This window comes from Panicum virgatum, chromosome 5N (assembly GCF_016808335.1).
Source record: "Panicum virgatum strain AP13 chromosome 5N, P.virgatum_v5, whole genome shotgun sequence".
NCBI lineage: Eukaryota > Viridiplantae > Streptophyta > Magnoliopsida > Poales > Poaceae > Panicum > Panicum virgatum.
In genome coordinates, this window is record NC_053149.1 from 13627067 (window position 1) to 13695617 (window position 68551).

The 68551-nt window shown below is 45.6% G+C and overlaps 7 protein-coding genes and 2 long non-coding RNA genes across 17 annotated transcripts in view; 4 read left to right on the forward strand and 5 right to left on the reverse strand.

Moving 5' to 3' along the window:
- Positions 1–534: 534 nt before the first annotated feature.
- Positions 535–4893, forward strand: LOC120676494 (probable serine/threonine-protein kinase PBL7). 4 transcript variants are annotated; one of them, XM_039957808.1, is made up of 5 exons: positions 535–808; positions 1559–1767; positions 1971–2160; positions 3046–3436; positions 3968–4893. In XM_039957808.1, exons 1-5 carry the CDS (start codon positions 712–714, stop codon positions 4494–4496), a joined length of 1416 nt encoding a protein of 471 aa, XP_039813742.1. In that variant the 5' UTR covers positions 535–711; the 3' UTR covers positions 4497–4893. The 4 variants fall into 4 exon arrangements, with proteins under 4 accessions (XP_039813742.1, XP_039813745.1, XP_039813743.1 ...); XM_039957811.1 differs by having other exon boundaries at positions 1580–1767; XM_039957809.1 differs by having other exon boundaries at positions 536–808; positions 3046–3437; positions 3981–4893.
- Positions 4894–8779: 3886 nt separating this feature from the next.
- LOC120676449 (serine/threonine-protein kinase RUNKEL-like) lies at positions 8780–17090 on the reverse strand. The gene is made up of 10 exons (XM_039957708.1): positions 16817–17090; positions 16537–16626; positions 16017–16069; positions 15800–15875; positions 14522–14583; positions 14361–14439; positions 14201–14260; positions 12518–14101; positions 10564–11433; positions 8780–10384 (listed from the first exon to the last, which is right to left on the reverse strand). Exons 1-10 carry the CDS (start codon positions 16862–16864, stop codon positions 9266–9268), a joined length of 4041 nt encoding a protein of 1346 aa, XP_039813642.1. The 5' UTR covers positions 16865–17090; the 3' UTR covers positions 8780–9265.
- A 1220-nt stretch (positions 17091–18310) lies between these two features.
- LOC120676489 (FAD synthase-like) lies at positions 18311–27845 on the reverse strand. The gene is made up of 16 exons (XM_039957799.1): positions 27581–27845; positions 26389–26434; positions 26118–26281; positions 25899–26016; positions 25672–25754; positions 25526–25585; positions 24997–25242; positions 21128–21224; positions 20916–20966; positions 20761–20841; positions 20388–20459; positions 20210–20272; positions 19747–19893; positions 19196–19253; positions 19044–19096; positions 18311–18707 (listed from the first exon to the last, which is right to left on the reverse strand). Exons 1-16 carry the CDS (start codon positions 27679–27681, stop codon positions 18624–18626), a joined length of 1524 nt encoding a protein of 507 aa, XP_039813733.1. The 5' UTR covers positions 27682–27845; the 3' UTR covers positions 18311–18623.
- A 1538-nt stretch (positions 27846–29383) lies between these two features.
- Positions 29384–31951, reverse strand: LOC120674575 (probable FAD synthase). The gene is made up of 7 exons (XM_039955739.1): positions 31851–31951; positions 30722–30767; positions 30448–30620; positions 30223–30340; positions 30030–30112; positions 29871–29930; positions 29384–29579 (listed from the first exon to the last, which is right to left on the reverse strand). The coding sequence occupies exons 1-7, from the start codon at positions 31949–31951 to the stop codon at positions 29384–29386; spliced, it is 777 nt and encodes a 258-aa protein (XP_039811673.1).
- Positions 31952–32339: 388 nt separating this feature from the next.
- Positions 32340–38986, forward strand: LOC120676525 (mediator-associated protein 2-like). 4 transcript variants are annotated; one of them, XM_039957851.1, is made up of 7 exons: positions 32340–32552; positions 32700–32855; positions 33250–33355; positions 33449–33533; positions 36380–36463; positions 37750–37854; positions 38410–38986. In XM_039957851.1, the coding sequence occupies exons 2-7, from the start codon at positions 32830–32832 to the stop codon at positions 38682–38684; spliced, it is 681 nt and encodes a 226-aa protein (XP_039813785.1). In that variant the 5' UTR covers positions 32340–32552; positions 32700–32829; the 3' UTR covers positions 38685–38986. The 4 variants fall into 4 exon arrangements, with proteins under 4 accessions (XP_039813785.1, XP_039813786.1, XP_039813788.1 ...); XM_039957852.1 differs by having other exon boundaries at positions 32347–32552; positions 32707–32855; XM_039957854.1 differs by lacking the exon at positions 32700–32855 and having other exon boundaries at positions 32347–32552.
- Positions 38987–42965: 3979 nt separating this feature from the next.
- LOC120676478 (putative F-box/LRR-repeat protein At4g15060) lies at positions 42966–45032 on the forward strand. 2 transcript variants are annotated; one of them, XM_039957783.1, is made up of 2 exons: positions 42966–44272; positions 44401–45032. In XM_039957783.1, the coding sequence occupies exons 1-2, from the start codon at positions 43094–43096 to the stop codon at positions 44533–44535; spliced, it is 1314 nt and encodes a 437-aa protein (XP_039813717.1). In that variant the 5' UTR covers positions 42966–43093; the 3' UTR covers positions 44536–45032. The 2 variants fall into 2 exon arrangements, with proteins under 2 accessions (XP_039813717.1, XP_039813716.1); XM_039957782.1 differs by having other exon boundaries at positions 42988–44272; positions 44393–45032.
- Positions 45033–56293: 11261 nt separating this feature from the next.
- On the reverse strand, positions 56294–57239 carry LOC120676595. Its single transcript, XR_005675916.1, has 2 exons — positions 56577–57239; positions 56294–56486 (listed from the first exon to the last, which is right to left on the reverse strand). It is a non-coding gene; the product is annotated as an uncharacterized LOC120676595 (long non-coding RNA).
- A 5171-nt stretch (positions 57240–62410) lies between these two features.
- Positions 62411–63741, forward strand: LOC120676579. Its single transcript, XR_005675895.1, has 2 exons — positions 62411–63293; positions 63405–63741. It is a non-coding gene; the product is annotated as an uncharacterized LOC120676579 (long non-coding RNA).
- Positions 63742–67579: 3838 nt separating this feature from the next.
- Positions 67580–68551, reverse strand: part of LOC120676453 (5'-3' exoribonuclease 3-like) — an 8066-nt gene continuing 7094 nt past the window's right edge. For both annotated transcript variants that reach the window (XM_039957716.1, XM_039957717.1), the window contains one exon: positions 67580–68551. This exon is cut by the window's right edge and continues 232 nt beyond it. In XM_039957716.1, the coding sequence (XP_039813650.1) occupies positions 68093–68551 (459 nt within the window). In that variant the 3' untranslated portion in view covers positions 67580–68092.

Consider the following 68551-nt stretch of genomic DNA (forward strand, 5'->3'; position numbering starts at 1 on the left):
AAAACAAAACGGGAAAACGGGTGGGAACGGGAACGGGAACGGTTGGGGTGTTTTCCTGACCGTTTTCACGGTTCCCGTTTTCAGCCGGGAAAATTCCCGCGGGAATTCCCGTATTTGTCGTAGTTGGCTGTGTTACCTGTGTTGGAAACGTGAATTGTTGTTTGCATGTGTTCCAACGTGAATTGTGAATTCGTGATTCACTTTACCTGTGTTTTTTAGTTATACGAGTCTTGTTTCCATGTTATTTATGCATAGTTGTAATTATTTTATCGAGTTAAATGTTTGAAGTGGTTGTATGTATTTTTCCGTTTTGAGTTATCGATTCCCGATTGTAATCGGCATGCTCCCGACCGATTGATTCCGTTCTCGATATCCCGTAATACCGATTTCGTTTTCCCGTCCGATTTTCTGTTCTCGTTTCCGTTCCAGACAAAAAATACAGTTGCGGGAACGGTTGAGGGGTTTTCCCGCCCTAGTGTGCGCGCGTACTTGTGCTGTTTGTTTTCCTACTAATCTAATACATGTATGCTTAATCAAAAAAAGCAGCTTGGAGTATCGGCCTCATTGGTTTTCCAGCAGCTTCGAGCTCCACTACAGTTTGGCCTCCACAGCCCTCCGCCGCAGCCTGAGTCCCCGTGCGGGTAGGGACTGGGGGTGGGGGTTTCACTTCTTATCTCCTCCTGCCGGGGGCGTTGAGTCCGGTGATGAGAGATGGGGTTCTTGGCGTGCCTGTACCGGTGTCCTCAGGAGGAGGATGACGAGGAGAAGGAAGGGGAGCAGCTGAAGATCAATCACCAAGTCGCCTCAGGTGATGGATGGCGCGCATGGCTCCCTTTCTTGTGTTTTCGTTTCGTTTATTGGTGCTTTGTTCTGGTAATCTGGTCCTGCCTTGTTCTTGGTAGGCAAGGCCCTGCTTGGCTGCTACTCTTGTAGCATCCGTCTTGTGGAGCTGAACATGTTATTGATATCAGAGGCGCGTTTAATTCTGCGGTAGAATATAAGATGAAGTCTTGCGATTTGTGAAGTCGATAGAGTTCTGCACGTTAATCCAATTTGGTTGTTTACTAGTACTATACGGGGGTGAAGAATTATAAGTTTATAACAATCAAGAACTTTTTTTAATTCTTTCTGAATAGCAAAGTCTCTTTTTCTTAGCCAGCCTCATGAAAATCCCTTAAGTTGCACCCAAAGTCCTACTATTAGAAAACTGTTTTATGTTTTTTCGGGTCATCTCCTTTTTTTAAATGTCTGCAGCGTGTTTTTTAAAGAAACAGAGAAAGTTAAATGGTTAAAATGCAATCGGAGAACATACTGTCTATCTAGGAATACTGACGAAAGAGCGGAGAAAAAAAGAGGTAGAATGAAAAGACAGATCACACTTGATTATAAAAGGAAAACAGTGTTAACATGATATACAAAAAGCAGGGAAGAACTATAAGAAAATAGTTGTTATTCTTGTTTAATGTTTCCTGCTTATCCTGTCTCTTTTTCTTCTCACGATGCATACTTATTCTATTGGCATTGGATTTATCTCTGATTTTAAATGGGTTATTGACAGTGGGTTATTCAAAATCTTCAGAAAGATGCCCGCTGAACACTGGGAGCATTGTTCAAATAGAAGGAACCCAACCAATCAGTAGACATGATGAAGCAATCATCTTCCCGTTACATCAGCTTGCTGATGCTACTAAAAACTTCAGGGAGGATTGTCTTTTGGGGCGAGGAGGCTTTGGTTGTGTGTACAAGGCTACTCTTAGTGATGGGCAGGTCTGTGTTTGCTAGTCATGTTTCTCATAGATCTAGTTATGCTGCAAGTGACAACAGTCTGGCAACAAGATTCCACTGCATACTCGATGATGCTAATATGAATATTTCATTTTGCTGATGGCAATGTGAAATGTTGAAAGTATGGTAATCTGATTTGTACTTTATTCATGTCTAATGCTGCTTCAGAATTTGCTACATGGCAGGTTGTTGCAGTCAAACAACTTGATCTAAATGGGCATCAGGGGAACAGAGAATTCCTTGTGGAGGTTCTCATGCTCAACCTCCTGCATCACCCTAATCTAGTCAATTTGTTTGGATACTGCGTTGATGGTGATCAGCGTTTGCTTGTCTATGAGTATATGCCATTGGGATCTCTAGAAGACCATCTGCATGGTTAGTTTCTTTGGTTTATATTGGAAATGAATAATATCCTCAGCACTGTGGGCAACTTAAAAGTTTTTTAGGTGCCATCTGTAGTATCGTCAGAACACTGTAAATATAAAAGCATTGGGTATTTCGTAGATCGTAGGACCTTTCAGTATCATGCGCTGCATCAATATCTTTTCCCTTTAAGCATATTTAGGTACTCCAACATGGCCAGATAAACTTTTCTAGCATACAGGAATGCTCAACTATTCAACTGTCTGTTCTTATCACAAATTAGGAGAGAAAAGCAGAAATGTAGACTGAACTTAGTCAAACACGGTAAGATAAATGGTTCTAGTTTACAGAATGCTATACTCGTTTAGCTGTCTATTCAGGAAAGATAGCAGAAATGTGGGCGAACTTCAGATTCGAGATGCTACCTAACTAGAGTTTACCATGACCAATACATTGAATAAAATTTGTAAGGCATTGTCTTTGGCTTCTTAAGGATTCAAGTGCCTCTGATATGTCATTTACCTTGAAGTCTACTCCCTCTGTCCCTTTTTAAGTGTCACCGTCGGTGTGCGTGCCACAAGTTTGACTCGATTTGTAGAAAAACGTGCAACATTTGTATCTCCAAATAAATTTGTTAAAAACTAGATTAAAAGATCTATCTAATGATATTAATTATGTATCATAAATGTTAATATCTTTTTATATAAAATTAATCAAAGTTATTTCTCGGGAAGCGAAAACGACAGTTATTTAGGGACGGAGGGAGTATGTTGCTGATTTCTTGCTTCTGTCATGGTTAGCGTTTCTTTACTGCCCATTGTATTACATGTATTTCCTTCTCATTTTTCGCTCTTACTGAACACGCCATTAAAAAATTAACTTTCATACTTTCTACAGATCTTGCACCGGATCAAGAACCTCTAGATTGGAAAACAAGGATGAAGATAGCTGCTGGTGCAGCTGCTGGTTTGGAATACTTGCATGATAAGGCACATCCTCCAGTCATTTACCGAGATATTAAACCATCAAACATTCTTCTTGGTGAAGAGTATCATGCAAAACTGTCTGACTTTGGACTTGCTAAGCTTGGTCCGGTTGGCGATAAGACTCATGTGACAACCCGTGTTATGGGGACACATGGTTATTGTGCTCCTGAATACGCCTCAACTGGACAGCTAACAATTAAGTCCGACATCTATAGTTTTGGTGTCGTCTTCCTTGAGCTAATTACAGGGCGAAGACCACATGATAGCAATCGGCCTCCTGAGGAGCAAGACTTAGTTGCATGGGTATGTTTTAACCTGTTTGAAAATGCAGTCAAGTGGTCCATGGCCATTTTTGTATAAATAAAATTAAAACACTAATTAATGTGTCCAAGACAAATTATTGAATAATATCAAATGCTTTAAAGTATAATAACATGCTGTTATTGTTAAAAAAATTTCGATATTTCAGCTATGGTTAATATTTCCTATTTTCATTTCTATCTAACAATAAATAAGAATTTAACAGTATGTGTGTTAGGATTGGCGATATCTTCAACTTTCAAGTATATTGTGTTCGAGAAAAAAAAACCTTTAAGTACATTGTCCGGATACTTCTCTAGATGTAAATAAAATACTCTCCTATTTCTACTCGTCTTAATACCCTAGAATTGAACATCTTTTTTTATATTCCAGCATTTTTCACATTTTCAAACACAGATATTATATAGATCACATTAGCATTGAAGTAATTCTGTTTCTTGAATTATACAAGCTTTCCTTATTTTTCCAATTTGCTGGCACAATGTAAATTATTAACCTTGAGGTTTATTTTCGATCTGTCTACAGGCTCGTCCATTGTTCAAAGATCAAAGAAAATTTCCTAAGATGGCTGATCCTTTATTGCATGGCCGCTTTCCAAGGAGGGGTTTATATCAGGGGTTGGCTATTGCAGCAATGTGTTTGCAGGAGAAAGCTAAAAACCGACCTCCCATTAGGGAAGTTGCTGCTGCTCTCTCTTATTTAGCCTCACAAACATATGATAGGAATAATACGGTTGCTCGTCGTAACCGTGCTGGCCCTTCGACATCAAGGGTTTTGGACGATCAAATGAACCAGGACACCTTGTTGCCTAGCCAGCAAGAAGTTGAGATGCCAGTTCATTGCCAGATGAATCACATCATACCAGGAGTGAAGGAAACATCCTGGAGTGGTTCACATCGTGCAGGAAGGGGCATAGTTGCTCCAAATGGCATTGATAGGGAGCGTGCACTTGCAGATGCTAATGTATGGGCCGAGGCTTGGAGACACCAAGAGAAGGCAAGCAAAATGCGGTTGCAATCAGAGCCGGACTTGGATCTCTAGTAATTTTGGCATGTCATGATAAATATGCTTACTTCACATACATTTTGAAAGAAAACTATGGAGTACATAAAGGGTTGTTAGAAGAGGATAAGACATATTTATAGAGGAATTCACCAGTGTGAGCGCTTCGAAGATTTCACCGGTGGAGTATAATGTATCCAGACTTGTCTTATTGCATAAATGGATTTTATAGATAGGCATTTTGCATAGATATCATTGCCGATTAACTATGTACATGTAACAACCCTATATAGAGATAGTAGAATATGCAATATTTCTGTAGTTCAGCGTTTTAGATGCATAATATAGGATCGACATATTGAAATAATGTGTTACATCATATACATTTTTGGATGATTCATGTTAAAGCTTCAGTGGTTTTTCCTGTTGTTGTCAAGTTCAGATCCTACATATGTTGCTTATGTTGTAGTATAATCTGAACCTTTAAATGTCTGTAAGAACTTTAATGGAAATGTTATGATGAATGAAGCTATCCTAACCACAATTAATGGTGCTGTTGTTAAGCAAAATTTCATTTTGAGTAGTAGCCAAGCGTCACTGCAAGGTAGGCTAGTGGTACATGTCGTACATGTCGCTTACTGATTTTTGGTTGATTCAGCTTGCTAATATTATTACACGATAGTTCAACGTTTTTGGATGCATAATGTATGACCAACATATATGTTGAAATGTTATGTTTTATAACATGTATATTTTTGCATGATTCATATTAAAGTTTCAATGTTTTTTTCTGCTATCATCATGTTCAAATCCTGCGCACGTCGTTTGTGTTGTTTAAGTGGGTTGAGAAATCGATGCCTCTAACCTTAATACCAACCTCCAGTACCAAAGTAGTATGGTATCACTTATTCTGCGAGTTTATACTCACAATACACCGTGGAGATCTTCACCTAGACACCAGCATAAAAGGGCAACTCTATACAAGAAATCTCAATTCTTTGATAACTATACTTGGCACAGCAGGAAGATTCTTGCACTTTTTATGTGGATGTCATACCATGACACAACTTCATAAATGGCTACCACCTCCTGCTTGAGACCTCTTATCGGTTTTTTTTAAAGACAACTGGAGATTGCTGGCACGAGAGCACACGGCACACCGCGTGCTGCCAGCTATCCCAGCGGTAGTTCTTGAAAAAACCATTTGGTTTCTTTGTAATCAACCCGTAGTTCAACTCAACCGGACATATAGCAAAACTTGTTTATCAACGAAAATAAGCAAAACTTGTCCTTCTTTTAGAAACCCATAATGAGTGTTTTTTTTTCAAGCGGTAGTTCTTGAAAAAAATCCTTTGGTTTCTTTGTAATCAACTCGTAGTTCAACTCAACTGGATATACAGCAAAACTTGTTTATCAACGAAAATAAGCAAAACTTGTCCTTTTAGAAATCCATAATTAGTGTTTTTTTGCTGGGACCATCCCCCTCCCGAGAGGGCCGCGACCTGCATCACCTCATTCCTCTTTCTCCTCATGGCATGTATGGTAAGAGGGGAGGGGAGCACCTATACTTATAATGTTATAGGTGCTCATGACTGTTGTAGTATTGCTACGTAACAACTTTCACACTCTTCTTTTCAAAATATCCAACGTTTGATTTTTCTATTATCCTTTTTCAACTATGCAAAATATCTAATTCTAAAGAATTTTTGTCTTGCCATGAAACATGGCAACTCCTCTCTCTTACGATTTCCAAATTCATGTAGAACCTTCACAAGTATATATTATTATTTTCAACAAAGTGCAATCTGAACCTTTAAAGATCTCTAGGAACCGTAATGGAAATGTTATGATGAATGGCGCTGCCGTTAAACAAAATTCGTTTGGACTACTAGCCAAGCACACTGCATGGTAGGTTGGTAGTACATTCGGCTTACTGATTTTTTTCCCCCTGAAATTTATACTGAATTTGTTTTCCCTCTTGCTTGACGCGTAGTGGTGTGAAGTTTCAATTGTCACCGAGTTCCCAGGTCGATAGGGTAAAGGAACACACCAACACAGTAACCTGCTTGCAAAAAAGTTCTAACAAGTGTTGTACAGGATTGTTCCGGGAGGAACCGGGTGTGGTTCCATTTCTCAGTGCCTATGTTCATAAATCTTTTCTTGTCATACAGGAACTTGCTGAGAAAGGTTCCCAATTGGTTACGTTCTTGGTAAGTTGTGGTAACGATCCATGGACGCATTACTAATCAATAAAGGCCGTTCATGATCCATCGGTTAATAAGATCCTCAGCAGTATTTGCTGGGAACTGGTGGCGCCTCCTTCAGGTTTCAGTTCTCTGACCAGCTTCTGCATTTCAGAAAATGTAAGCATGCGGCATCCACTTAAATCAGTATGTATGTGTGTAAGCAAATACGAATAAGCGACAACAGGGGAGCAACTTTGACCACTCGTTCAGATACGAATTGCACAAGAGCTAGTCCATACACCAAACTGCAGAGTCCATGACAGGCTACAGGGTAACAAAATTCTAGTGGTAAGCATGCAAAAGGCAAGTTCAGCCAAAACTCAGCATGTCTGTCGAGTAGACTCCAAATCAACACTTAAGGATCCCAGCCTAGCTCACCCACGAACCACACCAATCATGATACATCACAGAGAAAGACACTTGGGGGGACTCCAAACGACGGCGTGGCCAGGCTCGCCGTGCTAACAGTAGTAGCCGCGGCGGCGAAGCGGCGGCGGTTGCAGGAAGGCGATGAACATCAGGACGACGACGGCGACGAAGGCCAGCGCGATGAGGATGTTCTCGTCGACGGGGAGCAGGCACACCTTCCCCATGCTCTCGCAGCCTGGTGAATGGCGCTGCAGAGGAAGCGTGTACCTTGGCTTTGTTGCAGAAGCATGCGTGGAAATGTCCTTGTTATAGCAGTTGGAGTCTCTGTCTTCTGGGTCAACTGCTCTGTGAAAAGTTTTTTCTATTGGAGCTTCGTTGCGGTACCATCTGCAGGCGTCTCGTACGCTTATATGAAACTGAATTTTGAATTTAGGTAGGTATTGTCAATAAGAATTAAAATTTTCCTCGTGGAGTAGGTCAGTACAACGGCTGCAAGTTGAAGCAGCGGTTTGAACTTTGAAGAGATCCCGCGCATATATCCTTTGGTCTCACCATTTGCATCATCAAAAAGATATTGCCACACACCAGTTGTACCTCTTTGGTTGATCTACATCTTTATCATCTGGCCTCACCAAACACCAGTTGTAGATTTTTCTATGCTTCTCTTGACGGAGGAGGAATTTTCTTGAACCCAACACCTTGTTTTGAACAATGCAGCTTTGCACAACCATGTAATGAGCAAGGTTTGAGTAACCTTAGTGCCAATGCCCAAACATGGAGGGTGATAGATTTTCGCGCAACAACCAAGGCGTCTAATATGTTTGAGCCTTCATAGAATTGTGAGATTTCTGGTGATGACTAGGTCAAATTAAAAGCTCAAAGAGTCACTTACAAATTGACCATAGAGTATGAACAACTGAACTGAAATTTGGTAGACCACCATATGTATGAACGTTCAAATGTTACTTTGCATACCAAAACACGGACATTCAGTCAACCCGCCTAGTCCACCAGTTGCTGCGTACTTATGCACTTTTCAAAACCTAATCGTGTAACTGTAGCTGTAGCATTTCAACTGTTGACTCTTCAACATTTTGACCAACAGCACCATCAAAGGAAAAAATACTAATTGAATACTATTTGAATTTAGTAATTTTGTGGACAGATGATTCCTGAGCCACAAATAGGGGAGAGCCATCGATAGGTCGTTCTCAAGACTCGAGGCCTCGAGGGCCAATTGCCAAAGAAAACTGCAGAAGCAAACCAACGAAACAACGCACCCTTATCCGTTTCTCTGTATAGTCTATTTACAAGTCATGACAGGTACAGTGCATAAAGAAAGTAAACTAATCCCCTCACGGAAATAATGAAGACCAGAAGCATACCATCAGGTCAGGTCATGGCCTGCTCCAGCGCAGCCAACCACACGCAGAACTCAACAGTGACAGAAACATGAAACGAAATCTTCGTCTTACCCTGCCAATGATGAATGAAGACGCAAGCGTAGAAGAGCACGCGTTTTGCAAAAGTTGACTTTGAATGTCTGTACAGGTCTTACTGCAATGAACCCTCAAATGCCAAGCAGAGAACCTATGGAAAGGAAAAGGGTGAAGAAGCTTACAATGGTCGACAAATTTGGCAGTTACCACGAATTTGCACAAAAGAAATATGGCCAAGACTACAAAGGCTTATCACTATGGTCAAATAAAAAAAATACTACACATATCAAGATTCAGGAACCAAGGAATTTTTAAGTTACATGAAGCATAACAGGCAATTATTGATAATGTACACATTATGATATTGGACTACAGTATTTTCACATAAATTACAGGTACTACAGAATTACATGGAACTGAAAAGTAATTGCCAACAAAAATTGGCGAGAAATAAGGGGTATTTGCTTCTTGCTAGCTTTCAGATATACAGACTCAAATCACAGATAATAAATGGCAACCTAGAACATCCTGCACATCAACGAGCCAAGGTACCAAATCGGTCGTGGCAAAGAGTGGCAATTGAGATCTTCCAGCTGGTCACTGATGTAGAATACCAGCACTTGTCAAGTCCTGCGCTCACTTGCTCAGCTCATGTGCATGGTGCATGAAAGGTGAAGGAAAGCAAGGGCATCCTATCAAGATCACTCGTACAATAGCACCCTGCCTGCTTCCCTGGCCCTGGCAATGTTGCAGCTCAACCACAGCGAGGTAAGCGCTGCAGTTCAGCGCCCAAATAAGCAGCAGCATCAGCAAGAAAGTTATCATTGGAGCCCTTGAAAACTGAAACAAGTCCTTCAACTCGCATCAAAGCTGACATTGATATTGACAGGATCATTCCCTGGGCTAGATATTGTCTGCATGAGAAGCCTAGGCCATATAGTAAGCGAGTCAGCCGTAGGCAGCTGTCATGCTTCAGCAAGTCCATGACACTACTCAATTTAGGAAGATTCGTCAACAAGCCCACTGTTGCCTCTCGAGGTGCTGCCTTGAGTAACAAAACCACACAATCTGACGCCAAGTCACTTATCTGTGGATCTGAATTGCCAACTAGCTCAAGAAAAATACCGATGTTGCCACCAAAGTCGCATATATCCGTAACGTAACTTTGTTGATCAACAGCAATGCTCATGCTGAACGCACTGTCAACAAGGAGTGCTGGGTTTTTGGAGAGGGTGGTACTTCTGTTGCTGCCAATGCCACGGATAATGAAAGCTCTGCAAAGTTCTAGGGTTGGTTCAAGAAAATCATCCATGTCTTTTGCAGCAACAAACTCAAGTAGGTTCCCTATTCTTCGAACAACTTGAAGCTGAGAAAGAATACGGGTGTCCATCTCGGGAGCAGATGCCAGGGCAAAGCAAAGCTTGACACTGCTTACATTTGCATTTGACAGATCTCCTAATAAAAATTCGAAGCATTGGGATACTGTTGCTTTGTGCAGGATATCAGAAACTTTCATACAATCATGTTCCAGTAGCATCACTAGCAGTTTCTGTGCATATATGGGTATGGGATCTTCATCCTCTGCAAAAGAAGGGTACAGTGGCAGAAAATGCTTCAGAGAGATCAATTTCAAATCACTTATCGTTTGCTCGTCAGTAGTTAATGAAGAATCACTGAAGATCACAATCATCACATCAGAGAGTATCTTCAAACACAGAAATCTGGCATCACCATCTTTATTGCCCTTGTATAAGATGGATAAGCTTGGGATGATACGACTGATGAATATTTTGTGTTCATCGAGTACAACAGAAGGCTCCTCTGTAGCAGCTTCAAGAATTCGCAACAATGTTATCTGGAAATCATCCCTAGCCTGAAAGTACAACGAGATTGACATAAACAATCCCACAAGTCAAAGATTTGTTCAGCAAATAAATTGTGCGATACAAAACATTGTTAATGCAAACAACACCAAAGTTGCAGTGATATGATGAATGCAATGTCGATATACTCATCAGGATGTAATATCCATATAGTTCACAAAAATCATACCTGAAACGGTGCCTCCAAAATTTTAATAAGATTTGCCAGCTGAAGCAATACATGGCTTGTCATGACTCTGTGCCTGAAGGATGCACTTCCCAGAAGATGAAGAATAACTGGAAACAGATAAATCGTGCTCTTTGGATGAGCTCGCCCAGCTAAAGGAGTAACAGGTCCATGGCGTTTGCCAGTCATAACCTGCTGTATATCACTGCAGACTGTGTCAAGAATAGCAGGGACCAAAGAAGCCACCAACTGCACGAATGCTTCTGTACATTTATGAATGAAACCCTCCTTCTCCTTTCCCAATCTATCAACTGCTGATATTAATTTTGCATTGCAAAACAAATGAGGAAGCCACCTTCGACTGTTCTTGCAAAGTAGAGCAACAAACAAAAGGGCTTTCCCTCGCAGAACATCAGTTCCCTGTTCTATCAGAGAAATGAGCCCAGGGACCAATTGTTTGTCATCTGATAATGAATGAATATAGCGGTTCATATTTGTTACAGTATGACTGTTAACTAATGCCGAATTGAGAATATTAAGACTAATCTGCTGTTCACGTGGATTTCCCTTGATGAGTGTGGATGCAATATCCTTGAATGGTATCTTCTCCAGGATTAAATGGATACACGATGGACTGAAGCGAGAAAGGCGAGCCAAACAAGATCCTGCAATGAGCCTTGTACTCTCCTGCTTTCCAGTTGTTTTATAGATGTAGCACAAGTTTCCAATAGCATCCTGGGAAGCAAAACGGGATGTCCATTCTGTTCCTTGGCTACATATGTTATCAATTGTCCGTAAGGCATATAACTGAGCTAGATCATCTTCGCCCTTTCGCAAGATAGATGACACCAGTGCAATTACAGCATTAGGAACCTGTACAATTTCCAATAAGGATTAACACATATGTACTCTGATGAACGCATCAAACTACATGAACTGAAAGATCTACATAGTTGCTTCATAACATAACCCTGCGCAGAGACCACTCATTTATAGTCAATCTGTTGTCAAAGAGCTAACCCAAAAATAAACCAAGAACTGTTGAACTCAAAACAACAACAACAACAACAACAACAACAACAACAACAACAACAACAACAACAACAACAACAACAACAACAACAACAACAACAACGACATAGCCTTTTGTCCCAAGCTGGGTAGGCTAGAGATGAAACTCAAAAGAAATTAAGTTAAAATTTTCCACAGACAAATAAACTATGGAACTTTCCCAATACTGAAGGGGGAAAATCACAAAGCCCTAAGCTGATTAGACACGTTGGAAGTAAAAGTGAACCATCATAAATTAATAAATATAGTTCGACGTCTATGCATATCATATCAACCTATAGGTTTATTCATCATGAACACTGCAATGAAAATATCAAAATATCAGTGTATAGTGGAACTAATCTTTCTCTTGGATCATATGACTACAAAGCTTGTACAGCCTAATAATATTGAGTTTCTATAACACACAATAGTTCTTTATTGGTGAACACCAAAAAGGTTGCACTTGCACATAAATAAAGACGAGTCTAAAATATAAACATGTGTAGTGTACATCCATGCATTTGTTTCATAAGCAAGCAGTACTGCAGGGTGTTTATAAGATAGTTTCAACTCCTAGAAATCTGTACTTGGGAATATAACTGTGGGAAAAGGCAATGGTGCTCTAAACATGCATTTGTTTCATATGCAAGCAGTACTGCAGGGTGTTTATAAGATAGTTTCAACTCCTAGAAATCTGTACTTGGGAATTTAACCGTGGGGAAAGGCAATGATGCTCTAAAACAGAATCAGTACCAATGATTAGATATTTCTATGACCCAGTACTTTACCAAGGTATGATACACTACATGATATGATATACGACAGTTGACTAAATAAACCAAAAAGGGCATACTACATTATATGATATACGACATGTTTCATACTACTTGTTTTGAGTTCTGACCTGCCATGAAGTTGCAGGCCTGTTATCCTTCAAAGGGGATACTTGGGTATTGATTTCTTTGGTATCTTGATCAGACTTGGTAGAAATGTAGAATAACAACTCTCCCAGTGTTGCCATACAGAATCTCCTGAGTTTATCATGCTTATCCCTTAATCCATCTGATAGCGCATTGAGAATTCCTGAACTTGCCAGCTCCACATCAAGAGCCGTGGAATAACGTATCAACAACCCCATAAGTGAGGCAATTTGGACACGTAAGACTGAAGTTTTTGACAGTCGAAGCATTTTTATAAGAAGCAACATAATTGGGCCATTAGTTATTTTGTTTGCAGCATCTGAGTTCATGCTTAACATCTCTAGGTATCTGATTGTATTTTGTTTTTCTGAAACCTGAAAAGTTCCACTTAAACTCTGAAGTATCTGACTGTTGAATGCATTCAACTGCTCCTGTGGCAACTTAATATAATCACATGCTGTAAGAGCTTCGAAAGGAAGTGTGGGAACCGTGTCCACAGCTTTATCAGCTTTCCTACTAGGCATAACAGGTTTAACTGCAAGGTCTGTTGGATGCCAGAATGCTTCAAAGATGTTAGTTGGCTCAGAACCATTTGCAGAACATGGAGTTACTTTTGCACGTTGTGCTTTTCGCATACAGATACTTGGTGGAGTGGCCACCACATCCAGGTTATCTGAACAAGAAGTCTGCTCAGTCTTCATCATGATATCAGGCGTAACTGACCCCTCATCTGTAAGCATGTCAACCTGATTTGCCATACAATTCTCTTCATTACCATCAGTGGCTTGAGGCTTTCCATGTGCTGCTGATCCTGGATGATCAGATCCGTCAGTGTCATCAGGCACATCTCCCTCTGGATTTTCACCAAAATCAAGCTCCATGTCATTATTTTCTATCTTAACTTCAGTTTCATTCTCAGATGTTTCTGTGGGAGGACGCCTGTAGTTCTCCTTGTCCCTTTCCCTTTGCAAATTCAACTTAGCTATGCGAGACATCCTGAGGATATTTACACCTTTGAAACCATCAGCCTTAGGTTTCGCGCTATTTCTCTTAACACTATGCAAATTCTTAACAGGCGTTTTGAAACCCTTGGTAGAATTTTCATCCTTCTTTTTAAGGCCAATATACTCACGGTGCTTGGGTGGTGTCAACTGTCTGGAAGGCTTGTCACCATTTCTCTCAGCTAGATATGGTGTAGCAGAAAGTTCTATCATGTTGTCAAAAGCAGGCTGAGGTGGTAAAGGAATCATCGGTATACTTGTTCTCCAAAAGTTGTGTTCACACAATTCAGACCACTGTAATCTTTCTGCCGGATCTTTCATGAGCAAGCAATCAATCAGATTTTGCAAGGACCTTGATGGATTATCAGGTAAAGGCGGTGTAGGATCCGAAATTATAGATTTGACTAACTGTGTGAATTCTCTACCCACAAAAGGGGGCCTTCCTGTATAGCATTCATACAAAACACAACCAAGTGCCCAGAAATCAGAAGCATATGAGTGGACTCCTCCCTCTCGAAATAATTCAGGAGCCATATAGCATGGTGTACCCCTCATGGGTTGTGGCACCTACAAGCCAGAAGAAAATAAGGATAGGGAAAGAAAGTCAAATAGATATGAAAAACGTGACCAAAGGTCACTCTGTATTTAAAGAAAATGAAAGCTTACATCTCCAGGATTGGTTTTCTCGATGTCTTTTAAGCGCCTTGCTAATCCAAAGTCGCATAGCTGGAACAAGTGAAAAAAAAAGTAATATTGTTAGTTTTGAGTTACTATGCACTGCTTTAATAGTGGAGTAAATTAATTTTGCTGTGGTCCACTTATGTACCTTCATGCATCCAGATTCATCAAGTAGAATGTTTGATGGCTTCAGATCACAATATATAATTCCTTGAGAATGCAAGAACCTACCAAAGATGTTCCCAATAAACCAAGGTTCACCGATTATATAAAGTAAATTACGATACAAGGTTACCAAAAGAACTTTACTGAAGAGCTCTGACGAGATCGTAAGCCAGGTCATGAATAGAATTTTCAGGAAGCTTCTTATCCTGCGAGGAAACATAATCTACTATGACAAAGTACATAAAGGCAAGGAAAATAGCGAGAGCGGGGTAAAATTCATCTAAGTAGCATAGAATACGAACTCCATATATGTACTCACAAGATGGATCTTGGCAAAACAAGTAGAAGAAAGAAATTTATGGGTTACTCTTGTTTTCTTAAGGCCAAAATGTAAACAACTGAATAGCAATAAACATGCCTTGAAACAGCCATGTCTACCTCCTGATTCCTGAAGAGATTATAATAAATTCTTGGTATATAGCAAACTAAAATTTCCAGAAAACACTATCATGAGGAATCCTTGGGTTGTTATGACAGGTGGCAGATAAGCCATAACAGTAATAGTGCCAATGAACCACTAAAATAGCAAACAGCACTAGCAGGTTATCAAGTAGTTCCAGTTTTCTTAGTTAAAGATTCTGCAATTCTGCAGTGCGCATATTGGGTTCAGGACTTCATCGCTGTTTTCATTCTCTTTTAGACAAAAAAAAAATGCTTCGCACAACTTCACTGTACTGCAGTAGTTCATTTGTTTCCAAACAAAAGGGAAAGACGAAACTAAAGTTCATACATCAAAGTAACAAAAAAATTACAAAAAGGTCAGACACGATGCTTTGATATGCACTGGGGCACATCAGGATTAAAGATAAAGCAGCTAATTCAATTTTCTGAAGCTAAAGTGCTATGAATTGTAGATCCTAATTTTAAAAGTTTAGCTTGAATATCACTCCCTCTGTTCAAATATATGACGTTTAGGACAAGCTAATTAGTTCATTTTTTTAATTAATTAACTTGTTTGAACATCATAGATTTAGAAACAGAGTATTATTTTGAAGTAACCAACTGCAGGCAGCAAGTGCATATCAATAACGTGGATTTTCCGATTGAAATTTGATATGCAAGCTACAACATTGATTCATGTGGAATTTATATCTAATAAGAGAAAAAACCTTGTACAGCTATGTAAGACACATCTGCTTATGGTCTGCTGAATGTCGATTGAATCTTTTTTTTTTCTTTTTGAAGTTAGTTAACTCTAGAATATCTGCATACATGTCTATAGGCTATAGCCTAATAGCCTATACTTGCTAACTTACACAAATCGATTCGACTTTTTAAGCATACAGATACATGGCATGCATTTTATATCCTTTCAGAACTAGAGAAAACTGCATACAGTAAGTAAATAGATGAGCAAGATACCTGCTCAAGCAAGCCCTTCAGGTCTCCACCAACGCAATACTCCAATATTAACCAGAAATGTGCGGAGGTTTCATACCTGGGAGGACAAGTAGAATATAAGAATGGAATGTAGAGGAACAATGATATTCTCAACCTATTAGTAGACTAAAAGACGTTATCACATTGCAAAACCAGCCAAGAGAATTTATAGGACAATGGGAGTACCTAAGAACCTTACCAAGAGTAAAATTTCAGGACATTTGCATGGTCTAAAGAATGGAGCATCCGAACCTGCGAAGATAAGTTTAAAAGCACAATTAGCACTAAGGAAAAGAACTTGACAAAGAAACAGGTACGGGCATACATTAAGCCTGTTTAATAGCTGTACAATCATGCTCCCGAAAAGAGTTCTCAATCTAAAATCAGAGCATGATCTGTACCATATAAAACATCGGTAGCATAAGAGAGTGCAAGATGTATTGCAGTATTACTGTAACATTTCTTCCTTGTGCATTCTATCTGTAATTAGCCACTGGAAATATAAAATCAATAAGGCTAACTGCCAGCAGTTTCAGGTTGGGCCAGCACTTAAAAAATATATAGTTCTGCGTAGGCAACAACACTTAACCAAATCCTTGTAGCTAAACAGGCTACACCATGCGCTCGAGAAAAATTAACAGCCTACAACTACGGAAACCAAAGATCTAGCGATTCAACCACGGTTATTCACGATGCAAGCGGGGAAGAAGCGAGCTCACCTCGTTGAGGACCTTGGAGCGCTGCGACTTGTCAACACTCTTGACGGCGAAGTACTCGATGGTCTTCTTCTTCCGCCCCTTATACACCGTCTTCACTCCGCACATCCACCAGGACCAAATCACAGAACCGACCATAGAAAAGCACCGAAATATCAGAAATCGCTCGCGCTGGAACCCGGGCTGCCCCGATCCTGGCGGATCCAGGGCGGGAGCCGGGAGGGAGGAGTGGAACTGAATCCCTCGGGAGCGGAGCGGGGGAGGGAAGGTGAGGGAGGGTTACCGAGTGCTTGCCGCGGCCGATGGCCTCGTAGACGTGGAAGTTGTTCATGGCGGAGGAGTCGTCGAAGCAGGCGGAGGCGGGGCTCCCCTCTCGCCGCCGGTGAGGTTTGACTAGGGTTTGAGATTCGGGGGGCGAAGCGGTGGAAGAAACGGGGAGAGGAAGAGGGGATGGGGGAGCGAGCGAGAGAGAGTGGGCGGGATTTTGAATTGCGACGGCCGCTCTCTCGGCTAGTTTTGGCTTTTGGGCTAGCCGATGCGGAGGCGCTCCTGCTGATCTTTTTTTTTTTCCGTTTTGAAATCCTCTTACTAATATCGTGACGTTGGTGCGAATTGCGATGGCGTTTTTTCATTCAGAACCCTGCGTCATTATATAATTGGTAGCCGTTATGGAACCGTACAGGACGAATTTTATTTTGTCTCGGTCAACTTATAGCATAAATATGACTAATTATATACGAAATAATTTTACATATTAAATGTATTTATAGGTTCGCTATTATTTTTTAATCAGAACATATAAATTTCGAAGTTCAGAATAAAAAACATGGTTTATATTTAAAACTAATTGAAGTCCTAGATAGTTACTGCTCCAAGTGCCCGTCAAAAAATTGCACCAAGGAATACAAAAAGAGTGTATTGTTCCTAATTTATGTGAAGGGTGGAAAGGTTTATAATGTTATACAACTACTGAATTAGAATGGTATTGTGAAATCCATGTTGCTTTTGAAGTATGTCTTGGTGAATAATTGATACGATCACTTATGTTAAACCAAGAAATTAGTGGTTCTCTCGTCTGCAATCTAAGAGTGTAAACATAGTCCCAATGCAATATATCTCGCGTCTTTCCTAAAGAGAATGAGTATGCCTATGGAGCCCAGTCCACTAGCACTAGAATACGAGCAGTCAGCCTATAAAAACCCAACTGCTGAAAAAAAATATTAAGATTTTCCACATAAAAGGTGTTATTGTCATATTTCAAGAAAACTACTTCTAATTGTTTTATTTTCAATCATATCATATATAATAACTTTTAACAATATTTCCTTAGTAGCAAAAATATATTATTTGTATCCACCGTTGGCAAGTTTGGAGACACAGAGAGCGTCTAGCTATTAGTATTCCTTTGAACATTTGAAGCAGCTCGCTCAAGTTAACTGTTCAATTTACTGCACAAATGATCTAGGGGCACCATGAATTCAGGGAGATAGATGCTTCGGACACGTGGTTGCGCCACTTATCTCAAAATGTTCATCTTACACTCTCAAGGAAACTAAAACAACACAAAACTTCAGCATCGATATGAGCATCAGGAAGCACTGCCACGTGGATATTGGCAGGAATTAATTGAAACTTTAGCCTTCCCATTGCACTGCGCAAGCTGGTTGTCCCTGACAGGTGCTTGTAGGGTGAACAAAATCCTCGTTGAATTGGATTTTTTCCCTTCGAGGGGAGTCGTACAAGGTCAGCGGACAGATCAAACAACTGAAAACACCCATTCGAATAGTAAGGCTGTGCTATAAATTATAGTATAATTGAATTGATTTTGAATCAATAATAATGGGCTCTTAACCCGATCAAAATATTAGCTGCGCAAGGCTAGAGTGTTATGCTAGACCCAGCCAGTTACCAATTTCTAGTACAAAATTCCTATGTGTCCTAAATAATATTTGTCGCTTCAGAGTACCGGCTCGGTGGTTTATTTTGGTCGTTGGTTTAGGGCAGTTGAGCACCATCATTAGTCCTGCACAATCTCAGAGCTTCAGGCGGAAAGAATATGCCAAGAATACGGAAGTGTGTACTCTGACAGCTTATTTGCAATTGTTGACTTGGGAAAATTGTCCTTCAAAGCTACTCGTCAGCATCTCTGCAGCTGCCTCCACCCTCTGGTTATCCTGAAATTAAGAAAAAAGAATTGATATTGCATGAACTCAAACTAAAGCAATGCTAAACTAGCTTTTCCCATTCCAGCTATGAGAAGTTTCGAATGTACTTCTGTGCTAGTATCAGTTATGTCTACATTACCATTAATGATGTTTACAGATTGCTTTGCTTTCAAGAAAGCGAGTGTTACTGTGTACATTACTGCAATGTTACTTATAAGCGCTGTCATTCGCCAAAATCCTAATTAATTAGTGACGAATAAATGGAATTTGCAAATATAGTAGTATTTACGATCATTCATGGGATTAAAGTAGTCATATGTACTATACAGAGAATTCATCATCTACCTTTCCAGTAAGATTTACAACCAAAGGCCCAGCTCTTGATATCCGATGACACCCTGCATGAAATATCAACCATCAAGTGTCGTCAAGCGGATCATAAGGGCACATAAGTTACACAGAAACAAGGGGATACAAGATCCCCTCACAGATCATACCTATGTAAACATCAGAAAACTCTAAGCACAGTTTTGCAAGGACCGGAGCAATTTGAACCTGAACAAGCATGCAGCAAGTAACTTCACATTATTAGACAAGTAGTGAATTAATGACATACTCTGGACATGAAGCCTCAAAGGATATACTTGGGGAAATATGAAAATATACATTAGACAAATTGTAATTCATGAATCATGACTCTGGTATTTATCCAATTAGCTAGTATTCTGTTATAAACTCCTAGAAGGTACCATCTGGAATCATAGGGTATTCTCATTCCCGTAAAGGTAAAGGAGCATAGTTTGGCAGAACAATTATTCAGTCAAGAACATATGCACTATCAAAATCTGGATAGATAAGAAATGACTATAGAGGACATCTGAATTTTCTACTTTAAAGGTTAAAAGGAAAATTACTTTCATGCCGACTATGGACTAAAGAAGTTCAAATGCTTTTGAAGCAATCATTTCCAGAGAGAAAACTTGGGCATGTACTCCAAAGGATAGGAATCAATATAAATGGGCAGATCCGTTATGGCAGGGAGACATACATCCGAAAGTGCACTGCCGAGATGCTTTGACACGAAAGGTTTTGCCTGCACTAAACCACTCTCCTGAGTGTCTAGAAGACAATCCCACTCGGTATCTAGTTCATGCACATTGGTTGCAGCAAGAGTGATGACATTTCTGCATTTGATCTGCATAAGGAAAAATATCAGGCAAATACAAATGAAACTGGCTAGAATCTTTTAAAATTTGCACAGTGAAAACACTTCAATGATATATGTAAGCATTTTCTCATCAGTTGCTGGTTAAAATGCCAGACTATACATTCTGCGTGACCCATAAACTTCCAAGATAGGAGTAGATAAGACTGGATATCTTTTTTTTAATAGAAAAATATAGGCACTTAACTGTTACTGCCTCAGAATTATATCATAGAACCTAGGTCGTTAGGGAACCCCACAAAGAACATGTAGCTTTATGTAAATGCACCAAAACTACAGAACATACCAATGGTAACGGTAGCTTTTTGTGGTGCAATAGTTCAGTAATACCTTCTGGCAACAATGCCATCTGAGAAAGAAATAGACAAGGAGTTAACTTGTAGAGATTGCAATTTGCTAGAATAAGTACAAATAATTGCAAGCCAATACACATTCAAGAAATTTAATGCTTGAAGTCCAGATACCTCATTTCGATCACCAGTGTAATTGTTTCCCATGAGTTGACTAAGATAATCCTCAAACTCTTCATCGGGAGCCTATGCTAATGCAAAGCACAGATAAGTTTAAACAACCATTTGACGTACAACAACAATTCACAGTTATGCGAGTGAGAAGATTCTACATCTCACAATGCAGTTACAAAATGGTTTTCTCGTGACAATAGTACAATCCTATAAGATCAATGCGCAAGGTTTTCTTCATTATAGAACAAAAAATGCAGAAAATATACCAAACAGGCAAATAATATTATAGATGAGAATTTATATGGAAAAGGTCAGTATGAAGAAGTACTACAGAAAGCCATTTTTGCAGAAAATAAAATGTTATTGGACGTACCAAACGAACTCCAAATGCTTTCGCAACGCCAGCCAAAGAAACATCTGAATGTAGAGGCCCAAGTCCTCCAAAGATAAACACCTTAAATACAACATGAATTTCATTACACAACTAACTTGAAAACTTTATATAATCGCAGGCGTATAGGCACTAACCATATCATCCATAGATTTACAACGTTCAACTTCTTCAGCAACAGAATCAATCTGCAAGGCCAAACAGATATATTCTGTTAGATTACATGCCTGGAAATTGGAAACTGATATGGCGATGGCAGCTAAATAGAATAATTTAGAACAAAACCACAACATTTATTTAAGGCAATGTGAGCTGGGACGCAACTATTCCAATAAGTAACCTATGTTACCTCATTGCGAACAACTGCTACATGAGAAACCCGCCAGCCAATTGCATGAAGCTTCTTGCACAAGGCTGCTCCTAGTTTATCCTCAGTTGTGCCAAACCTGAAGAACCAAAATGGATAGGCATGGAATAAATGTTAAGAATAAAGGTTAATAATGAGAAAAATTACGCAAAGAGATCCAGGTTGGGTTATCTATCAATGAAATAAAATGGAATCACAATGTATATCTGGACTTTGGGACGCCAGGCTACACTTTTCTGATATACTCTGAAGAGTCCAGACTACCGATTGATATAATTCAATCACCCATATAAAAAGCCATACCAAAGATGAAGAGAATTTGCATAATTGTGATATAAATTTCAAGGAAAGAAAAAGAAAAAGATCACAGGTTCCATTGCTACAAATAGAAACTACTCCAAGCTTAAGAACCTGAAGCATAGCATAATTAATTACATCTAACATGATTATTAGAAGGGATTGTAGGAGGATAATAATTGTTGTATTCCTCCAACCCTAGATGGGTGGGTATATATATCCTATATATGGGCCTCTAGGTGGGCCTCTATACACATGGGCTCAAAATACTCCAACACCCCCCCGCAGTCTGAACAACCGGCCCAGCGGTGTTCAAGACTGGACAACAAGAAAGCCAACACCCCCCCGCAGTCTGAACAACCGGCGCAGCGGTGTTCAAGACTGGACAAGAAGAGAGTACAAGTAGAATACAAAGGGCTAATACCCCCCGCAGCCACAACTAGCCACCGGCTACGTTGAGGCTGGATCGAAACTCCGAGAAGGTCGACGAGGGCAGCCCCTTGGTGAAGATGTCAGCGAACTGGGAGGTAGTCGGGACATGAAGTACCCGAACATCGCCGATTGCGACTCTGTCGCGCACGAAGTGTAGGTCGATCTCCACATGCTTCGTCCGCTGATGCTGGACGGGGTTGGTGGAGAGATACACGGCGCTGACATTGTCGCAGTAGACGAGCGTGCTCTTGGCGAGCGGGCTGTGGAGCTCTGCCAAGAGCTGGCGTAGCCAGGACGCCTCCACGACGCCGTTAGCGACAGCACGGTACTCCGCCTCGGCACTGGAGCGGGAGACAACCGGCTGCCGCTTGGACGACCAGGAGACCAGGTTGCCGCCCAAGAAGACGGCGTAGCCGGAAGTGGAGCGGCGAGTGTCCGGGCAGCCAGCCCAGTCAGCGTCGGTGTAGACCACCAGCTCAGCAGAGGAGGAGCGGTGAAGTACCAGGCCGAGGTCCACAGTGCCACGGACGTACCGGAGGAGACGCTTCAGTGCAGCAAGGTGTGACTCCTGGGGATCATGCATATGGAGACAGACCTGCTGAACAGCGTAGGTGAGATCCGGCCTGGTGAAGGTGAGGTACTGCAAAGCGCCGGCCAGACTCCGGTAGGCAGTAGAATCATCCACTGGAGCACCCAGATCAGCAGACAGCTTCGCCTGAGTGTCGACTGGAGTGGAGCAGGGCTTGCAATCAGTCATCCCAGCCCGCTCCAGAATATCGAGGGCGTACTGCCGCTGGTGAAGGAGAAGACCAGACGGACAAGGCTCAACAGTGACGCCCAAGAAATGGTGGAGCTGACCGAGATCCTTCATAGCGAACTCCCGCTGCAGAGAGGAGATGACACTCTGAAGCAACTGCTGACTGGAAGCTGTGAGCACAATGTCGTCGACATATAGCATCCAGGGAATACCTTACCAACGGTAAGGTATTTATCAGTGGAGCCCGGTAGCGATAATCAATACAGATTATCGTTGATATTGGCTTCGATTATCATGATAATCGCGATTATCGCTAAAATCGGCTTCGATTATGAGTCGATAATCGTTGATTATCGAACGATAATGCAATCCCTGATAGCAGCAGATAGGCAGTCTCATCCCCACGGCAGTAGACGAAGAGAGACGTGTCAGACTTGGCCTCGGTGAATCCCAGTGTCATCAAGAACGTGGCGAACCGAGAGTACCAAGCCTGAGGAGCCTGCTTCAGTCCATAGAGAGACTTGTTGAGCCGGCAGACCATATCCGGACGACTCGAGTCCACAAATCCCGCTGGCTGAGAGCAGTAGACAGTCTCTGACAAGGTGCCGTGAAGAAACGCATTCTTCACGTCCAGCTGGTGCACAGGCCAAGTGCGCGAGAGCGCAAGCGAGAGGACCGTGCACACCGTAGCGGGCTTCACGACCGGGCTGAAGGTCTCATCATAGTCCACACCAGACCGCTGAGTGAACCCCCGGAGAACCCAGCGAGCCTTGTAGCGCTCCAGTGTGCCGTCAGCTCGACGCTTGTGCGTCCAGATCAACTTGCCAGTCACCACATTGCAACCAGACGGACGCGACACGAGTTCCCACGTCTGGTTGGCAAGAAGAGCCGCGTACTCCTCTTCCATCGCGTGACGCCAGTGAGGATCCGCCAAGGCGTCGCGGACAGAGTAGGGTACCGGAGAGACCCGCGGCTCTCCCTCGGTGGCGGAGAGAGTCGCGGCCTGGGACGCCATCCGCCGAGTCACCATGGGATGGATATGCCGAGGATCCCGATGGATGACCGGCGGGTGGTAAACCTCCGGCTCATCTCGAGAGGGAGCCGGAGGTGGCGGCGGCGGCGACGGCTCCGGTGTCGGCGTCGCAGGAGCCTCCGAAGCAGGAGGCGGCGCCGGTGTCGACGCCGAACGACGCCGCTACACCTGCACCGGCTCAGCGTACCGCTGCGGTGTCGGGGTCGGCGCCGAGCGGCGCCGGTACACCTGCACCGGCTGAACGTACCGCGCAAGTGCAGGGGAAGGCACCAGGGCCGCGCGTGGCGCAGCGGGTGACACCGGGTCCGCGCGCGGCACGACCGGAGGTCCAGGGACTGCGCGTGGCGCAGCCGCGGGCACCGGGGCCGCGCTCGGCGCAGCAGGGATCACCGGAAACGGTGCCGGCGTGCCGGGAAAACCTGCAGGAAAAGGACAGACAGGTAACGGTGGCTGAACCACCGGGTCAGTCGGAAACAGACTCCAGCTCGGGGTCAGGAGAAGGTGTAGAGGAGGTGGAGTAGGGGAAATCCGACTCGTCGAAGACGACGTGTCGGGAGATCAGGGCGCGGCGAGTGGTGAGGTCAAAGCATCGGTATCCCTTGTGATCAGGGGAGTAACCGAGGAACACACAACGAGTCGAGCGGGGCGCCAGCTTGTGAGGAGCGGTGGCGGAGGTGTTAGGGTAACACGCACACCCGAAGACCCGAAGGTGGTCGTAGCGAGGAGGGGTACCGAAAAGAGCGTGGTGTGGAGTGGGAGCAGGAGAAGCCGCAGCAGCCAAGGCAGGAGCAAAGGAGGGGGTCCGGGCCGCACCCCCCGCGCCAGCCGCGCCCGCGCGCACGCCAGCGGGGGTGGCGGCGGCGGTGGCGGCTGGATCCGTGCCAGCCGCGCCCGCGCGCACGCCAGCGGCGGCGGCGGCGGCTTCGGCGGCGGCGGCGGCGGCAGCGGGTGGATCCGGGGCCCCCGAGCCCGCCACGCCCCCCGCGCCCCCCGTGCGCACGCCAGCGGTGGCGGCGGCGGCAGGCAGGGGCCCCCGACGCTCAGGAACAGAGGACGGGGCGGCGTGCGGAGCAGAGGCGGCGGCCCAGGTGGTGCTCGGAGCAGAAGGAAAGGAAGAGAGGGGAGGGAAGGGAGGGGCGGCGCCGGGAGGGGCGGCGCCGGCGGCTGTAGGATAGGGAGGAAGAAAAAATCTAGCCTGATACCATGTAGGAGGATAATAATTGTTGTATTCCTCCAACCCTAGATGGGTGGGTATATATATATCCTATACATGGGCCTCTAGGTGGGCCTCTATACACATGGGCTCAATATACTCCAACAGGGATCACTCACAATATTTCATCACCGACTACAATAATTGAAGCCGCACGTGAGATCATCTGTTCTCCCTCAATATTGTTCATGCCATTGCCTGCAACAGAATTCATTTCTATTTTGTGATTAGTCTTTTTTGTTCGACCAGCTCTTTCAAGTCTTCCATCTGTAAGCATGTATGCTGGTCTGAAGCTTTTCTCAGTCGATGAATCACTAAGAAGTGCATTTGGAACAGTATCATGTATGCTTCCAATGGAAGTATACCTGAAATCAGAGTAGATGAAAGATGTAAGTCATATTGGAAAGCGAATATGAAATATCAGAATACTTCTGCAGTGGATTCGCAAAGTGAGCTGAAATCCAGAATACAAGGTAAGAAAACTGCTCATCCAAAGAAAGAAGGGGAAAAATATCTTTCTAAAAGAATATTTTTTTGATCAATGACATGGCAAAGCGCTTTTGACCCCAAAGGTATCAAAAGATCTGCAAAAGGTATGCAAACACACAATTAGAACTGAAAAGTTTTGAACATAAGATAAGAGCCTACCCTTGGTCATAAAGACTGCAGTATTTGACCTTGCATGTTAAGAGAAAAGACCAAACATCCCTGACACAGAAAATAATGCTCCTTAACATTTGAATGAGCAAACTAGAAAAGGCAGGCTTGAATTGTTACATGATCAGGAGAAAAACCTGTATGACCAATCCAAGATTGGATTCACCCTCATAAAAGAAGGCCATCCAGGTGAACTAGGAGAGAACTGTTCTTGACCAACCTATAATTTCAAAATTGTGTTTATTCAAAGATCTGTGGAGATACCAAAACTGTAGGGAACTGTGAGCATCATGGGCATAGCTATTGCACATAATAGGTACAAGGGGTTGTGAAGAAAAAATGAGCAATGACAAAAGACAATCACCGCATTTGGATCACCAATTCTTGTGCCAATGAAAATTGCTTTGGTTGGCTTCTCTTTCAATAGGCCTTCTAGACCAGACTTGAAATCTGAATGGATAGTTTCCAGTGGTAACCCATAACTGTGGAGTGTGGAGAGAACAGAACAAACAATATTCAATTTGGCCTTCTAAAGATAGTGGAGACTAGGGGTAAAATTAAGCAAATCCTGGCCAACTCTTACGTTGAGACGGTCTCATAAGTGAATGAGTTGATTTCAGGGAAAGCACAAGGGCTTTCGAAATAGATGGTACGCAATGGACAGTTTTTAACAGCATCCATTTGGGCTACATCACCAGAATCCTTCTTGTAAAGGTAGTAACCAGCCCGAATCAAATGCAGGAGAACCTATTGGCACATAATATTAGAATTGTGTCAATCTTCAAGACTTGAGAGATATTATTTGGAATTGAACATACAAAAATAGGATGAGAAGAGAACATAAAGATATTTACAGTTGAGTCCTTCCCACCATTAAAGCTGAAGGCTACTTCCTCAAACCTGTAATGTGAAACTAATGAGAGTTAGACAGCAATGATGTCTTGGCATTAAATCAGCCACCAACATCCAACATTAGACACATCCATTCTTTCTAGGAAACACAGAAAGGACACACTTTATTTTCAAAACTATCGTAACATTTTGAGGACATCTAACTTGTACCCCATTCACAATGCAGAATAGAATGAAAGGTGGAATTGACTAGCCACAGATTGAGCATAGATCTAGTTAGAAGGAATATTTTCAGAAACTTGTAGACAAGAATAACAGCTTCAGGTTAGGATTTACTCACAGACCTGCATCATGGGTTTTATACCTCCTAAGCATGCATTTAGGCTTTATTACTGTTCCTCTTAGCAACTTAACAGATACCATCAAAACTATTAACCGCATAACCCCTCATAAAATTATTTCTACATTCTCAGAACTGGCCTAATAACATACAGAACAACCTGAGAAAACTGCAACAAAAGCAATGCACCTACTTTGTGGTGTTTCAGGACGTGGACTGGAACAGTCTGCTTCAACCAGTGGTCTTAAGGCAACTAATCTAGAAGTTTGTCACTGAAGCCAAAAGCTAATTGTTTATCTGCTAGCATTGGTTTTCCACCAGCCAGTTTAAGTTGTACTCCGATGCCAGTAGATACATGATGAGCAAGCAGGCAGAGAACAATTCTGCAATGATTAAGCAACCTTTGCCCGATAAGTGGTGATCCTACTCTGTTGCTGCAGGGGGGGCATAAGCAGACAATCAGTGATACGGAGACAGCCTGCGGCGTTGGGACCCAACGGGCTGCAGCTCCAGGCAGTTTGAGATCTACTCCGTCAACACGCGTCAAACTCGATGTTCCCGCGGGGCTATCCCCCGCCGCCTCCCTCCCCAAATCCGAACCCGCGTCTATCCCTCCTCCGGATCAACCGACCCAAACGGCAGGCCAGCGCAAGCTCCACGCCAGCGCGCGCGGCCCAGAACCCGGCCCGATCGCGCGCGCGGCGACCGCCCCCCGCGGCATGAATCTCGAGCTCCCACCCCCACCGGATCGCCGCGGAACCAGCACACCTCCGCCGACGCCGCCACTAACCCAATCCGCGCGCCCCGCCCCAGGAGGTGGAGGAGGGAGGGAGGGAGAGCAGAGGGTAGCTTACGGGTAGAGCGCGAAGGCCCGCTGGACGACGTAGACGGCGTTGCCGTACTTGGTGCGCATGCGGCGGTCGGTGCACCCTCGCACTGCCTCGTCGATCTCCATCCCCCGTCGCTGCCCGCTGCTCCGGCGAGGCGGGAAGCGGCCCGGAGCGGGAGCGAGGCGGTTGAGGAATGGTGGGAGCTGGGAGGCGTGTGGGCTGGGGTGACTCGGCTCGGCTGTGTTTGCTTGGGGAGCGGGGCCGCGGGGAGATGGTGGGCTAGCAAGTTGAAGGGACAGGGGATGAAGCCTCCAACCGAGGCTGGCTGCTCCGCCTGCTCTGCGCGGATATGGGGCACGTTCCGGATGGCGTTGGATCTTTTTCTTGCCTTCCCGGGAATTTCTCTCCTTTTTTCCTCGTCACATATATAAACTTGTGCGGGCGCGATGGGGATGGCGTGGCGCTGACGTGGTGGAATGGTGTCCTCGAGGTGGCCACGAGTGCCGCTGCGCGTGCCAGGCTGGCAGCTGGTGCTGTGCTGACGTGGTGGAACGGGACCGTAGAGACCAGAGGTTCTAGCGGTGGGCAGGGCAGTGCGGCTGACTGGCCGAGTTGTTTTTTTTTCTCTCTCCGTTTCTTCTTCCAAGGAGGATAAACCTTCGCCTTATTTTCCAAGAGTAGGACATCGACTGCTGTATCATCTGCCCGCCGGATTTTGATTTTTTAAATATCTTTGTTTTCCATGAATGCACATGGCTCGTTGCAATGGACACAACTAACTAAGAAAACTTTCAGAACAAACAGATCTGAATTTGTTTACATAATAACCATGCTTATATTAGAAAAAAAAGTTGAAGATTTTTTGTTTTTTTTCATTTCTTGTATAAAAAGGATCAGGCCAATAAGATAATTATGTAATAGTATATAACCTTTTTGTATAAGAGTGGTATGCAAAGTAGTCATAGCAGTAGCGCGGAGTCATGTACATGTGGGTTTGACTCAACACAAAAAACCAAGCTGAGAGGATTCAAATCTAATGCTCATGATGTGAAACAAGCAAAACACGAAATGTTATATGAATAAAATTCTATTCATGTATAGCATTGTCCGGCGCAAATAGCTCTTAGCTCCAAGTTGGACGTAAAGTTCATAAACTGAAATTGAGTGGTATAAATAGCTATTCTTACTTTAAATTAGAAGTAAGGCTCTAGCTCAAGCTTTATGAAATCTTAGTGCTAAGAACACCTAGTTTCAAGAACTCTTGGAGTTGGAACTGTTTTTCACATTACACCTAGCAAGCGTGTAACACGCGTTATCTTCGTTAGTGTTCCTTTTCCCTCAAGTTGAAAGGGATGATCTTACCGCGGTGTAATGTGCCTAGTGCTTTTACATGTTGATTGTTGAATTGAACACACGCGCTGCAAGAATCTTAGGGATGCAGTGGTTGAACCTAAAAAAGTACCATCCACTTTCACTTAAAACTAGGAAAAAATTATCGCGGAGAAGTTTCCCTAGCATAACGAAAAGCCAGAGCACTTACTGATTTTCCTTTTTAAAATACCTGCAATGGAGGAACCAAATTCGAAGAATCTATTCCTCACTTTATTTATCCCATACTAAAAGCATAGATGAAATTTGGTCAAATAAATAATGACTAGCCTTACCAATACAACATCGTGTAACTTCCAGGAATTTCAGTTACCTTGCCTATCGATTTCTACGTGGGTGTACCTGCCACTTTTTACACGAAATTCGTCAAAATGGAATTCATCTCAAATTCTCAATGAAGCCGATCGAAAACAACTAGATTTACAGGGGTCATTTCATCTACAGCCTACTCCTCTGCCGTAGTTCATTGTTGTTCCTTCCATTAACTGAAGCGTTTTTCTTCCCAGCCTTCTTTGCTCTACCAGCCCTTTCAAGACCCCCATCTGACAGCGTGTATGCCGGTTTATACCCGCCCGATCCATCACGCAGAAGCTCGTTTGGAACAGTGTTATGTATGCTGCCAATAGAAGTGTACCTGAAACCAGATCAACTGTCGTCAGATACTTAGATGCACGGTAGCCTAAGTAAATCTGTATGGAAGGGCAGAGGTAATTGTACTGAAATGACACGCTGCGCTTTTGCTAAAAGTTCAGTAGCACACGGCCAATACATCATACATGCAATGCGAGACAGTGCAGTTCTAATTTTGATACTAGGTTGCACTTTGGTCTACAGGGGAGAAAGGAACCTAACAGTAACAGCTACCAAAAAGGTGTAGACTCTGAAGAAGTCTCTGAACATGCATGGAAAAGAATAAAGAGCATACCCTTGATCATAGAGGCTGCAGTATTTGACCTTGCAGGTTAATAGGAAAGACCAAACATCGCTGTCAGAGCAAAGCATTCGAATTAGCATCCAGGGGGAGAAAATGCAACGATCTCGTTGAGCTACGCGAGCAGGAATATTCAAGCATCAGGAGGCAAACCTGTAGGACCAATCCAAGATAGGGTTCACCCTCATGAAAGGAGGCCAGTCAGGTGAGCTAGGGGAGAACTGTTGTTGACCAACCTAGAGCAATTTGAAATTGGATCGCGCGTGTCAATGTCTTGTATAAACTAGTAAAAGTAGAGCAATTGCAAAAAGAATCGATCATTCAAGAATCAAGAGAGCCGCCGCACCGCATTCGGATCACCGTTTCTGGTGCCGAGGAAGATTGCTTTGGTGGGTTTCTCCTTAAGCAGGGCTTCAATGCCAGATTTATAATCTGTCCTAATAGTTTCCAGCGGCAAGCCGTATCTGCAAAACATGGATGAGAATGAATATACACTCAACTTGCCGAGAACAAGGATAGTAGAATGGCACATGGAATTGTACTGTAACTGATCAGATCAGCGAGTTCTTACGTCGACGCGGTCTCGTACGTGAACGAGTCGATTTCAGGGAAGGTGTTAGGGTCCTCGAAGTAGATGGTCCGTATCGGACAGTTTTGAACGGCATGATGGACAGTTATGTCCGCATGGCCTGAACTTGCTGCATTGTGCAGATAGTAGCCAGCCCGAAGCAGATGCAGCAACACCTATTGATTTATAGATTTAGCACGTTGCCATCAAGATCGATAGTTAGTAACTGTCATTGAACATGAGTTAGACAAGTGGTGAGCAGACGGTAGGAGAGTACGGTTGAATCTTTCCCGCCGTTGAAGCTGAAAGCGAGTTGCTCAAACCTGAAAAGTGAAATTTCTGAGAATCAGACAAACTGCTACCAACTGCACTCACCCACCCAACATAAACATTTTTTTTTGTTGAAACGAAAGCCAACATAAACAATAGAACAATTAAAGCAAAAAAAAAAGATACAAGAAAAGTCATGCATGTTGAGTGCTAATTACACTATATATCTTGTTTTAGCGCTAACACAAAGATCCATAGGTCATGCATCGGTTACAAAAGACGAAGCGGCCGGGCCTGCTGGATGGTGTACCGAGCCGCGAGGCCAATCCACCAGACCCAAGGTGTGTTTTGATTTTTTCGCACCGTGTTTAGTTCCAAAAATCAAAATTCCAATTTTTTTCCGGCACCTGCATGGAGACTTAAATCTAGACGAAATAAAAAACGCATTGCGATTGCTGCCTGTAAATCGCGAGACGAATCTAATGAACCTAATAAGGCCGTAAGCAGACGCTAAATTGCTGCAGTAATGCTACAATAAACAACCTTTAATGACGGATTAATTAGGCTCATTACATTCGTCTTGCAATTTACAGACGAATTCTGTAATTTATTTTGTGATTAATCTATGTTTAGTACTTCAAACATAGAAAGATAATTTTCAAAAACTTTACGGAGCGCAACTAAACACGGTCTTGGCGTAAATTTTTGGAAGAGAATTTTATTATTTTGAAGCATTAAATAAAGTTTATTTATAAAACTTTTTGCACGAATGGGTTGTAAATCGCGAGACGAATCTAATACACTTAATTAACTCATGATTAATTCATAATTAGCGGATGATTAATGTAGCATCACGGTTGCAAATTATGGATTAAGTAGGCTCATTAGATTCATCTCGCGATTTACAACCCATCCGTGCAAAAAAATTTATAAATAAACTTTATTTAGTACTCCATGCATGTGTCCAAATATTTGATGTGATATTTTTGGATATAAAATTTTGACATCTAAATAAGGCCCGGCAAGCTGAGAAGTCGAGCTAGCGTAGGCGTAGTAGATCGACTGTAGGAGGGCCATAGTGATGTAGTGCAGGTGCAAGCAGAGAAGAGAGCGCGAGGGCGACCGCACGCACGTACGGGTACAGCGCCAATGCGCGGCTGATGGTGTAGACGGCGGCGTCGAACCTGGCGCGCAGCCGGTCATCGCCGCTGCCGCGCACCGCCCGCTCGATCTCCATCGCCGCGCCGCGCTGCGGGTCCGAGCCTGGCTCCTCGCGGCTACCGACCGTTCGGTCTCGCAACTTGATCGAGAGCAAGCAGAGAAGCAGGTCTTTCTAAACAACAAAGAGAAGCCGTTTGGTTCGCGTGCGAGCGTGAGTGCGTGACCGACTGGGACGCCTGCGTGGATCGGGACTCGGACCGGACTCGGGCCGTCGAGCGTCATTATGGGCTGGGTCAACGCAGATGATTTTGGGATGATAGCACGAGGCTACGGCCCAACTAATGCGGTTACCTCCTCTCTTGCACACAAGGAGCGTGGGCCGATGATCGATTTGGCAGAACGGTCAACGGAAGCCCAGAAGCCCAACTTAGGGTTTGCTCCCGCCTCGCTTGCTCTCTCGCTCTATCTGTACCGCCGCCGCCGCCTCATCACCGGTGCCCGGCTGGTTCGCGTTGCGCCCGCATCAGCCGGGCCGCGGGCCGCCGGAGGCGCGGAGCCCCCTCGTCGCTCGCGAAGTCACCCCTCGCCAGCTCACCCGTCGTCTCCTCGTCGGCAGCTCTTAGATTGGTTCCTCTTCGGTCCGTCGTCGCGTGCGTGCCGTCGGCCAGCCCGTACAGGTACTGGACCTTGCTTACACAGGGGAAGATTTTCTCATTCCCTCAACTAAGTGTGTTCGTATTGTTATGCTGCCTGCCCCCCCCCCCCCCCCCTCCGGCTAATGTAATCCGCCCATCCATGGTTGAATCGGGATTCCTGTTCTTCAGTGTGCAGGACCAATCGTACAGAAGGTGCGGACGCAGTTTTTTTCCAGAACAAGTTAGGGGTGTTTCATCTTATTTGGGAAGCCCCCGTGAAGAGCGCGCGGTTGAGGGAGGGGCTTGTCTTGCTGTAGAGATGGTGAAGGCGGCAGCGAGGGTTCAGTATGTCCTCAACGTTCTCTTTGTTTTCCCTGTGACGCCGTGGTGTAGTTGGCATGGACTAGGTCCGTTTGAATGCTCATCTTCCGGAGTAAACTGGACCAGTTGTTACCATTTTCAAATTTGAATCAAGAGCATTATAATTTCAGAGCATTGCTTTACTGCTTGGTACTACCTTTTTTTTTCTGCCCGAATAATGCTAAGCTGGAATGCTATCAACTATTTCGTATGGCGAACTGTAAAGTTTAACAACCCTTTCTCTTAATGAAACTTATGGTAGATACGCACCTGCTTGCCACAAATGGAATTAGTGTATATACTTCCAGCAGGGAACCTCATATGCTTTGATGCTACGTTTCTATTCTTTGGCATCTGAACTTTACATCAACTGCTGTAGCTATGAGCCTGGACCAGCTTTTGAGGAGGTCAAAGAAGAACCCATGCTTGTCATATCGCCAACAGACTCGACAGAGTTTTGGCTAATACAGTGGCCTAAAGATCAGGTAAAGTTGGACCTCTTGTACCCCAGTAGTGTGTTCTTAATATGATGCAATGCTGATTGTTGACATCTTAATATTTTCTGTACAATGATGCAGTTAGATGTTTCTGATTTCCATGGTAAAGAGCTTTCTCTTCAGCTGCACAAGGATGGAAACTTGGGCAATTTGGAGAGTTCCTCAGGTAACATAACTGGCATGGGCTATAGTGAAGTTGCTTTGACTTGCTGATTACACGGGACTGTGGTGAAATTGCTTTGACTCGATGGTTACATGGTTTAATAGCTTTTGAGCTTTCTGGAGACTATACACTTGAGTATTGTTCACTCCAACTTTGGCCATAGCGTTTTTTGCCAAATAGCATTTGTATCCTATACTAAAGACATCAGTGTCCATCCTTTCAGTGGAACCATTGTATTTCTGGCTAACATTGTGTCTGAATGTCCTAAGGTGTTCTTTTTGGTAGCCCGAATTAAGCATGAGTTTTAGTCGTAGTGAAGTTCTTATTCTACCAATTTCCGTGTTTAATCTTTATGGAATGACTACTAGCTTACAGGTTCTTTGGGACATAAATTGAAACGCTTTACAATTTAGTTTATGAAAATAAGGTGCTACCATTACCAATATTCATAAGTTCGAAATGCTTTATCATGTAATTGTTACGGTTTGAGAAGAGGAAGAGACTCCGAACTGTTAGATTGTATTGCAATGGTCCCAAAGGGGTATATATATATATATACACACACACACACACATACACACATGAGAGCACTCAAACCCTAGACACTAGGAGATTACAATACTATCCTTGACTATTATACTCTAACACCCCCTCTCAAATGCAACGTGAATGCAATGACGTTGCATTTGGAGAGTTGATACTAAGCACTAGACTAAACATAAACATGAAAATGATACATCCAAAGTCCAAAATCGAAGATGTCATCAAAGCGTGCAACTCTTGAACTTGTCGATGTAGATGATCTCCTCTACAAGAGGGTATTGCCTTCACAACCGTACTTCAGCGAATAGCCCGAGTCTTCACAAACCAGTACGTCGACTCTTCAACATGAACCTTGCTTTGGAGATTTTGAACTAAGCGACCGACGAGATTAGTGATGTGCCAAAACAAGCCAAATGGGATGAAGATAAAATCACAGCAGCAGGACGGCAAAGCTGTGATACTATCGTGATGATGACTATGAAGGCCACTTGGTCATGATGTGTAGCAAGAAGGCTACGAAAGGACCAAAATGACAAAGATGCATCAACCACGACGACGAAGATGGGTTGCCACACATCATGGCAAATCCGAAAAAGAAAATGATGGCTGATTTGGCAACTAGGATGTAGGCACGCACGGCATTGACGAACTGAAGATATGCAATTGGACTTGGATTGATACTGACTTGGATGAATATAGCAGAAAATATATGACAATATACTATGGATAGGCAGCAGAACAGAGACTATTAGCATGGATTGACAGCAGCAGCAGATAAGATACTAAGCAAGCAGCAGCAAGGTAACAAGCAAAAGATGAATTACAGCAGCATGGGAGGGATAAAATTGCAGATAAGTCACCAATTTGAACCAATGCTGCTACTGAAATTAGAGGCCACATGACAGCAATAGCAAATGATAATGAGCCAAGAACGAGTACCAATTGACATATAATCACTTCATCTGTTCTCTCCCAAAAGAGATTTGCGGCAGCATGAAACTGCAGCTGAGAATGTGTACTGAATGGAGAAGAAAGAGAGATGAGCAGAGGAAGAAATCACCACTGGGAAGATGCTTATGGCTCCAGCAGATTGAGGGCCGACAGCTGCTGCTCCACCTGTGCGTGGGAAGCCCTGCGAGAGGCACGGAGGGATGGCCAGGAGGACCAGCAAGCTGAGCAGCGGGGACAGCTGGTGGACTGCCGGACTGACGGCCGGCCGCAGCACGCACGGACGGATGGCTGCAGCATGTACAGGCGGAGGACGGCCGGCCACAACGGGCGGCGAAGAGGGCCGCGACGGGGCGGATCCGCAACAGGCGGACGGGCCCGCGGTGAAACTGCAACGGGCTGCGAGACGAACAGATCTTGTTGCTGCGATAGGCGACGGAGTCGGTGAAGAGGAAGCAGAGCCGCGGATGAATCGGCGCGGAAGCAGGGCGACGGGCGGAGACGACGCCGACGAGGATGACCGCGACGATGGCCGGATGGGGCGACGGTGGAGATCCGCGACGGGGAATCACCCCCCCCTCGCGACTGGATGGGCGGAGACGAGGTGGGGTGGAGGATCGCGACGGCGGGCCGCAATAGTCAGCCGGCGACAACAGGCCGCAACAGGCGGCCGGCAAATCCATGAAGGGATGGGCCGTGACGAGCGGCGAAGACAGGCGGACGGCTGAAGGGATGGGCCGTGACGAGCGGCGAAGACAGGTGGACGGCCGCGCGGACGGAGGCCCGCGGCCGCACGACGGGCGGCCGGGAAGAGCGGATCCACCCGCAACGAGCACCGGAGAGGACGGCGGCGGCGGAGATCTTGCTGCTGCTGCTGCTAAGACATAGGACCGACGGGGCGGCGAAACTTGCTGCTGCGACATGACTACGGTAAGAAAAAAATGGGTTTAGGGCTGAGGGTTGCCGCCCCCAGGAGCAAAATCGATGCTCCCAGGGGCAGCGCAGCGACGAGGGTGGCGGCGCCGGATCTACACAACCTGGAGCTCTGAATCCATGTTACGGTTTGAGAAGAGGAAGAGACTCTGAACTGATAGATTGTATTGCAATGGTCCCAAACGGGTATATATATACATGAGAGCACCCAAACTCTAGACACTAGGAGATTACAATACTACCCTTGACTATTATACTCTAACTGTAATGTACTGTTAACTCATTAATTTCTCCAGTTGAAGCTAGAAACAGCACATGCCAAACATCATAGTCCAGTTTTTGTGGGAAATAACTACTCAATTTTTTCACAATGAAAATGTCAGTAATCAGTTACAGGCCGCAGCTAACACACTTACTTTTTTCAGGGAAATCTTATGAGCTTGTCAGCTATGAAGCCCAGCAGCCAGATGTAATGGTCTTTCAACCGTCAGGATCAGAAATAAAACCTGGTATGGTGGAATTTAACCTGTTACTTTAATTGTGCGGGATTTTTCATATATTATTTTGCCCCTTCCCGAGACAGGAATCTTGCTAAAAATGCTGCTGTATATATTCAGTTTAATGTGTTAGTTTTTCAGGCCATGATTGAAGCTGCATTTGATGGGTTGGGAGAACCCTAATCTAGCGCACATTAGATAGAATCCCTTGATATTACTTCTTCCCATTTGCTAATGTCATGGGCAATCAGTTGGGCCCTTTGGGCTTCGATAATAGGCTAGCCCATTACTGTAGCGTGGTACTGTAGCGCCAGCAGGATTAGGTCATTAGGGTCAGGATTGTGTTAGGTTCTATATAAGTAGAGGTTGTGCATCTATTTGGAATCAAGTAAAAATTATCAGGAGAGATCGGCATCTAACTCCGGCCCTTGAGAGGGTGCAGCCACCGCCGGTGTGCCCGATCTCAAGTATCCCGTTCAGCATCCGTTTACCCCTTACAATCCCCCAAATCTCCTAGTTCTGCACGGTCCCTGATCAGGGCCGTGATGGCTAAATCATTAGTTACCGGTTCGTGAATAATGTACAATATAATGAGCCTTCTGCTTCATGATAGTTTGTAGTATCATATTTGGTTTTTTGAAAATGTTCTTAGTCTGTTATTTGGACTTGTACTTCAACTTGTTAGTTTGGGTTGCATTGGTCTATAATGAAAATACTGAAATGAGAAGAGAAGAAGCAGGACATGGTTCCCATCTTTGAAAGTTTATTTCCAAATGTCAAATTCAGATATATTATTCACTTTTAGCTCTGGGTAAAGGAAACTAAATGCGATGCAGAAACTATATAGGGATGAACTGTAGAAGTTGGACCTTATCCCAGCCTAGTGCCAACAATGAACAATATCTCTTCTGGACTATTGCTTCTTAGTGTTCTGGTGAATCAGTGTTATTTCCTGCATGACAGTTTGATCATAAAAACAAGGTGGCGTCGTAGTTATCATTCAACTGTGCGAAACAAGAAAATTAGGCTAAAAATTATTCTCTTTTTAATGGTTGGTTTGTCAAGCCTGCAGCAAATATATTTATTTTGTTTCATGTTTAAAGATAAGCAAACTCTGCTTAAAATCATAAGGGTTTTAGCGAAGGAGGAAAACTATCCATCACCTTATCTTGTCTTGCAGGCACTACTTTCTAAATTTGCATAAACTCTTAAGTAGTTCTATCTTAGCTTTCTCATCTGCTATTCATATTTTATTGTTTTCTATATGCAAATTTGTTGGCTGACAAAAAAAAATACAGTGGGGAAGATATCACGGCGAGTTTGCTTAGTTCGTTATCCTGAACCTGAGGAAATAGTTAAACCAAAGTTTGGGGGTCTTACTCCTAGCAGTAAGATATCTGCAGGTAATTCTTTCCCAAAATTATTTCTGTTCACCAATTCCACTTTCCACTGTTATTATCATTGTAGCCATGTTAGGTAGGATACGATGTTACTGCTGGATAATAGTCGAAATCACTAGATTGGGGGTAATTCCTGGCAGTTAAATCTTACAATTGCTTGGTTTGCTGTTCACGGTCATATTTTTTGAAGTTCATAACTATTGAACAAGAGGAAAGACAAGTCGGTCCAAGTGCATATCATCTATGTTAGTAACCTTCAGGCATATGGTGTAACCGTATTTTTTATTGTATAGGTGCAAATTTTGAACATCTGCTCTTTTACCATGAGATGGGAGGTCACCAGTGAAAGTTGATTAAATGAGAATAGCCCCATAAGATTTAATTACTTATTCAGGTGTATTTTTGAGTTCAGTGGTGATGAAATGCATTTTTGCCAATAATTTACATCCCTCAAACAAAATGCTGTCAGTTTACATAATGGCCAGTTCGCCACTCAATCATTATAACCTGAAGAAAGAGACATCGGGATTGAACTGTGATTCTCTTGTGGCCTCCCAGGTTCCTCTAGGAAGACTAAGTCTCAGTTCACTAGTGCATCAAAGAACCGGAGCAGCCAAGGCTCAGCCCGTTCACTGGGCCAATGGAGCGCAGAGCCGACTCCCAAACACAAGCAGAAGAGAAAGGATGAAAGCAGCCTGGGGCACTCAAACATGCCAGGCAAGGCCTCCCAAGGATCTCAGGCACGTGGCATGCAGAGCAACACGACTTCGGAGGTGCCACAATCGTCATCGGAGAAATCAAAGAAGAAAAAGAAGGTTAAGATCGTGGAGTAGTGGTGTCGCCTTGGCAAGGAGATCAATTTCCCCTGAACTATCAGCTGCTGCGGAGTTGTGCCAGAAATATGGGGTTTGTAGTTCCTTCGTGCTTCCCTGGATCTCAATTTTGTTGATGCAGAACATATTTCTCGAGTGGTAGGTGGTGTTTGCGGGATGATACTTGGGAGTTAGGAGAGCCCGTTGTATGGTGCGGGAACTGGAATACCGCTGTGTACCGTTCTGTCTGATTTCTGAAAGCCTATTTTCCAACTTGAAAGCCATTCTATTGCTAACTATGTCAATCATGGAGTCCTTTGATCCTTGCTTGTCTTCTAATTTTATGTTTGTAAGAAAATGACGTTTAGATATAATGTGACTGTCATCTATTTTTTTGAGGGGAGTGACAGTCATCTATTTGTTTGAATTAACCTCAAAATGTGGTCTTTCTAAAACAATTTACCTCAAATGACGATGCCCAGCCCACGCGACACGACCCCGCGTCCCCGCCTCTCCCACACGTGAGGTCAGAAGCAAATGCAGCCGCGCTGGCCTGTAGATCGCGTGACAGGTCGGCGCAAGCGACCTGCTGTCTGCGATAGCGGAGGCCGCAGACCGTCCACCATAGCCTGCTGATCTTGAGGTAAACTGCTCCTCGACTCTCATTCCTTGTAGCGTCGTTCGCTAGGGTTCGGAAAAAAAAGGGACATCCCTCAGCAATCACAGTATGGCACAGCCCACAGGTAACAGCTCTGGCATGTTTGTTCAGGCCTTGTTTAGATCCGACTCCGTAAATCCCGTAAATCTAAAAAAATCGTCATATCGAATATTTCGACACATGCATGGAGTACTAAATGAAGTTTATTTACAAAATTTTTTGCATGAATGGGCTGTAAATCGCGAGACGAATCTAATGAGCCTACTTAATCTATGATTTTCAACAGTGATGCTACAGTAATCATTCGCTAATTATTGATTAATCATGGATTAATTAGCATCATTAGATCCGTCTCGCGATTTATAATCCATCTGTGCAAAAAAAAATTATAAATAAACTTCATTAAGTACTTCAAATTAGTAAGATTCTTTTTTTAAAAAATTTTACAACGGAACTAAACACGGCCTCAATTCTGCATCCACTAAGCGTGGTTACTGCACGCAGCACGCCATCAGACAGCCCCGATCATCGAAATATATGGAGGGAGGCGCACGTTGCCGCGCCTGTGGATAGGGCTGCAATGGTGAAGTGTTAACAATATGTATATCTGTTTTTGAACAGTTGCACACTGTTTTCTTCGTGGGCCTGACGCGTGATGCATTGATGTGTACGCTACACTATCGCTGGTTACATATTTGATTGAAGATGTGTTCTATCGTATTAGTGATGCAGATAATTCTATGATTTTAAGGTGCTGACATTGGTTTTTTGTGTATATTTTAATGGTTTGCGTTGGGGGTGCCTTGAAAAATTTGAGTACTGCAATTCGTAGTTGGGCTTTCTTTGTGGTGGGCTTGCTGTGCTATTATGCAGGATAATTTTTGTGCTAGGTAATTTAGACCATTTTTAGTATTTCAGTGGCCGATGCTTAAAAAATAGTATTTGGACAGCCACGGCAATGTTGCTGTGCGTGTATCTAGTGACCACGTGTTGGCATAGACTGCTGGTCAGAATGGATTATCTCACATTTAGGCCACCGTGTATAAGTGGGCCAGTTATCCTTAAGCGGTGGCCACCAGAGAGGTTACTTTTTGGAGACATCAAACTTATTATTTCTAGAGGTATACATGGTTGCGACGATTTCGGGATAAAAAGACCTGCTGAATGGAATGGGTCCTCACGGCTGGCGAAGCTCAGGCGTCTGGTAAGTTTGGCGTTGCCGTGTAGTGATTATCTGTTTAGTATGCGTTGTGGTGACACAGTGGACGTTCTTTTCTATTGCTACCTGCACGTTTCTTTTTAATTGGCATGAACACGGTGGATGTCCTTTTCAATGTCAGGGAAGGGGCGATAGATGTGATTTCAACTGCAGTGGGTGGTGGTGTACGACCAGAGTTAACATATCCGACCGCTAACCGGTAACCGTCGGGTTCCGGTTCCGGTATACCGGTCCGATTTGACTGGTTACCTGTCGGAATCGGTGGAATTCAAATTTGAATTCAAACTTCGCCGTTCAACCGGTTCCGACCGGTATACCGACCGGTTAGACCGGTATACCGGCCGGTTTGTCCGGTATACCGGTCGGTTTGACTGGTAACCGGTCAAATTCAATTTTTTTCCTTTTTAGTTTAAATTCAAATGCCTGCAAAGTATACTAAATAAATATTTGTATAACATATTTTAGTCTAAATGAACTCTCCAACCCTCTTTTGTACTACTTTTACATTGTATTTGTATACTTTTATATGCACATTTTTTTTGTTTAACTTCAAATCCCCGCAAACTATACTAAATGAACGAATTTTTGAGAAAATTTGACACCATTAGATTCGTCGCACCTTGAAGTATTTTTAGGAATTTTTCATTTTTTTGAATTTAAATTTAAATTTTGAATTTAGACCGGTTTCATACCGGACCAAACCGGAACCGGTCCGGTTTGACCGGTAGCCGGTCAAACCGATCCGGTTACCGACGGTTTGGGGAACCCTGTGTACGACAGGCTTCGAGGTGGAGCAGCGGCCAGAGGTGTCGGCGGCGGCATAGGGCGTGTTTAGTTATCAAACCAAAAATTTTTAGGTCCTGTTTGGTTCTAAACTTTTTTCAGAAGTCTCTATCACATCAAAAGAAATCTTACTATTTTATAGTATTAAATAAAATATGTTTATAAATGTTTTTTGACAGCTGAGTGCTTTTTCGCGAGACGAATCTAATGAGCCTAATTAATTTATAATTTGCTACAGTGATGCTACAGTAACCATTCGGTAATCATGGATTAAGATACCTCGTTAGATTCGTCTCGCAGTTTAGCCCCAGGGTTCTGCAGTTAGTTTTATAATTAACATTTATTTAATACTTCTAAATACTAAAAAGTCCCTGAGACTTTTTTAAGTCCCTATTCCAAAACACCCTCTTAGTTGTCAAATCAACAGTTTGACCAGATGTTAGAAGGATTTTTTGTACACTAATTAAAAAACTAATTTCAGAACTCACCTGGAAATCGCGAGACGAAACTTTTGAGGCCTTTGACTGCATCATTAGCACAAGTGGGGGTACTGTAGCACTTATGACTAATCATACACTAATTAGGCTCAAAAGATTCATCTCGCCGTGTACATTAAAACTGTGCAATTAGTTTTGTTGTTTAACTACATTTAGTACTCCGTACACATATCCAAAGGAAGAGGTACAAATTTCGAAGGGAATATTTTTGGGAACTAAACGCGCTCATAGGGCCACAGGATGAAGGTCTGACACAGCAGCAGCAGGAGGGAAAGTAGAAGGCAGGCACCGCCGATGGAAATGGGAATGGGCCACGACATCAGTGAAGGAAGGCCCAGAATAAATGGATCCCATATTCGCATAGCAGAGAAACACCGTTTGGATTGGATAAGAGAGCGCGAGTTTTTTTAGGCGGGCAGCACACGCGTCAGGTAGCGGTAGGAGTAAAATGCAGATGAGCTCCCGTTGCTTGGATTCCTTCGGGCATAAGAGTGAGCATACATATATATATAGGACATATATGCCGTGTGGATAGTACATCTGATTTAATTTTTTTGGAAACCGCAAGTTTAATTTGTACGATTTCCTAGTTGATCTGGGATTTGCTAACGAAGTTGAAAGTTCGTCTGACGTCTGTGAATACAAGTTCTATAATCCAAGTTGAAAGCTAAATTTTCAGCAAAAAAGTTCGAATAAAGACGATAGCACATTCAGTTTGCATCTGAAACTAGAATTTTCACTAAGCCCGTGTTTAGTTCTTTGCATGTAAAAATTTTTCGTTGGAATCTTACTAATTTGAAGTACTAAATGAAGTCTATTTATAAATTTTTTTGCACAGATGGATTGTAAATCGCGAGACGAATCTAAGGATGCTAATTAATTCATAGTTAATTTATAATTAGCGAATGTTTACTGTAACATCACTGTTGCAAATCATGAATTAAGTAGGCTCATTAGATTCGTCTCGCGATTTACAACATATCCATACAAAAAAGTTTTATAAATAGATTTCATTTCGTACTCTATATATATGTTAAAATATTCAATTTGATATTTTTTTGTGTTTACAAGATTTACGAATAAAAATGCCTCAACTTGCCTGATGGATTCACGGGGCTACCCATCCAGACGCATGACTCATGTTGACCTGCGTCTCTCTGCAAAGACTTTCGTTTTTCTTTTCCACTCCTTTACTAAATTTCTGCACAACCAATCAACCTCACACCACCTGCTGACGGTGGAATCGCACCTGAGCACCTGCAGCAGCGGAGCCATGGAGGACCGGCTGAGCAGCCTCCCCGACGACCTCCTCCACTCCATCCTCCGCGACCTCCCGCTCAAGCACGCCGTCCGCACCAGCGCCCTCTCCCGGCGGTGGGTGCCCCAGTGGATCCGCGCGCTCGCCGACTCACCGGTCCTCGACTTCACCGACCGGGACTTCGCCCGCGGCCAGCCGCCGGCGCGGGCCGCGGCCACGGTGGGTCGCTGCCTCCGGCTCCACGCCGAGCACGGCACGCCGCTCGACGCGTTCCGCGTGGCGCCCGTGTCCCCGCCGGGGCCCGGCTACGGCGCGTTCGGGCGGGACGTCATCGGGTGGGTCGCGGCCGCCTTGGCCAGGGGCGCCAGGGAGGTGGAGGTGGACCTGACGCCGCCGTCGCGGGAGGGCGCCGACCATGGGAGCGCCGCGTTCCTGGATCTCCCCGGCGACCTGTTCCAGGCCAGGAGCTCACTGGAGCGGCTCGCGCTCGGTCGGCTCAGCCTCCGCGCCGTCCCGCTCCCCGCGGCCGGGCTCGCCGGCCTCCGCTCGCTCTCCCTCAGCCACACCGACGTCACCGATGAGGCGGTCCGGGGCGTGCTCGCCGGCTGCCCCGCGCTCGAGTCCCTGAGCCTGCGGTGCTGCGCCCTCCTCACCGCGGTGCGCGTCGCCGGCGAGCGGCTGCGGGCCCTGGAGCTCCTGGGCTGCCGGGCCGTGCGCGAGCTCCGGGTCGCCGCGCCCGCGCTCGAGTCGTTCGCCCTGTACGGCGACGTCATCCTGAGCACCGCCGACTGGTGCGAGTCCGTCGCCGTCGACTTCGCCGCCGCGCCGGCGCTGCGCGACGTGTACCTCTCGCACATGGTCGGCTTCGACACCTTGGACCGGAATCACGACCACTACTACCCCTTCGTGTACCACGTCCCGCAAGCCCGGATCTTGACGCTCTGCTCCGTCGGCTTGGTGGTGCCGTTGCTTTCGAGGGACTCGGATGATGATGACCGCTTCGATCATCTTCCTTATGCGCATGTAAACGCCGGTGAGGATACATACATAGACATGCCCAACCTCCAAGAGCTGCAGCTGCTGCTGGGCTCCCTGGAAGAAGAAATTCTTTCTCAGGACCCGCGGTTCCCTGAGCGCGTGTACTATTTCTTCCAAAACACCTCACTTCCAGTCCTCGAACGGCTCTTTATCCGTGTAAGCAAAGCCCTCTCTCTTTCCGAAGCCCCAAGCTTGGAGAGTTTTGAGTTGAGATAATGTTTTCTGAATGAACTGCTTAGTGCTTATCAGCAGCTGAATTTGCTAATGTAACTGCAGCTTTCCAGCAATCCTGCACACGGAAGCAGCAGCTCGGCGACAGCGTTGGCAGACGAGGACGAGGACGACGACGACAAAGACATCGGATTCCGCTACGAGATCGTCCTCGGCCAGCTGACTTTCATCAAGGTTGTGCATTTTAGGGGGACATGGCGCGAGCGGCGGCTGGTCGTGTTCTTGCTGGAGAGGGCTCCCATCCTCGAGCAGCTGGTGTTGGTCATGGCGGAAGGAGGAGGAGCCCCGGGAGACGAGCGCCTGGAGGACATCCAGGAGTGGGTGTCGGCGCTGCAAAAGGCGTCGCGCGAGGCGCGCACCTCCGTGTGCCGGCCCAGCGAAGACGATAGCCCGAACCATGCCCACACGAGGTTCTTCCATGAGGACTACTGCTGCAACCATCAAGAATGATTTTATACACGAACAGGATTGCTTTGTTTGTAACAAAATTACTAGTATGTTTTAAGTTGTTTTAGGATGCTCGATCTGCTCTGTTCTAGTACCTTTTAATATTGTTTCATGGTTCATTGTAATCTATAGAAGAATGCAGAAGTACTGAACTTTAGGGGGAAGTCTGTCTGCAAGGACGTGTTGTCTCTGTTCCTATGATGATCCTATCAACTTGCTCTCCTTCCTGCCCCGGGCAGGAATTGATTTCTCACCTTCCGTTGCCGTGGCCCGTCTACGACACCTCGGGTGTAGGTGTCGTAGACGGGCCCAAGAGGATCCCACGCCCGCATTTTTTTTATTTTTATATTTTTCAAAATTATTTTTAAAATAAATATATTTTCGGTTTTATAATTTACAGATTTATACCTCTACCGTCCGGTTGCGGGGCGGTCGGTCCCTGTCGGGCGGTAGGGATTTTAATGTAAATAAAATTTATTTTTAATCGCATTTTGGCTCTTGGGGGAGGCTGCTGCCCGGCTGTCGGGCGGTAGGCCTACCCGCCGTCCGGCAGGGGGGCGGCAGGCCCCTCCCGCAGGTTAAACCTTGACTGTCAGTGTGGCATTAGATGTGGTTTAAATATTTTGGATAGAAATAAAAACCGTTAGTAAAGTAGATGAATATGAAAAGTATAACTTAACAATTCATACACATACGCAACTGAGAACGAAATAGGTGATGCATGAGAACGAAATAAGTATAACATGACGACATGTCCATAACAAAAATATAGAAACAACTAGAGGCACCTCCTAACCACCCCGGCCATGTCGACCTCTTTTACGCTGTGTGTGGACGTGGTCTGTAGGGACATGTCGTCATATTATACTTATTTCGTTCTCATGCATCACCTATTTCGTTCTCAGTTGCGTATGTGTATGAATTGCTAAGTTATACTTTTCATATTCATCTACTTTACTAACGGGTTTTATTTCTATCCAAAATATTTAAAACCTCATCTAATGCCGCATTGCCGCACTGACGGTCAAGGTTTAACCTGCGGGAGGGGCCTGCCGCCCCCCTGCCGGGCGGCTACCTGGCCTACCGCCCCGCCACCGGACAGCCTCCCCCCAATGGCCAAAATGTGATTAAAAATAAATTTTATTTATATTAAGGTCCCTACCGCCCGGCAGGAGGGCGGCAGGGGGCCGGCCGCCCCACAGCCGGCCTGTAGGGGTATAAATCTGTAAATTATGAAACCGAAAATATATTTCTGTAAAAAACGATTTTAAAAAATATAAAAATAAAAAAACGCCCCACGCCCGCGGACCGTCGCGCAGCCCAAATAAACTGGTTGGGAAACGGCGCCTGGCGGCTGGCGAGATCGTGGCAAACAGAGCGACCGATCCGACGGCCCACGTCGATCCGTGTTCGCTATAAATCAACATCCCCCACCTAAACCCTACCGCCCACCAAACCCACCTCTCTCTCGTCGTCGCTGGCGCCGCCGATTCTCGTCTGCTCTGCTCTCGTCCAGACATCCGGGGCGTGTTTGGAAAGGTGGCTGTGGCCAGCCCGGCCCAGCGTCCAGGCCATGGCAAGCCAGAGGCAGGTTAAAACGGGCCACCCCTCCTTGTTTGGTTGCCTGGCCCAGCCCAGTTTGGCCGCGACGAGCTAGTGTTTGGGCACCACCAGGGAGCCGGGCTGGCAGCCCAACTGCCATCAACCGCTCATATGGGCTGGTGTTTGGCGCCAGGCCATGCCGCCCAACCGCCAGCTCTCACAGAAGAGCACATACACATGATCAAAACAACTTCTTTCACATACACATTTTCATATATAAATTCATCATCACAATTACAATTTCACAAGTTCATATGAACATAATAATGTCACGCATTTGACTCTAACACAGATTTGATAATAAAATGAGGCCTCATCTTTTTGTGATTGGATGGACTCCCTGCATGTTCCTTTCATTGGTGGCTGCTAGCAACAGAAAAAGGAAGCAAGATCAAAGACCCAAGAAGAAGCAAATCAGAACTCGTGGCTGCCATGGAACTCCTGTGGACATCATTAAGTGCCATCATATCAAGCAACAGCTTCGTGTTGCAACTGAGTGATGTATCACAATAGCTTGATGACAGTCATAAAAGAAGCAGCTAACAGATGAAAAAAACAGCCACCTTATGTATATGTTTGCATCATAGGCTGTGACATCTCGGAAATTTACCAAAATAAATCACGCGCTAAAAAAATAATTTTCAAAACTTTTTCATCGTTGAGCTCAATTAACCCTAAACCCTAATTCCCTCCTGGAAATTTTCGCCGTCCCGACACCCGACTTCAATTGTCGTTCCATCTTTTCTTCTCCTCTTTCCGCTGACCATACCCCTCCCTCTTTTTCCTCGCCACCGTCCCACCCCGCGCCGCTCGGCTACCTATCGCCCATGCGCGACCGCCGACCGCGAATCTCGCCGGCGTGCGCTCGCTCTTTCTTTCTCTCTTTCTCTATTTCTCTCCTTTTCTTTTTCTTTTTCTTTTCTTTTTCCTTTTCCATTTTCTTTTCCCTCCTTCTCCCCCCTTCCTCCCTCTCTTCTCTGCCGCGCGCCGCATGCTGCCGAGCAGCTCACTGCCGCCCTCCCTACCACGCGCGCTCGCGCCTGCCCAGCACCGCCCTTCCCCTCCACGCGCGGCACGCGCTGTGGCAGAACCACCTAAATTATCCCGGCTCAAGTGCGCTGACCATCACCATAAAGGCAACACCGACTCAAACGCACTTCAAACGGAACAATTTTTGGTCTGTCGGGTAATGTCCCGATATAACCACCGGATCTCGGATCGAACAAGCATACCCCACACGAAGGCGAGTCCAGAGATATCACAACCATATATTTTACAACACATGCATAACAGTTATTACAACAAATTCAAAGTATTATTACAAATACAAACTCAGTAAAACATTATACAAAACATAAGTTTAAAATTCAGAGTTAAGCAGCGGAAAGAAAACACGACGGCTACAACACGTCGCAAAAGTATACCAAGCTAGCCCAAGCAAGGTATCACTCGTCGGGGTCATTGCCGGCCGGAGACGGATCCCACTCTACGAACCAGCCAGGGGGCAAAGAACAGGTCCAGGTCAGACTAGCGATCTGGTCCTCAAAACTCATTCCTGAAAAAGGATTCAACAGTAAGGCTGAGTATACTAATACTCAGCAAGACTTAACCATCAACAGATATACTTAATCCACTTAGCTAGACTATGCAGAGTTTTGTGAGGCTCTGGTTTTCCTTTTGCTGAAAAGCAATAAAGAGTAGGTACCACTTAGCTAGACTATGCAGAGTTTTGTGAGGCTCTGGTTTTCCTTTTGCTGAAAAGCAATAAAGAGTAGGTCCTTCTTTCACATTTTAGCTTTCAACATTCTAGTTGATTATCCATTCTATGTAAGCAACTAATTCTAATCAACCATGGTAGAACTATAGTCAAACATCAAGTTTGATCAAGATAACATTACTCTTGTTACTCTGTGTGGCAAAGGGATCAAGTAGTCTCAATATCCGTGGGAGACAGACGATTCGAATCGGATTTCCAACCTTGCAAGGTAAACCTAACACACACGTTTGGAATACCGTCGGGTCGTTCCCAAACAACCGTTAACTTTTCATTCCGGCTCGTGGATAGGGTCACTCTCCCCTACTACAGGGCACCAACTTCCTCCTTGCACCCATGGTGTTGCGCAACATAAACATAAATAAAAACCTATCTCTAAGAGAGAGTGAAAGGTATATCCACTCACCGGTCCGATCAGCTACTAGGCTTACCGCGTACCATATTTACGGCACGTGGCTAGTACTTTCAAACACTTAACCATCGCTACCACACACTGCGACCTTAACAGATTTCATCAACACAGACGGGGTCTCACCCAAGGTCATGATATCGAACATGACCCCGTCCGACGTCCTTATAGTGATTGCAGAAAGTAAACAAGCTACTCCTATTAAGCTCGCGAGTGACAGGCAATCACTCGACTTTTACCGGTCCTATAAGCATAGCAATTATTCGAACTCAGTCTAGTGTTCAGTACATAGGTTCCTAAGATCATGCATCTAGGGTTTCAATTCAAATCTTAAGAACTGTAAATGCACAAGTAAGTAGTACATAAAGTACATAATTTGAAATACTGGGTTTATGTCCGGGGCTTGCCTTCGCGGTAGTCGCTAGCTAAATCAGCATTGGGCTCTTCCGGACTTTGGTCCGGGTCTTCAGTCAACGTAGCGGCGTTCAGTTGAGCTTCTTGATCACCTCCTTCGGGCTCCGGGATCAGCTCGTACGTTCCGTCAGTTAGAACAGTCGTATCTATATGTGATGCAAGAAACAGTATTATAACACGTACACTTCACGGTAAAGTTGTAGTCTAACAAATAACAATCAAATTTAGCATATGGACAATCGTTTATAGAGTAGTTCTAATCTTAACTTTACTTCATAAAAATGAATTGGGTGGTAGTTTTTAAAAGCAAAATGAAAAGCATGAAAGAATTTGATTATTTTAAAACATAAGCTAAGAATAGATTCTGTAGCTACAAAATTTATGCAAGGTAGTACATCTAATCAGAAGATTGCAGTAAAAAGCTTAGCTAAAAATAGCGAGGCATGATTACATGAAAATACTCAAAACAGATTATGTTTAAACAAAGATGAATTTCTACAGAACAAACTACGATACCTATGAAGCTCAAAATTTCTCAGAACATTTTTCCTATGCTTATGAACATCCTATGAATTTTTTAGAATTTATCTAGACATAAAACAGAAGTAATAATTTTGGCAAAATTAAAACCACATAGGGTAAAACCAATTAGTACAGAAAGTTCTATAGTGTTTCTGGTTCTCAAATTTTACAAGCACGAATATATGACCAAATTTGAGTTCCATAAATTTTATCGGATTTTTCTAAGCTAGAAAACTATTTACCATAGTTAAAGACTTCTTATCAAGCACTAAATAAAAGATATAGTTAAACAGATCTAAAATTTCCCAAAATTGTGCAACAGCAAGATTTTAGGGGAATACATGCATGGAAAAAATTTCACACCCAGAACATTAATATTTCTACCAGCACACATACATTAGTAAAACTAGCAGATCTAGGAATCTTGAAACTTTGACCTAGTTAAACATGTCAAAAAGGGTTCAAATTTTTACCAGTCACTAGTAACACTGCAAGACATATTCTAACCAAAAAACCACATGAAGTTACTGAGTACAACTCCTAAAACAATTGAAGCCTATTTAATTTATTCTTTTTCTTGGATTAAAATGCAGACCAAAAATGAAGATGTGTATTTAACAAAAGTTGTAGGCCTTGTAACAATGATTCCAAAACATATAGATTTGTATTTTTTGATTTTCTACAAATTTATAGACATTTTCAAAGTTCAGCCTAGAAACAAAATGAAAATGACTGAACACTTGCAGCTAGGCCCCTAGAACTAAAAAGATGCTTGCAGAGAGGCCCTTGGCCGGAGTCAGAGCATGGAGGGGAGGTTGACCGGCCGATTTCGGCGGCTCTGGTCATCGGCGGCAAGGGTGGAGGTGCTTTGGAGCTTCAGGGCGCCAAGCGCTACCTGCTGATGGGTCTGGGTCGAGGAGGAGGCGGCCGGAAGGAGGTCGTCGACGGCAAGCAGCGACGGTTGGAGTATGGGATCGGCGGCGAGGGTGGAGGAGGTCTGGAATGGTGGGGCGATGGTGAGCTCGAGCTCGCCGGCGTGCGGGTGGACGGCGGCGGTGTTCTGAGGTGTTTGGGTAGGGAGCTGGAGAGGATGTGAGGGAAACGCGTTGTGGGAATGCTCCTGGTGCTGAGGTGCTCGAGAGATGGGGAAGCCGGGCTGTATCCGGAGCTCGCCACGGCGGCGGCGAGGTGGCGGCCGCGGAGCTCGACGGTGTAGCATGGCGAGGGGAGGAGAGGTCCAGCGCGGTTGGGAGTGGGACCAGAGGGTCGCGGGAGTGCCGCGTGGGGCGGTGGAGCAGCAGGAGGTGGCCTGCGGCCCTCCACGGCTGCGGCGCCGTCGCTCTGCTCCGACGGCAGGTGAAGCAGAGAGGGAGAGAGGTGGAAGAAGACTGTTGGACCTTTTTGCAATTTCTAAAAAATTCAGGGGTTCTATAAAACAAAAATAACTCCTAAATTATTGCTCAAATGAAAAAGTGCCCAACATGAAAGTTGTTCAACTTTTCAAGATCTACAACTTTGATGTTGTGTAAAAATTGATTTGACCAAAGGTTAAAGAGTTATTTTAAAAACATAGGAATGATTTTGAATTTTAATGGACTTTTGTCTTTTCCAAAGCAAATTCACCTCAAATTTAGACTGAAATGTAAAATTTTCTGCCATGTAATGATTACACTGAATTTTGCAAATAAACCCTCCACAAAAGCAACATTTGCACACCCTATTCAAATTAAATTATAGAAAGGACCTTGCATCAAATTATATTTACACAATTAACATTATATTTTTAAAATAAGACCCTTGCTCACACAATTTAAGCATATGATGCATAAAATAAATACAGTTCTTCTGTGCAGACACCTAGGGTGTCACATGCGCCTGCTGCCCACGCGCGTGCCCCTGCGCACGCGCGACGCGCCAAACGTGCCCGCCGCTCGCCGTGCAGCCCGCTCGCCGCCGACTCGTCCCGTCGCATCCACGCACCGCACGCGCGCGAGCTCGAGCGCAACACGCGTTCCACGCGGCCGCGCCTCTCGCCGTGCCGCCCGTCGACCCGTGCACCACCACCGCCTTCCTGTGCCGCCGAGGACAGAGCCGAGTACGGCGCCCCTCCTCGCTGCCGAACCGCACTGCTCGCGCACAGCGGCCGGCCCTTCCCCACGTGCGCCTGCCCGAGCCGTCTTGTCGTCCTGAGCCGGCCTTGCCTCCAGCGTGCCGCTCCGTGATGCTCGCAAGCGGCCAAACGCCATTAATGGCGCCCGCGAAGCTCGCCGGCCGACCACACCGCGGCCACCGCCCCACGGCTCTCCCCACCGCCTTACTCGGCCTATAAAGAGGTCCCCGCGCCACTTCCCCAGATCCACAACCACCTCCACCGCCGCGCACGCTCCTCTGCGCAGCAGCGGCACCGCCGCAAGCCTGCTTCCCGTGGCCGGCTCGCTCCGCCGCCTCCCTGCTCGTGCCAAGGGCCGAGGTAGGTGCCCGGGCCCTCCCTCTCCCTTTTCCCCACGAGCACTCGCCCCTGGCCACCCCTACTCGCGCTACCCATGGCCGCCGCCCGCCGCCACGGCCATGGCCGTCGCACCCCTCCCCGCGGGCCCTCTTTCCCGAAATTGAGGAAGGGGATCGAACCCTCGCGTTCCCCTGGCCCTTTTCCCTTTTTCCCCGGCCGCCGCCGTGGCCCAGGACGCTGGCCATAGGGCCGCCGGCGCCCCAATCCCCCCTCCTCTGTTCTCGGTGACGAGGGGAGGAAGAAAGGCAGTTTTGCCTTTAGGCCCCTGCACTTCTTTCTTTTCTTTTATGAACCCTTTCCTCTTTAGATCTTTTTCAAAGAAGCCACCCATATTCTCCCTTATTACGGATCAGTCCCTCCCAATAAAGAAAATAATTATGTTTAGATCCTTACTCTTTCTAAGAGTGACCCTGATATTTTCTGAAAATTACAATCAAGACCTTGCCCTCAAAAAAATATTTACCAATAAACCCCTGATCCCAGTTTAACCCCTGAACCTCTCTGTAACCTATCATTTCAGCGCCAAACTATCTCCGATCGACCTGAAACTTTATCACGCCAATCCTAACATAGTTTTGGCCATGCCATTAGGGAACCGCCCAAAAATATTACTCCTGTCTCCACATCTTAATTGTTTTCGAATCGAGCTCAGCGATAAAACCTTTATTTCTTTTTCTTGATTGTGTGCTTGTTTGTATGCGTCGTAGATCATGGCGTGAACAAGGGAGAACCCGTCGACGAGCAGTACTGCGAGCAAGTGAACGAGGACCTGTTCCGCGACCCCGAACCCGAAGGATAGTACCTCGATCAGGACTTCCCGGAAGGCTTTGAAGACGGCAAGTTCAATCTCATCCTTTGATGCATGTTTTGTCCCAATTTTTATAAACACATCCTATTAGCCTATTTTATAAAATTGCATATGTTTTGCCTGCTGAAAACATGGTTGGATAGCCACCCCTTGATTTGTTATAACCATTCCTTGACCACCTAGATTAACGTCTGAATGTGATTTGTTTGGACGTTAATCGCTGCTAGAACGCTTAGGACCTTAAACACAATACAACTTGTTTTATAAAAAGAAAATGTGTGAGTGTGTGGGAAGGAAAAAATGTGGAATTTCGAAAGATGAGATTAGATGAGATGGATGGCACTTCTGTGTGAATTGCCGAATGGTGTGCTCGTGCCTGTGTGGAAGAGCAAGGAAGGGAGATATCCATCTTGTCACAACTAAGGACCGAGTTGGTGTGTCATCTCACCTAACTCCACTATCATGCAAATCACTCGACCGTTGTATGGGCAACAGCTTAGCATAAACCCCACGAGTTAGTCTGATAGCCATTAGGAGAGCTGAGAGCAACGGGTGATCAAGGAGAAGGGATTAGCTCTGTGTGACTTATGCCCCGGTTAAAACCTCTGTGATAGGTCAATGACCCCTTGGTGGATCCCGTGATGGCTAGTCAAGTCTAGCTAAGGTGTGTAATGGCTTTGTTGGGATTTGCACCGACACTAAGGTGATCGTACTGTGGTACCCCGCTTGTGGGTAAAGTTGCACACCTCTGCAGAGTTAAAATCTATTCGAATAGCCATGCCCACGGTACTGGGCGAGTTACGGTGTGGTCACATAACTAGTGTTTCTTCTGGGAATGGATGGGTTGGTGTGAGTTGTTTTGGAAAAGGTGTCCGGCAGTTGCGCCGTGTGCTACGGCGGACGAGGAGTCCGGTAGCAATTTAAAACTTGGATTCTGTGCGGATCAACCCTATGTGTTACTCAGTGCAAGATAATTGCTTTTGAAAACCTTTTCTTTCAAATCAACCCCTGCATAAAAATTAGCTTTCCGCAAATTAAACTCTAGCCTTATCCTTGATTTACCCTGTGCATTATATTCTGTTTATACCCCCTCCGTGGTGTGGTTAGACTTGCTGAGTACGTTTGTACTCACCACATTCTTAATTTTTACAGAGGAAGATCCACACTTCGTTCCCGAAGATGTTGAGTAGAGGTTCCGTCCTGCACCCAACGTTGCCTGTGGATAGGGTCACCCGCAGGAAGTTCCATATGGCGCAAGACTCTGATGACCCCCTCTTCGTAGTCAATGTCGTTATGTGAGTGTTAGTTGTTATCCTCGCGATAGTGGCGCTTCACTGCCCACTCCCGCGTAGAGTTGTACGGTGATGTACCTAATGTAATAAAATTGTTATTAGCCTCCTGGGACAAATATTGTATCACTTTTAAGTCTTCTCTTATGAGGGAACGCTTTATAGGCCAATTCCAATTCCTCATGATCCACCAAGATATTAACAGCAATGAAACAAAACCAAAGTGACAACAAAAGAAACATTGCAATAAGTTGTTCATGTAGCCAACAGAGGCTTCAAATAGTCTTACAATACCAAGTTCTGCCCAACACAGTAAGGCTCAAAGGTTGTCCATAGTTAGCCCCCCCCCAGCAAAATAAAACCCCAAAAGAACAGCAAAATAAAACCCCAAAAGGACAGTAAAAGCACTGCATCGAAACAAGAGTAAAAGTACCGCATCGAAACAAATTCATCTAAGGCACATCAGAAATCCATAAGAAGGTGGGGGGATTTGGGGATCGATTTCACCTTGGGGAGCTCGGAGGAGGCACAGGAAGCACAGAAGACCAGCTGGAAAAGGAAGCAGATCGGGTCGGAAGCAAACCCTAGGTCAACGCCGGCACCGAGGAAGAAGAACTGCACCGCCCGGAGTCCCAGCGAGGAAGTGAGGCGCGTCGGCGAGATAGAGCAGATCCGCGGCGGGGGAACGGAGAGGAAGCCCGCCGGTGGCAGATCCGGGCTCACCGCACACCACCACGGAACCCTAGCTGGTGTCTCACGGGAGTGCAGAAATGGAGAGCGAGCGGGGAAGAAGAGAGGGGGCGATGGCGGTCGACTTTATAGGCCATGGATTTCGTGGCGGAGAATGGCGGGAGGAAGTTTCCGCTGTCCCGCGCGAGCCCGCCAAAGCCACCCGTCGTCGGCGGGAATCGCCCCAAAATCGCCCGCCCAGCGCCACGCGGAGCCGAGCCCCCCAGCTACGATGGAAAATGGCGTACGAGTGGAGCCAGGCGGAGGGGGCGGATTTGGCTCTCGGAGGCCAGGCCGAGGGAGGGGATAATGGACCCAAACACCGAAATGGGCTCCCGGGGGCGTAGCCGAGCCCACGGGCCACCTTTCCAAACACGCCCCCGGAGTCTGAATCCGTAGCCTAGCCCCAACGGTTCCTTTTGTGTGCCCGGTTACAGTCTTGATCTAGCTTGTAACCTGTCCTGATTTCAGTTTCGCTGCTGTTCTTGCCGGTATTCTCGGATGCAATTTGATCCTAATTGCATTTGCTTTCTCCTGATTGTTTGTTGCTTCTTCTGTTTTCGGTGTGGTTTTGGTGGCCGGATTTTTTCAGTACGCACATGTAAAGAGGCCCCAAGTTCTGATCCTGAATGCTCGGGCTCCTAACCTTGGTGTGCGAGAGTTTTCGCCCGGCGAATCACGCTTGTCTGAGCGCGCAGTGCTTCCCACGGCCTGCTCGCTCTGCTTGTGATTTGCCGCACATTTTATTAACATTCCCGGTCTTTTTCTGAACAAATTGATTGGTACCTGTTGCGTCCGTGCTCCGTTCAACCGAACTGCGACTTTCCGATGCACACCGAAGTTCAGCAACTTGCATACGGTCCTACGGCGCAGCCTGTTGCACACCGAAGTTCAGAATGTTTACTATAGGAACTGAATAATTAATAAAAATTGAAAAAAAGAAGTGTTTTTATGAGAAAATGAAAATGATTAAATAGATGGTAATTTAGTGGGAGGATGGAAGCTGTGACATATTTCTGAGCGAAACGTCTTAGATTGTGCATTGCTTTCCATATAAGGAATTCAATTTGGTAGTTGCATTAACCAAATCAACAATGTATCCACTTGACCAATAATAAATTATAGCTTCTACTCATTTAAAAATTATCTTTTGTATATGGTTTGGTTAATACGTATGTAAAATATTAAGAACATATAGTTTTGAACCTTGGAAGTTCAGCAACTTGCAATGTGAAGACCTTGCATTGTGCACTGTTTGGGGGCTTGGGCTCCTTAGAGCACCTCTAAGAGTGTCCAAAAATTCTAGTTAGGGGATCTTGCCAAAATTTATTGGGAGTGAAAAAAAAACACCTCTCCCAACAGTTCCCAAAAGTATTCTCCCAAAACAAATTTAGACGGTGACACATCCAGTGGCGGAGCTTGAAAAATTTTTTAGGTGGGGCATATCGTAAATATTTTTTTTTAATAACATCACAAGAATGCACATCAATAGCGAATCTATAACAAATTTAAATACTGATCTATAATCGTACCTCTCATTTGAAGATGATTATTCTTTAATTCAACAAAGACCAGCCAAATAAGAAAAAATGTCCAATTTAAATACTAAAATCTAACATTCCAAGAGCTAAGAAATCTGTAAATTTGAAAAACAAATCATTTAGTGACTTGGTGTGTAATATATGAATTGTAATGTAATAAAACAATTATAAGAGAGGAGACATACCTCAGCATGCTCCTCCCACTCGATCTCCATTAGCTTCTTCCCCGCTGCGCCCACGACTCGGCTCGCTGGTGTCACTGCGACCAATCTCCCCTCCCCCCACCATCTGAGCAGCCGCCTGCCGGCACTTGAGCTTGCGCCGGTGCTGCGCAGGTCGGGGGCTCGGTTGCTCGGGGTCGGTTGGTGGTTGCCCGGCCGCCCGGGGCGTCCCTGGCCAGGAAGGCAGCCGACAGGCCTGCAGTTCCACGCGAGAGGCGGCAACGCTTTAGCGGAGTCTGGGGCTCTGGGCGGCGGCGCGGTGGTAGACTGCAGAGGCTGGAGCACGGAGGAGCGGATGTGAGGCTGAGGTGCTGAGCAGTGAGCGGGAGTTGCGGGACGTAGGTTGAGGTCGGGAGGAGGCGAGGAGCTAACGGCGGCCGGCCGGAGGATTAGGGATTTGGGGGAGCTAGTTCCACTTGGGCCGGTTTATTGGGCTTATTGGGGCCTTTATTCTCTGTTCTCTCCTCGTTTTCCCCTTGCCTATGGAGACGACGGCCGCCGGCCGCCGTCGCAGCGCTGCTCCATGGCTCTGGCTCGCCGGAAGGGAAGAAGATAGGGGGGCTTCCAGTGATGCTACTCCAGCGGTAGGTGGGGCACCTGCCCCACCGTGCCGCATGGGGAGCTCCGCCTCTGGACACATCGTCATGAGGTGGGCTCAGGTTTTTTATTTATCTCATGGAAGATTTAATAAACAATGCCAACAATTATGCACAAACATTCCTACAAGACAGAACCAACAAGTCTGAGTGCACTGATTTGACAAACAGTTTCAAGCATGAATTACGAGATCTAGGCAGAGATCTGGGCAGTATTAAATTATGATTTCTAGGATGCATTCATCTCAGCAAAATGCCGTGTGTGCCAATCAAATTAAATCCATGAACAAGCTATACCGCCTGAAATATGCAGGTCACTTGCCGGCGGATCTATTGGCCTTCGATTCAAGGGCACATTGTAAAAGGGAGAGAGCGCCCAGAGGGGATTGGACAACTTGAGGAGGGATCCCGCCATGGACGGAGAGGATGGGGGCGACGACAAGGGAGGAGAGGTCGAACGTTGAACAGAGGAGATGCTGCGCTGTCGACGCCGCCCAGCTACGCAGCCTGGATTCAGGAACCAACACGCGTGTCCTCACCCACGCCTAGATGGATGGGAAACTGCAGGGCAACACTACGAGTTGTTGGGTGTCGCAGGTTGAAGAAAGGCTCTGCTGCACTTGGGGATGATTGGAAAGGGCGCGAGCAGGGGAGGTCAACGTGGGAGGAAGCGCGGGAATCCAAATAATGGCACGGTTTGGCTGGATTGGGAGTGCGGAGAGGCAGCGAAGAGTTGGGGCAAAACAGCTCCGATATTGGACGTGCGAATAAATTGGGCACGAATTTTGGCATATGTTGGAGTGCTTTTCCCCCTTCTATACCCAAAACTAATTATTGGGTAGGTTTTTTTGGCACTCTTGGAGATGCTCTTACAAAAAGAAGGCGAATTGGTATAAATAAGATCTAAATCATAACTCTTTGTCCCATATGCTAGACAATAACAATGCTGAAACGATCAAGCATCACTAGCTCACTATTAATTTTTAACCTTGCACAAATAAAACAGTAAAAGTTATCTCAATCCTATATGCCTATATATCAAGGCAACCTATTATTTACTTGGTTGGATTTACATTATTGTGTTTATTTCCTTGTTAAAAAAAACTCATTTGTAACTATTTTATGATCTTTTCAAAATTGACATCATTATGCAACTTCTAAGTGATTTTGATCTGTTTTCTGTAATCTTTGCTTTGCTTAACAATCACTAACTGTTTTTTAAATGCATGCTTACTTATTAGGTCATGTTTGTTTAGCTAACGATTCTAAAAGGAGGCATGCAGATTCTAAAGTGTCAAAACAAATATTGTGAGAAGGAAAATAGCCAAACATGTCTCTAGAATATCAAATCGGCTATCAATGCCCTTCAATTTTTCTTATTGGTTCAAAATGGCCTGATCTGATGTGGCCCGGGACATGTTCATGACAGCATTGTTTTGTTTTATTTACCCCTTTATTTTGCGAAGCTCTTTTTTTTTGAAATAAAAGGCAAGAGCACTGCCGCAGTATATAAGAAGAAGAAGAAGAAGCATTCGTACATAACGCGCCGAAGCGAACACCACCACCACACAAACAACGCACGCAAACAATGCACACAACAAAACACTACACCACCACAACTTTGGAGAGAAGCCAAAAGAAGCCACCTGTGAATTGCGCCGTCGTCACCAACGCTGTACCACGCCAAAAGTCGCGGCCCGCTGCAGGGCTGAGCGGCAGCTCGAACTCCTCCACCATGGGACTATCACCCTCAAGCCACGCGCACACGATCGTCGACCCCCCCTGCTCCATTGATGCTTCAGCAGAACACTCCTGTCGCAGCGTTGATGGAAACACTGATCTTGGCCACTCTGCGTGGGGGCATGCTCACCCACCGCCTCACACTCCTCTGCCAATGACTCAGATATCTAAAACCGCTCTGAAAGCAACAACCTCTGCCTAGCCGTCACCGGGATCACCACTGCACCATGAGCGCCAGCTCAAGACCTCCAGGATCCATGGGTCCTCTGCACCTCCCTGCTAGCATGGACCATGCACACCTCCTCTGCCGCTGTACGCGGGCAACACCACCAACCAACCACCACCACAGCCTAGCCAAGGCAGGCTCCAAATGCGGTGCCTCCAACGAGGGCACGACGCCAATGGCGCCGCCACCGCACGTCCATAGATGGACACGGTTTTCACCCTAAGAAGCCCCGTGCAGTAGGAACATGGTGCCTCACAAATGGTGCCTCCCAACAGGGAGAACGACGCCACAAGGGCACCGCCACCATCGCCACCGACAAAAGTGTCAGTGAAGGCTCTCGCCCGACTCAGCACCATGCCTGCTACACGTTCTTGGCCAAGCCCGTAGCCCGCTCCAACTCGCCTCCGCAACGCCTCCATCGGAAGAAGCCCGGCACAGCCCGAAGCACCACCTCGGAGCCACCAGCATGCACCAACCAGCACCGCAGCCCCACCACCATGGCGGCGCCGGATCAGCATCGCCGTTGAGGAGGAGAAGGGGAGCACCAGCCACCTCATCTCAGACCCCGTCACCCACGCACAGAAAATGCCCCCGGCCCCACCAACAGGCGGAGCCGGCGACATCCGGCCATAGTCGCCGCCGGCGCCAGCCGCAGCCGCCCCCTGCGCCAACACACACTAGTCACCGCCGCTGACCAGTGCTGGCCGCTATCGCAACCCAGTGCCCCCCCCCCCGCACAATCGCGCACCCCTATCGCGCATCCACCAAATCCGGCCGGGGCCACGCCGGGTCTGGGGGCCCCAACCTCCGCCGCCGAGAAGACGCCCGCCGCTGACTAGGGAGCACAGAAGGGTGATTCACCCCCTACCGCGCCCGCCCAGTCGCCACCGACACCGCACCCCAGGGCATCCGGGGGAGCCACTGCCGCCGCGAGCCAGCCGCGCAAGGCACTGCCGCCACGACGACCCGCCCCGCCCAGGCCGCAGTCAAGCCAGCCCTAGGCCGCGGCCGGAGCAGGAGCCTGAGCCTCGACCCGCCATGCTAACGTCACCGCCAGCGCCACCCAAGCCCTGTCGCGCCGAGGCCCAGGAAGGCAGATCCGGTGGCCGCAGACGCAGATCTGGCCGCACACCACGCCGACGCCACCAGATCCGCTGCGGAAGTCCGTCTCTGACGAGGGTGCACCGGGGGAGTCGGGCGGCCGCGCCCGCCCCGAGCCACCGGTGAAGGGGGAGTGCCCTGCCACCGCCTTCACCGTAGGCCGCGCGAGCTTCCGGCGGCCCGCTCGAGCGGCGGTACGGTGGGAGGTGGCGGCGGGAGGGGCTGTGACGGCTAGGGTTAGGGGCCCGCTCGGTCGCCCGCGCAGGGGCGACGCGAGCGAGCGGGTGCGCTTCGTTCCCGGAGCTCCCTATTTTGCGAAGCTAGAAATGATACCTTGATGGAATACTGTATGCTCGTCGTTTTTTGTGTGTGTGTGTTGGTGGGGGTTGCTTGATGAGAAGGAATCATAATAAATTGTATTGCCTCTCTGTGAATTTTGCAAAATGGGAGGAATCATAATGGAAAACAAAGGGTAGAAAGGCGATTCAGACATACCACTCTACAAATACTAGATGATGGCACCAAAGAAACTTGAAGGATTTAAATGGCCTATTTGGTACCTAAGAAGGGGCCAACTTGAACCTTGGGGCATGGTGGGTAAATATATTTTGTGTCATAATTTGGCAAAAGCTGGTGGACACTATGGTATCTACATTCAAAAGGTGGTTATTTATTTCAGCTAGAGATTATAGAAGCTAGAATCTACAATCTCTGGCTGAAAAAAACATGACTTAGGGAGATGATTAATTGTGGATAAAATATTCATTTTATTGAACCCCATACCTCTTGGGTCCAACTCTGACACAGGTACTAAGAATGACTCAATGAGATGGGTCTATCTTATACAAAGCTTTAAGCATTAAACTGTTGCCAAGTTAAGACTACCCCATGGAGCTTACTGCAGCCACGTCTCGAGCTATGTTGCCACACGCTATGTCTAACCACAGAAAACACGTGTTTTGTTTATGCTGCCAATGCAAAGCTTTGCCAAGCCGGCCGAGTCTTGGCTGCGCTCGAGCGATCTTCGAAGTTTGAAACCCCACACAGATCATCAATCAACTCGGCTTGCCTAGGTTATCATTGATCACAAGAAAAGACGAGATGGCTAATTTAAAGTTCTGACGAATAATTTTGTTCTGAAGAAAGTTTCAGCCACGGCAAGTACAGGGGGCAAGCTCTGGCCGCTGACACCAACAACCAGGCCTGACGAACGAACGAGCCGCGGGCGATCCTCCTCCCGTCCTCCGTGATCCCGCCGTGCACGGCATGCCGGCCCGGCCGCCCGATTCAACCCCCGCAATCATGGGCGGGAGGAGGAAGAGGACGCCATTGCCAATTCCAGGACAGCTCCCTCGCCCTCTCACCGGCCGCCGGGCGCGCTGTTTCCCTGCCAGCCAGCGCGAGGCGCGGCACGTTTGGGGAGCACGACGCTGGATGCGAACATGGCAATCAAGCGGGCCGGGGTCGGTGCAGAGCCCGTACCAAGGATCAATGGATGAGCGAGCCACGCGGAGCGGCGGAGGAGGACGGGAGGAGGTGCGCGGCGGCATGGCGCCCCAGTCAGGCCCATGATGCTCCCCATCGGGCTTCGTATCTTTTGTGCTTAGACAGATTTTCCTCACCGGAAAAGGTGGCCTGGCAGAGGACGAGGAATCTCCGACGTGGAAAGACAGCTTCAAGCTTACCTGGCCGTCAGCTTTCAGGATCACCGTACCGTGTGTACAATCTTTTCTCTCTCTCTCTTTCGTTTCGTCCAGTACACAAATTTATCTCTCTGTTCACATGGTTGGTACTGATTTGATATGAGAGAAAAACATTGCTGGTTGGTTGGCTGCCAAGCTAAACGGACACATGCAATTACCTGATTAATACTAGTAATCGACGCTAGCTCCATCGTCGTTTGAAAAAGCTTTGGTTTCAACTTTCGAGTGTTGTTATGTTACACCGATGACTAAAACGTTCGAAACCCAAATCTTTGGTCGGCGTTTCTCATGTTTGTATTCATGTGGATGCGATGATTCTGGCATTGATTTTGCACGTAGCAGCTAGCAGCAGAGATGGCGAGAGATGCATGTGCCGCGTGACCACATTTCCCTATCCGATCATAACCTGTCCCCTTCAAAAAAATCTGCACACGATATTCAAGTATTTTCTTTCCAGATTTGCAGGCTATTCAATTCTCCCACCGACCTTCCTCCCTTCACAAATGGCATCTCTATAAAGAGCCCACACATCAAGCCACGGCGCATCTCTGTCCGTCCCCACTCTCCCCTTCCCAGAGGCGAGCTGAGCTACCCTCTTCCTCGGCCGTGGCTGCAAGCTCTCAGCTCAGCTCGGCCATGGTGGATTGGTGGCGCCGGCGGATCGGTCCGGCCGGCTCGATCGCCCGCGGCCTAACATTAGGCTCGGGGACTATGGTGCAGCCAAGGATGACTTGCCGATCGATGGGCGCCACTGATGCGCGTGTGCTGATCGATCGGTCGGCCATCGGCAAGTTGTTCTTGGCTACACCGTGGCCCCTGCTCCTGATGTAAGGCCTTGTCCGCGGCGACACTTCCCATCTGTTGATCGGGGCAAGATCAAGGTAACATCGACCAAACTACAGCAGCTGTTCCAATCATGGTAATAGCCGGATCAAGCTGCTTTGTTTTAATTTCTCCCTGATTCGAGTTCTTCTTTCCTGATGAATATCTTCAGTTCAGAGTTCAGACTCAGCTCCATGCCTTGATGATGATGAGCAACTGTGTTTGCTCCGACAGCTTAGCTTCGGCGAACAACACACGTGCGTCTTTTTTTTTCTTAGCAAAACGACGAGTAAATCCTTTGCGTGTTCTTGATGAAAACGCTAGGTACATACATCGCATCGCCGCCGCTAGTGTCACAGGAGACTCGACGAGCAGGGTCAAACAGGAGATAACGGGATAAGATGTGTACGTCTTGGGCATGGCACGGCACGTCGGTCTTATCCGGATATCTGGATATACATGAGCTGCACGATCCAGGAGCTCGATTTTTATGGTAGCACGCAGACGCTATTTTTCTCTCTTTTTTTGGCAGCAGTGTACGGTTCGTAATCTGTACAGTTGCTGGAGCTGGCAGTACCATGGATCTGACGAGAAACAGGTGCAGGGCGCGACAGGAAGCTCTTGCAAATTGCGGCGGGCGCTGCTGCCAAGGCCATGCGGTGGTCACCTTGCGGCTTTTCTAGTGCCACCTTGCGGCCCAGCTAGCTGCAGCTGGTGGTCAGCGTCGGCCTCTAGCTAGTGGTGGTGATCACTGATCAGTACTCGGTTGATTTGGTCGGTGGCCGTAAATTTTAGTCGAGTTACAGTTTCATCGGTTTGTTTCAGTGTTTCAGTTTGTTTCATCAGTACTAGTTTAATTTATACGTTTATTTGTTTGGCCGTATTAGTTAATTTGTCAAATATTTATTTGTTTGTGTTAATCATTCAAGCCGCCAACCGAATTCTCAAATCAACTAGGCGTGAGTCAAACACACAGCTAGCTCTACTTCCCACTCTCCTCAGACAAGCTAATTGGGGTTGCATATCTTTTACACTAAAAAAGTAGAGGTGGGACTTGTTGGTCGTGGCACGGCACGGCCCGGCATTCTCCATGTTTAGTCGGCAAGCTATACTCCCATCCTCTTGTCCCGTACAAGGTTTAAATATGGCACGTGACTAGTGCCATATTGTGCCATGTTTAGTCGACACGCTACTCTCGTCCTGTTGCGTGTTGATGTTGTTGAGATCGAGTATGGCTCATGGCGCGACGTGTCGTCGCCCTGAAGTGTTATCGACACAGTTACTAAGACCACAAATTAGGTAATTGAGCTACAGGAGTGTCATGGTGATGGCACTCTTTTTATATTTCATGACATTCTCTATCCTTTCTCTTCATAAAAATTTTGTCATATCAACAAATTTAATGCACTGATATGACACTCCGATTGAAATTGGTTTAATAACAACAACCCATTTCTTACACACGTGTATGTAAATAAAAGTTTATCTTACCACATAATATCCGCGTAGTTTGTCTCGTGAGGAGAGAAAATAAACTAAAGCCGACGATACTAAACAAAACTACGAGATATATCGGTCTTTATTACCATATACAGATATACTAGCTTATCAAAATAAAGTATCATCATGCAATCCTCGTGATGAGATTCTAGACACGGCATGATCCTACGATCCTCGTCACGTTCGTGCCATGCTAGCACTGCAGACCACAGCTTATCGTGCCATCCTGGGCATGCTAAAACCGTTGTGCTTTGGTAGTTCAGAAATGGCTCCAATTGGTCACGCGTGCCATCGGCCAAGCTACGCACCATCCTGATCCCGGACGGCACACGGCCAAGCCCAAGCCCATGGTCCATCCACACCCTGCACACACCGCCACCGCCCCTGGTCTCCACCGCTGTGCAGTTGCAGTGCAGCCGACGGCCACGGACCCACGCTCCGCTTGTTCGATTGCCGCCGGACCGGGCGTGGCGTGGCGGCGAGCTGCGCCATTGATTGGCGCCGGCGCAAGCGGCTTGCGCACGTGGCGCGTAGCCTTTTACTCCGATCCGTTTCGCAGTGAGCCGTGGCTAGCTTAGTTGGCGTGGTGTTTAGTTGGCGAAAACGTTTGGGTTTAGCTATTGTAGTATATTTTATTGTTATTTAATAATTAATATCTAATTATGAATTAATTAGTATCATTAGATTCATCTCGTAGAAAATCAGTTAGACTATATAATTAATTATTTTTTCAACTGTATTTAATGTTCCATACATATGTTCGAAAATTCGATATGCAGCGCAATTTTTTTGGGAACTAAACGCAGCCTAGTAGTGCTTTCCTGCGCCGCGGAGCACGGTCGAGAAAAAAACCGGCGGCGGCGCGAGGTCGCTTTCGTCTAGGGCGCGCGCCGCCCAACTTTTGCGGCCGTCCTCCGCCGCGCCGAGCGTACGCTCGGTGTGCGGCCAGCGTGCGGTGCCACTCCGTGGTAGAGCTTCGCCGGCGGGCCGCGGCGTTCCGTGGGCTGGGAGGATGCGGTCATGCAGGTGCGCACGCACAGATCTGCCCCGGTGCCTGGGTGTCGGCTTGGGCGGGTTCATCGTCCCTTGGGGCCCTCAAAGGGGCATACGGACGGGGTGGCTCTTGGGCGGCCAAGGGGGTCACCGGACACCGCTTCTGGAACAGGAGTGTGCCGCCGGTTCGCCGCGCGCAGGCGAAGCTGCAGGCCACCTGGCCATGGGTCTGTCCGGTAATATGCCCTCCGTTTTCAGTGCTGAACTGCTGATGTAAAAAAAACCATGATGGTAGTTTTACCCTTTTGGCATTTTAGATCGGATTACTTCGCAACTTCTTTCGTTCTAAATTATTAGTTATTTTAAAATTTTCTACATACATAAATTTATTATACATTCTAGATATAATATATATCTAAACGCACAATAAAAACTATACATCTAAAAAACCTAAAATATACCAAGGATGAGGTAGGATTTGATGTCGTTTTAGGTTGACCCATCATGCCTATTGGGTCATTAGTCTCCGGCTCTGTTGACCCATATCTGATTTGAGGCCGGCTCAGGTGACCCATTAGTCTTGCTTTTGTGGGTCAGACCAACTATCAATGGGTGGATCCGGCCCGCTTCGTGATTTTTTTATTTTTATATTATTTATTTTTGATTTTTCAAAAAATATATACCACAAAAAAAATTCAGATCTGGCCTTGTGTCGCCAGTTCAACTGGCGGTAAGATCATAGCTATAGTACCCCTAACGCCGGTTCATCCGACGAATTTTTTTTTGACATAGGTAGCTCATTTTTTAAAAAAATCATAACTAATTTATATGAATTCGGATGAAGATAAACGTTATATGAAAATTGTAGATCTCAATGAGATCTACAACTTTATAGTTCAAACTTTTTTCATTTAGAGCCATCTTGGTGCTCAAATAATCGATAAATGATCTAGATCTAAAATTTAATTTTGGATCTGAAGCTTGTGACAATTATTTGAGCACCAAGATGGCTTCGAATGAAATAATTTTGAACTACAAAGTTGTAGATCATGTTGAGTTCTATAATTTCTATATAAAGTTTATCTCCACACGAGTTCATATAAATTAATTATGATTTTTTGAAGGTGTGCTGTCCACTGTTCAGACCAAAATTTAAATTTTAGATCTGAAATTTTTGTCGATTATTTGAGCACCAAGATGGCTTCAAATGAAAAAAGTTTGAACTACAAAGTTGTAGATCTCATCGATATCTACAATTTTCATATAAAATTTATCTCCATACGAGTTCATATAAATTAGTTATGATTTTTTGAAAATGAGCTGCCCAGGTCAAAAAAAAAATCTGCTGGATGTACGGGCAATAACATCGCTACAGTACCCCCTAGCGCCGGTTCATCCGGCGGTATGCGCTTACCGCCAGTTGAACTGGCGTCAGGAGGCCAGAACTGCAAAAAAAAAATTTACGGTTTATATTTTTAAAAGATCGAAAAATAAGTAATATAAAAATAAAAATAAAACTCACCCACTTCCATCTCGAGGTGGAAGTGGTTGGATCGATGAAGGTGTGGTTTTATATCTAAACAACCTTTTTCATAAATTTAAGCATCCATTTTGTAAATCCAAACAAAATTTTCATAAATCAAAGGAAACTTTTCGTAAATCCAAACAACCTTTTCGTAGGCGTTCTCGAATAGGCCCGGGGGATCGAATTGATTATAGAAACATGAGTTTAGTTAATTGATTTATTAGTGAACAAGGAAAAATATTATCCAAATGTTTATATTGCTGAATGCTGAACTTGACAGGCACCTTGCAAGATTGAACAGCAGACGTGAGAAAGAAAGCCACACCATACGAGAGTGACAATCTGGACTGGACATCATACATTTCCATTCCACTAGGAAGGAACCTTATTACAGGCCAGATTGGATTTTTGGCGGCTGCTTGCGACACAATAATGCCTCAAATGAAGTTAAGAACTCACCTTGATCTATGGAGAATCTGCTCCATAGGATTGGCTTTGTTCGAAAATAAGAAGTTAGATGCGTATTAGTGAAAAGGGCACAAATGTTGAATACGAAAAGGTTGTGGTTAAAAATCGTTATAATTTGAATGATACAAAAATAATAAATTTTTGGTGAATATGCACTGGTGTACAGCACCGCAGTGTACATAATGCAGCGCAATATATGCCTGTAGATGCCATGCAACTGGTAGTTCTAAAAGAGCGACAGGCAACTGTAAAAACCTACCAACATGGTAGTTCTGCAGTCTTGACAATCTAAATGAAGTCATCAACTGCTCTGCACTATGTCAATGTGAACATGTGCAAGTGGAACTGTACAAGAATTCAAAATAGCAGAGGTAACAACAATGCATGATGAGATAGCAGCTTCCTGAGATCTTAGAGTTCATGATTTGGAGTACACTCACCATCAAAATTGAAAATAGTCATTCTTATCTAAAATAACAATGGCACAAAACTGTGGATCATTTTCTGAGCCCATCCATCACCAAAACTTGGCAAAGCCCCAGGGTAAAACATATCCATCATCCGGAACTGTTAAACCCCAGGGCACTTATATGCCATCTTCTGAATAAATGAGACCATGAATGAATGAATGATGGCCAACCACCAGTATCTGATGGTCTGTGTAATGCCGTGATCTAGCTGCTTGAAGATCACTGAACTTTGCAGATGCTGTATGTGCCTATGCCTTAGCTTAGTTACTCTATTTTACTAGTAAACATCTACTAACAACACAGTACAAACTACAACTGGAATTGGGTCAAGATCTATTATCGGTTGTATCCAGATGGAGGCCTCCGGTTTGAACTTCTGTCCAAAGAGCTATAACGGTTCTGTGACTGCTGTGCTCGTGAATCAGCCCCAGCGGGTGGTGGCGCACCTCCATAAGGCCCTCTTCCAGCATATGAACTATATGGTTGTTGCTGCCACTGTTGGGCTCCACCATATGGAGGGGGGCAGTAGCCTCCACCACGAAACCCAGGATATGCTGATGGGGGTTGCCCATACAGTCCAGGACCTGATGGCGCAGCAACAGGCTGTGATGAATACATGTTGCCACCAGTCTGCTGGTATCCATATGCAGGTGGAACCCTGCCTCTTGCGTCATGGTAGCCATCTCTTGAATACGGGTGAGTTTGTTGCCTTCCTCGGTTACCTTGTGAAGGCCCTGACCTTTCATACTGATAATTACCTGTTCCTGATGATGCATAAGCTGGTATTTGACCATT

Excerpts from the sequence above, each read along its gene's own strand:
- LOC120676494 (XM_039957808.1), top strand. The coding sequence starts at position 712 with ATGGGGTTCTTGGCGTGCCTGTACCGGTGTCCTCAGGAGGAGGATGAC. Across the intron at positions 2,161-3,045 it reads TCTAGAAGACCATCTGCATG|ATCTTGCACCGGATCAAGAA; the intron begins GTTAGTTTCTTT and ends TACTTTCTACAG. Across the intron at positions 3,437-3,967 it reads GAGCAAGACTTAGTTGCATG|GATCTGTCTACAGGCTCGTC; the intron begins GGTATGTTTTAA and ends AGGTTTATTTTC.
- LOC120676449 (XM_039957708.1), bottom strand. The coding sequence starts at position 16,864 with ATGAACAACTTCCACGTCTACGAGGCCATCGGCCGCGGCAAGCACTCG. Across the intron at positions 14,102-14,200 it reads AGAAAACCAATCCTGGAGAT|GTGCCACAACCCATGAGGGG; the intron begins GTAAGCTTTCAT and ends TCTGGCTTGTAG. Across the intron at positions 11,434-12,517 it reads GGCCTGCAACTTCATGGCAG|GTTCCTAATGCTGTAATTGC; the intron begins GTCAGAACTCAA and ends GAAATTGTACAG.
- LOC120676489 (XM_039957799.1), bottom strand. The coding sequence starts at position 27,681 with ATGGAGATCGACGAGGCAGTGCGAGGGTGCACCGACCGCCGCATGCGC. Across the intron at positions 19,254-19,746 it reads TCGGCAGTGCACTTTCGGAT|GTTCAAATTGCTCCGGTCCT; the intron begins GTATGTCTCCCT and ends ATGCTTGTTCAG. Across the intron at positions 18,708-19,043 it reads TTGTAAATCTTACTGGAAAG|GATAACCAGAGGGTGGAGGC; the intron begins GTAGATGATGAA and ends TCTTAATTTCAG.
- LOC120674575 (XM_039955739.1), bottom strand. The coding sequence starts at position 31,951 with ATGGAGATCGAGCGGGCGGTGCGCGGCAGCGGCGATGACCGGCTGCGC. Across the intron at positions 29,931-30,029 it reads ATCTTGGATTGGTCCTACAG|CGATGTTTGGTCTTTCCTAT; the intron begins GTTTGCCTCCTG and ends TTGCTCTGACAG. Across the intron at positions 29,580-29,870 it reads TGCAGCCTCTATGATCAAGG|GTACACTTCTATTGGCAGCA; the intron begins GTATGCTCTTTA and ends ATCTGGTTTCAG.
- LOC120676525 (XM_039957851.1), top strand. The coding sequence starts at position 32,830 with ATGGTGAAGGCGGCAGCGAGGGTTCA. Across the intron at positions 32,856-33,249 it reads AAGGCGGCAGCGAGGGTTCA|CTATGAGCCTGGACCAGCTT; the intron begins GTATGTCCTCAA and ends CAACTGCTGTAG. Across the intron at positions 36,464-37,749 it reads AGGATCAGAAATAAAACCTG|TGGGGAAGATATCACGGCGA; the intron begins GTATGGTGGAAT and ends AAAAAAATACAG.
- LOC120676478 (XM_039957782.1), top strand. The coding sequence starts at position 43,094 with ATGGAGGACCGGCTGAGCAGCCTCCCCGACGACCTCCTCCACTCCATC. Across the intron at positions 44,273-44,392 it reads TCGAACGGCTCTTTATCCGT|CTTTCCAGCAATCCTGCACA; the intron begins GTAAGCAAAGCC and ends ATGTAACTGCAG.